At 33.9% G+C, this 72,089-nt stretch overlaps 3 protein-coding genes across 3 annotated transcripts; 2 read left to right on the top strand and 1 right to left on the bottom strand.

Moving 5' to 3' along the window:
* The first annotated feature begins 12,624 nt into the window (after positions 1-12,624).
* Positions 12,625-29,037, top strand: LOC128546564 (uncharacterized). The gene is made up of 4 exons (XM_053517357.1): positions 12,625-13,120; positions 23,201-23,285; positions 25,990-26,121; positions 26,572-29,037. The coding sequence occupies exons 1-4, from the start codon at positions 12,845-12,847 to the stop codon at positions 26,640-26,642; spliced, it is 564 nt and encodes a 187-aa protein (XP_053373332.1). The 5' UTR covers positions 12,625-12,844; the 3' UTR covers positions 26,643-29,037.
* A 6,402-nt stretch (positions 29,038-35,439) lies between these two features.
* On the bottom strand, positions 35,440-36,588 carry LOC128546773 (somatostatin receptor type 1-like). The gene has a single exon (XM_053518079.1). The coding sequence runs from the start codon at positions 36,586-36,588 to the stop codon at positions 35,440-35,442; it is 1,149 nt and encodes a 382-aa protein (XP_053374054.1).
* Positions 36,589-48,935: 12,347 nt separating this feature from the next.
* On the top strand, positions 48,936-54,198 carry LOC128546889 (uncharacterized). The gene is made up of 6 exons (XM_053518290.1): positions 48,936-49,025; positions 49,404-49,457; positions 50,953-51,083; positions 52,443-52,616; positions 52,758-52,804; positions 54,105-54,198. The coding sequence occupies exons 2-6, from the start codon at positions 49,411-49,413 to the stop codon at positions 54,141-54,143; spliced, it is 438 nt and encodes a 145-aa protein (XP_053374265.1). The 5' UTR covers positions 48,936-49,025; positions 49,404-49,410; the 3' UTR covers positions 54,144-54,198.
* The last annotated feature ends 17,891 nt before the right edge of the window (positions 54,199-72,089 follow it).

Genomic DNA, 72,089 nt, shown 5'->3' with positions numbered 1-72,089 from the left:
AGGACGCACGTGCGTACAAAAATCCTGTATTTTCTGTATTTGGACGCACGCGCGTACAAAAAATCCTGTATTTTCTGTATTTGGACGGTTCAACAGTCCCATGTTAAACATACGATAAAGCCCGAAACGCGTGAAAATGTTCCGAATGTAAATCGGACGAAGTAGGCGCTCTATGTACAGAGTTTGATTATGCGTCTTGAAATCTGGATTTAATTTGAGTTTTTGTTTGTTTACAACACACAAAAACGATTCAAGGGATAACAAATGCTATCTGATTTAGATATTAAAACGTTCGTTAATAATCAAAAACTTAAAAATACAGTAAAAAGGATCATCAGATGTTGGAATATTTGAAAAGTCGCTTAAAGAAGCCGTTCCGGACGAAACCTAGAAATTGGTATCAGCCCTGACTGTCTGAATAGCTACCTCAGCAGTTTTTATTTAACGGTTAAGAAACAAAATGGAGAAGATTATGAATGGCAACGGACGGGCGGTCAGCATCCAAAACATGTCTGCTCTATAATTCAGTTTTCGTCGGATCTTCACCAAACTAGCTGACAATGTTTGTGGGCATTACATATCGGCCAATTTCGATAACCAGCCAAATTGTACCAGGCACTCTTTGATAATAGTCCTTGAATTACTCGAAAAACGGGGAATTTAGCCTTGTCCGCTCTTTTAAGTCGAACAGTTTTCATCCGATCTTCACCAAACTTGCTGACAATATTTGTGGGCATAATATCTCAGCCAATTATTATTACCAACCAAATCGCCAAATGGCTGTTGTAGGGAGGTTGCGCCATATACTTTTTTTAATGATGATACGCAGAAAAAACAACATTCAATGAATTACGTATATTACGTATGAAGTGAAATAAATATAGAATAAAAAGGTTATTTAAGGTCTAACATTGTTCTGTATAATATATATTTGCACTCATACCAAGCTGGGAAAAACTAGAAAAGGCAGAAATACAATATTCAGTGAAACATTTTTAATTTAAACTATTATTATAGTAAGATAAAATAGATATAGAATAAAAAGGTTATTTAACATTGTACTGTACAATACGAAATATATTTGGACGAGTACTGGCGGCTCGTCCAATATGGTTTTCTCAGCTGGGTACGAAAATAATAATACTGAATTGTATGCCAATGTTATTACTTTTCCATGAGTTCGCTATATTGTGCCTGTCAAAATGTACCCAAACCAAAATGTACCCATGTTTTCTCAATCCTTAGTAAACTATTTCTAATGTAAAAGGGATAATACATTTTGACATTCTATTTTAAGGTTTTTATTAGTTAATCGGGAGCCGAAAGAAGACAACTATATTTCTTCACACTTCGCTCGCTCCTGATTTTCTCGAAAATCCGATGAACAACTTTTCAATTTGGTGTGGCCTTATTAACATTTTGGCCGACCGCAGCATTAAATCTCTGAAGATGAAATGCAAATTTGAGCTATTTGCCTTTCTCGGTTTATAGATACAAAAGTACTAATTCATGTCTGTAAAATCAAAACGTGTTTATAACACATATTAGCTCTAATTTATATCATGACTGATAACTTCATCAATTGTTCTGACACTGTCTCAAGTGGAGTGCAATACATAATTATGTCCTCGATTTTTATTATCATTAATTTAAAATTAAATGTATTTTGCAACAAATGTTGAAATTCACGTTTCATTTTTATTTATTTCTTAATTGATCTGCATGGTTTTCAAAAGAGCGCTAACTTTATGTAACAGCTTGTAACCTCCCGCTCCGCTGGTTTTTCTAATACATAACACTCAATAGCACAGTTATCGGTTTTGTAACACATTTAACATAACTGTTATCAGCGAGGTTCCGATCCACTGGTTATGCAATAGGTGATATAAGATCTTCTAACCTGTTAAAAGTCGGTGTGCGTTTTTTAAAGTTGGTAATAACTACGCAAGTATACGACTATGTCAAGATCTTTAGAGTTAATGTGTTTCGTACGTAAATATTTTCGCAAGACGAAGAACTGCACGAAATTTTTAATTTTTACAAGTTTTGCATTGATGTATTGCATATATCTAAATCTGGTGCATATAAAACTTGGCCCTTGCAATATTTCTGAAAAGAAAAATGACGATTTAAGGATCTTAATCAAAACCGTATCGACATCATTAGATATTCACAACGTCACGTACTGGGTGGACTACGGGACGGCTTTAGAAGCGTTCAGATACTGTGATATCATTCCATGGGACCACGATGCTGACATTGGCTATCTAGATATGGATTATAAAAAAGTACCCAAAGCAGCCTTGGAAGTCAGAGAAGAAGAAGGATTTTACATGAATCCATTTCTAGCACGATATAAGAACCAGCAGCTTGACATGTATTCGTGGAAACCTGTGAAATACTGGTTGTCTTTTAGTTCAGTGTACAATTGGATTACATCTAAGAATGATAGCACAGGCAATTATCAAATGTATCGAGTGACAAAACCGGACGAAAATGCACTAAAGATATTCATTCGTAATACTTTTAGTGAACGCTTTCCCGCTGCATATCTAAGTAAAAGATCACGGGTAAAATTTGCAGACTTTTCTGTGTATACGGTGCGTAATCTTACCGAGTTTGTACGATGGAGATATTACCTTACGTATAAGAAAACTATACCATACCATTTAAACTGTTTAAGTAAATTTTATAACTCTACCAACGGAGGAAATATTTGTATCGATAATCTAAATAAATTGGCAAACTGACTTTGATATCAGAATAGCTGTGTTTTTCTGTTTTATTTTTTCTATGTTTTTATAGTATTAGTATTTTAGTACATGTACTGTGTCCATTAAGACATTGCGAAGACCACGGCATCGCATGAATTTCAAATTATCGGACTTCGCTCCGGAAAGGAAGTGGGCTGGACCTACTGTGACGCTGATCAAACAGTGCAAAATGTTGAGTACCATTTTGATGTTTGTAAATACTAAACCAAACCATCTAAAAGAACGCTTCAGTGAATCGGGACATTTTAGTATTATGTTAGCATATTAACATAAACATGCTTTAAAGAACGATACATACCATATTATATAAACGTAAGGCGTTATAAGAATAATATTAATATGCTTTTCAATAGAAATCGTAAACACGCTTAGGTATGCTCTTATTAACATAAAACCCCAATTTGTAATTTAAGTCTTAGAGATATCAACATCTGTGTGGGTACGGTTTCATGTGGTCAATTCTAAAACATATTTAATGATAAATATACTTTCGACATATTTAATTGAGTTGCTTGGTGAATCTACACGTTCACACTTTTAGATGTCTGGTTTACTACATTTTGAACATGTACGGAAAGCATACTGTAAATAACATTCAATTGCATTTTGATACCCCAGGCGGATATTAGAATCGAAATTAAACCCGCACGTACGTATATTCATGCTGGTACATGTATTTAATCGAAATTAATAACGCCGTGTTTCGTCTTGACCTAATAAAATTATAATCTGCTTCTTGATTTTCTTGAGATAGTTTAAGCTCATCATAGAAAGCGCTCCGGAAAGGTTTAAAAATAACACACATTGACGCTATTTCATTTAAATTAAAGACATGTGTACTTAAATGTGCAGGTTACAGTGTAAAGTTTGTTAAAATTTAATGTTAAAATGTGATGTTACGTCTTTATTTGATCACATTACAGGTAAGATCAGCGAACGATATGAAAAGGTTACAAGATGGGTTTATTAAGTAATGCAAATATAAGTAAAAAAAATTAATATTTAAACGATCTTATAGTGCATTTTTTTGCAGAACAGTTACTGAAAATGGTATCAAATGCATCTAATTAAAATGGTCACTACACACACCTGGTTTGTTTATCAGGCACATGGCATCACATATAAGACAGAAATAATTAGAAATTCACATCTATATAGGCAGTAACATGGAAAAATGAAGTTTGAAAATTTGAATATCGATGCCGTTGGGTCCAGTCTTCCGCTGTAAATACAAAAGTTCACTAAACAAAATGAAGACCCGTCTTCAAAATCAATGAGCATTTATTTTTACTTCATTGATTTTGTTACTTTTTTGTATTGACAATACACCAGGGAAAGTTAAAACATAATAAATATCGTTCTGATACATCCTACGCTTGTTGTTAGGTCGGTAACCATTGGATATGTAAAAATCGTTTCTGTAATAAGCTTTAATATATATGGAAACTGTAATTGAAAGGTGTTTGTTCAATTTTTGGTTCTAGTTACATGTGTTTGTAAATTGATTTAGTCAAGTTCTTAGAAATAGATTCCTGTTCAGTCGTGTCGTTTTAAACCTCCTCGCCCACACCCCCACCACACACACACACACACACACACACACACACATAATTTAAAATCTCTATCAAGAATCGTTTAATTGCCTCAGTGATATGCTCATTTGCGCTTAAAGATGATTCTATATAATGCCTTAATTATAAAAAGATCAAATTGTTTTAAACTGTAAAGTTGGTTCCGACCAAACAATGATGTTATGTGCACAGTAGGAACACAGTGGGTGTTCGAAATAGGAAAAAGTTAAAGAAGTGAAATGCATTTCATACTGCGAATATCTATTGTGTTATAAAGTTTTGATATGTAGTTAGAGGTACATGTATAGTTGACCGAATTCTCACACTTAAAAATACGAACAATTACTATAGTTTTTTTCAACATAAAACTAACAAATATTAACAATACAGTACATAAGGTATAAAACAGTACTCACTTAAAACATGTATATTTAAACAAAGTATGTGTACTACTACTTGTTGATAAGATTCTCCCAAAACGAGCATATTGTAAAGATAATTGCCTAGAAAAAAATGTTTTATATATTGCATATCGAAGGTCTGAAAGGAGCATGATTTCTCTTTGACATTTAACCATTGTAGGTCGCACTAATCATGCCTACTTGTACAAAAGACCGATGGTGACATTTCAATTTCAAGAATTCACGATTTCTGAGTATGAATTCGTGAAGTAAAAATCATGAAGCAGTTAATAAATGAAATCGGGATTTCTTGAAGTGGTATTCGTGAAATCATGAAATCGTGAATAATTGAATTCTTGAATTTTTGATATGAAATATGGAAATCGTGAATTTATAAAATTGTGAAACATTGAATCATTGAAACATGAAGTATTTAAAGTGGAATTATACGCATTTTTCAAGTAAAAATACAGCACAAATAGATATGTGTGTAAAAAGGGTGGAGGAAATTATAGTTTTTAACCCAGTATACCAAACTCTTCCTGTTACCATTACGAAATAATAACTTTTTAAATATGACTTTTCTTATTTTGACTGGGGCAGTCTTTTTAAGAAAAGTCAAACTGCTTGCAGGAGTTGCTTCCCTTCAACCTCAGAAATCTCTACTTATAGGTAAGGGAGATCATTGCGTACAAGACTGAAGAAATGAACTATTTTTTATAAGTCCGATTTCTTCATTTCTAAAGCATCACTTTCAAATACTTATGCGGCATTATTGTTAATTAAACACATTTAAATGCACAACAACCGAAAACTAGCTTTTATAAAACATTCACCAAAAACACACTACGTGCTGTAAGATGCGCATAATGCCACTTTAAACGAAATCGAGAATTCTTGAAGTGGTAATTGTGAAATCATTAATACTTGAATTCTTGAATTTTTGACATGAAATAGGAAAATAGTGAATTCATGAATTGGTGAAATATTGAACAATTGAAACATGAAGTATTTAAAATCGAAAATTCTTGAATTGGTACTAAGTCTTGTGAAATCATGAAATGTGAATAATTGAATTTTTGACATGAAATATGGAAATTGTGAACTCATGAAGTTGTGAAACATGAGGTATTTAAATGAAATTGAGAATTCTTGAAGTGGTATTTGTGAAACCATGAAATCGTGAATAATTGAATTCTTGATTTTTTTGACATGAAATATGGAAATCTTGAATTCGTGAAGTTATGAATTATTGAGTAATTGAAACATGGTGTATCTAAATTAAATCAAGAATTCTTGAAGTGGTCTTTGTGAAATTATGAAATCATGAATAATTGAATTCTTGATTTTTTGACATGAAATATGGAAATCGTGAATTCATGAAGTTGTGAAATATTGAATAAGTGAAATATTGAATTATCGACATAAATTTTGCGTGAAATTTTGAAATCCTGAAATTGTGAATTATTGAACTGCAAGAATTCACAAATTCAAGATTTCTAGAATTCACGATTTTTGCTTGAAGTTCGGAAATCGTGAATTTATGCAATCGTTAATTATTCAACTTAAAGAATTCATGAATTGGAGATTTTTGCATGAAATTTGGAAATCGTGAATTTATAAATTAATGACCATCTAGAATTCTTGAACTCACGATTCAAGAATTCGAGATTTTTGCGTGAAATTTTAAAATTGTGAATTAATGAATTATTGGACTTAAAGAATTCATGAATTCAAGAATTCCCGATTTTTGCGTGAAATTTGGAAATCCTGAATTTGTGAAATGTGAATTATTAAACTTCAAGTCTACACGATTTATAGAATTCACAAATTCCAGAATAAACGATTTTTTAATATGAAATTTGGAAATTATGAATTTGTGATTTATTGAACTTCAAGAATTCATGAATTCACGATTTCAAGAATTCACGAATTTTGCATAAAATTTGGAAATTGTGAATTCTTGAAATCGTGATTTTTAGAAGTTCATTAATTCACAAATTCACGATTTCAAAATTTCATATAAAATAGTTTATTCAGGAATTTGTGAATTCTTGCAATCGTGAATTCTTGAAGTTCAATTATCCACGCTTTCACAAATTTGCGATTTCCAAATTTCACCCTTTGAACTAAACTTTTATACATAGTATACACATTATTATTATTATCCTTTTCCACGTGCGTATGTTAAAGACACAACACAGTTAAATGCTGTCAAGTGGAAAAATTGCGAAGGACGACCGCTAGACCGGAATTTAAAAAATATAAAATCTTACATCAGTGCAAACGTAAACATGCGCCATTTTGACATTATACAATTTTTATAAGTGGTGTTGAATTTCATAGATATCTTGTATCAGTCATACAGGTCGAATTAAAATCATTAATTAATCTTTAAACTTGTGTTAGATTCGGAATGAAATAGTTATCTGCTGCTGTTTCTGTAACTAGATGAGAATCAGTACACAAGGCTCAGAGGTGGAGGATAAGCAGCCATAGATGCCAGTTGTAACAGGCAAGGGAAAATAGGTAAATACAGCGTATATAAACTTCTGATCAGAACTGTTCATTAAAATTGCAAACAATACCTTCGATTAAATGGACCGAGGGGCACTAAAAAGTTACACAGTCTCCTCCACGGCCATTTGATTATCACTTTGTTACAACAGTTCTTTTTGACAACAAATATATAAGATAAGTATTTTGCACAAGCAGACAACTTATTTAAACAGAATTGATTATCAATGGCAATAACTTGATTTATACAAACAAACAACAGCAAAAGAAGGGGAAAAAGAAATTATCCCATCCGTTTTGGTTGCTGATTTAAATATACTTTAGCTCCTTGCAGCATTTAAATCTATGGTAACTTTTTAACACACACATTAAAAGAGACATAACTTTCTAAGGCAATATACCTGTAAGATATCAACCCTTAAGCAGACCATTTCCTCCAGTGCAAAGGAAAGGAAGATACGGAAAGAGCCCAATGTTTACAGTCGCTTTACTTTAAGCGTTCTTTCTCCAACTTCTCTATTCACACATTCAAAGTTACACATTTTGCATGTTTGTTTATTTATTCTAAGATACATAAAACGTAGTTTTACTTTTTTCATTGTGAGATGTTCAAAATATGTTGATAGCTAACATATACATCGTTATCTATCTTTCTTGATATTTGTTTATTTGTTATATAGATAAATTTAACAAAAGAAAAACAAAGATTTTACATTGAAACTGTTCAAACAACCAAACCGAATGTGGTTTTTGCGCGTAATACATGTATATCCGCTTAAATCAAAAGATTTTAATTAAAGAGTAAATATTTCATTATTTAACATTTTCAGAAACGACAGTTAAGTAGGGTGATACAAAAAGGGGAACTATTAGTACATGTTTTGTAATTTCAGTTAATTCATACTATTGAGCGACACGTAACACTCTTGGTGAATGGTTCAAAAGCCAAAATCTTTTACCTGATTTTATTCAAATCTAAGACCGACACGTGCTTCAATATGTTATGTTTTACAATTTTGTTTATTTACCCGCATTATGCTTCTCAATAGAATTGGCACCAACTGCTTATGGATTATTGTGCTTATTATGTCAGTAAGTATTAATAAAATGACTCCTGGATAAACGCTCTATTTATATGGATTTTTATATTCTATTATTCTGTGCTAGCTCAAACTTTCTTTTCTTTCAACAAAAATAAACATTGAAAATTATTTATGCCAGTATCTAATACAATACAGAAGAAAACAAGCGTACGTTTTCCTTTTGAATAGCAAATGATTGTGTGTTGTTAATTTTCAATGTATATTTGCATATTAACACGACGTTTAGAAAATTGAATTTTACATTGTAACTGCTATTAGACATTTGCGTATTAAGTCTACGTGGACTGTGAACACCTAAGACGATCGATTTTTCAAGGGGACCGTCTCAACATGATAATTTTAATTTATGTTTGGTAGGAAAACATTCCTATAATGATGGTAAGGTCTGGCTTATTATGTCACCGAAAAGGATAAGATTTGGACTTGCCTTTCCGTCCGTCTGTTCACCAGAGAAATGTTTTGTTATACATATCGCAAAAAGTACTTGATCTAGCGTCATTTCTAATATTATAAGTTGCGCATCTGCGTCAAAGCTGAAAAGATGAGCTAGTCCGATCGCAATGTATCCGTATTCCATCGTCGTCGACGTCCGACATGAAAAAATCTAAACTGGGTTAGCTGGGATCAAAATGTAGGTCAGTAGGTAAATCATTGTGAAAACTGTTGAAAACGTAAAAGCTTGCGTCTCTATTACTTTGGTGTTATTATACGCCCGAGAGGACGTATTTTGGGATACCACAGGTGTTCATCTGGCCGTCTGTCTGTCTATGTGTCCGTCTGTCCGTTAGCAATTTCTTTTCGACTCCGCTCTGTAACTCGTGAAACCCTTAAAGGATTTTAAACAAACATGACAAATGTTCTCCACGTCAAGCCGACGTGCAGAGTGCTTGTATCAGGTGGCTCGCTTTAAGGTCAAGGTCACACTTAGGTGTCACGGTCATATGACTTTGTTTCGTGTCCGCTCTGTAACTCTTGATCTGTTTGAGGGATTTTAAAGAAACATTGCACAAATGTTGTCCACTACATCGAAACAAGGTCAATGTCACACTTCGGGATGGGGTCAAAGGTCATATAACTTTGTTTCGAGTGCGATGTGTAACTCATAAACTGCTTGACGGATTTTAAAGAAACTTGGCACAAAGGTTCACCACATTATGAAGACGTGCAGAGCGCATGACTCGCTTTAAACTTTGGCGATATGTGTAGCATTACTTCTCTCTGATGGACAAAAACACAAAACAAGAGCTGTCCGCAAGACTGCGCGCTCGATTTTTCTCAGTACTTGATTCTGAATTAGAGCTTTGCCAGTAAAACACATCCAAGTTAAAACGGGACATAACTCTGTCAAAGTTCAAATCAGAGTAATGGGGATTGTTTCTCCACGTGTAGACTTTGATAGTAAAAAGAATTGAAAAGGGGGCATAATTCTGTCAAAATTCAAACCAGGGTTTTTGAAAGATGATTTTCCTGGTGTAGACTTCAATAGTAAATAACTATTTTAAGTTTCAAGTCAATAGGTTTGATAGTAACAGATCTAGAGATATTTGACTTTATCAAAAGCTTAAACCAAAAATTCTAAGTTAAAACGGAGCATAATTCTATCAAAATTCAATCAAAGTTATGGGGATTGTTTCTACTGGTGAAACTTTTGATGGTAAATAAGCACTTTAAGTTTCAAGTCAATAGCTTTGATAGTAACAGAGATATTTGACTTTATCAAAAACTTTAACCAACGGCGACGCCGACGCTGGATCGAGTGCAATAGCTCTACTTTTTCTTCGAAAAGTCCAGCTAAAAGCAGGCACATCCGAATTTATATCACCTACCGCAAAGTGATGATGTAATAACCCAAACCCAAACTGTACATTTTGGATATATATATATATATATAGTAGAGAGAATTTATACGAACTAAATCACCACCACAATATCCCAGACCAATTACGGCAAAGCGCCTAGCAGTACAAACGAACACGCACATGCCACAGCAAGTCCACTAACCCAATAAGATTAGTTTCGATGCTGCTTTATATACGAGCCCGAATTGTACTACACATTCGTACTGGTTCAACATTTGCATATATATATACTCAAATCTCTGTTTTCATGTCTCATAAATCAGTAGTGACATTTTAGTCTTTTTAACTGATTGGGACCAGAGAAGCTATATTTTCTCTCTCTGAAAGTTAACTGGATCTCGAAGATACATTTAATTTATAGAGATAGTTTACATTAAGAGATATAATTAAATTCAGAACAGTTGACTTTCCCATACGTGAGATCCGCTAGGATACAAGTTCGCATTATAAATTATTATATAGTAGAGAGAATTAATACGAACTAAATCACCACCACAATATACCAGACCAATTACGGCAAAGCGTCTAGCAGTACAAACGAACACGCACATGCCACAGCAAGTCCACTAACCCAATAAGATTAGTTTCGATGCTGCTTTATATACGAGCCCGAATTGTACTACACATTCGTACTGGTTCAACATTTGCATATATATACTCAAATCTCTGTTTTCATGTCTCATAAATCAGTAGTGACATTTTAGTCTTTTTAACTGATTGGGACCAGAGAAGCTATATTTTCTCTCTCTGAAAGTTAACTGGATCTCGAAGATACATTGAATTTATAGAGATAGTTTGCATTAAGAGATATAATCAAATTCAGAACAGTTGACTTTCCCATACGTGAGATCCGCTAGGATACAAGTTCGCATTATAAATTATTATATAGTAGAGAGAATTTATACGAACTAAATCACCACCACAATATACCAGACCAATTACGGCAAAGCGCCTAGCAGTACAAACGAACACGCACATGCCACAGCAAGTCCACTAACCCAATAAGATTAGTTTCGATGCTGCTTTATATACGAACCCGAATTGTACTACACATTCGTACTGGTTCAACATTTGCATATATATACTCAAATCTCTGTTTTCATGTCTCATAAATCAGTAGTGACATTTTAGTCTTTTTAACTGATTGGGACCAGAGAAGCTATATTTTCTCTCTCTGAAAGTTAACTGGATCTCGAAGATACATTGAATTTATAGAGATAGTTTGCATTAAGAGATATAATTAAATTCAGAACAGTTGACTTTCCCATACGTGAGATCCGCTAGGATACAAGTTCGCATTATAAATTATTATATAGTAGAGAGAATTTATACGAACTTAATCACCACCACAATATACCAGACCAATTACGGCAAAGCGCCTAGCAGTACAAACGAACACGCACATGCCACAGCAAGTCCACTAACCCAATAAGATTAGTTTCGATGCTGCTTTATATACGAGCCCGAATTGCACTACACATTCGTACTGGTTCAACATTTGCATATATATACTCAAATCTCTGTTTTCATGTCTCATAAATCAGTAGTGACATTTTAGTCTTTTTAACTGATTGGGACCAGAGAAGCTATATTTTCTCTCTCTGAAAGTTAACTGGATCTCGAAGATACATTGAATTTATAGAGATAGTTTGCATTAAGAGATATAATTAAATTCAGAACAGTTGACTTTCCCATACGTGAGATCCGCTAGGATACAAGTTCGCATTATAAATTATGATATAGTAGAGAGAATTTATACGAACTAAATCACCACCACAATATACCAGACCAATTACGGCAAAGCGCCTAGCAGTATATATATATATATATATATATATATATATATATATATATATATATATATATATATATATATATATATATATATATATATATATATATATACACGTTTATTCATTAAGAAGGAAGTAACTCATGCAGGTTGTTTCTACATTGACATTTTTATTGCCCCTAGCTGCTCTTATGGAGTCAAGTCATTCAGTTCTTTAAAACAAATTGCTGCACGTGCTATAAAACTACTACCAAGACAAGATCGGTGTTGACCTATTACGTGTAAAATTTGACTTAATTTTTTAATGAGGACATCAGAATTACTGGAAAATCATTTATGCCAAATATAAAAAATGTGGTATGGAACAAATTGTACAGATGTATACACACACAAACATACACTAAACAACCATACATGTACAAAGTTTAATGAAATACATATTTTTACAATGCGACAAAACAACACGAAGAACTGGCATAAAAGAGCCACCATAGATAAGGAAGACTAATTTTAGAACTACGTATTTATCCATACATACACATAAATATAGAGTAATCGATTTACTTTAAACTATCAAATTTCAGCTATCAATATTACGGTAATATACTTAACTACACTCAACATATTCGTTATTACGTACGCAGTGCCTGTGTTTATTTTTCTATTTTTTTAAACATATAAATGGCATGTTAAACAAAACTTTAGCAAGAAATTACGTTTCTAAACGTTATTTGTAAAACGAAATGAAATGATGAAGACGAAGTGTTGGATTTGAAATTATATCATAACTCAGCTTATCTTGCTTATCGTCCTCTTTTGTAACAACTATGTCGTGTAATCCACCGCCGTTACCACCGAGACAGCAAAGACAAGATAGTGCAATGTCGCATGTTGGATCAACTGAAAATGATGATCATAAGAAAGACCTGCCTAATCACGATGTAATAAAAGGCATGGCAAAGGACTTAGAAACGCCTGTCAAAAATAATGGGAATGATTCTGAAATATCTTCTGAGGACAGCACCTATTCGAAAATTAAAGACAATGTGTGCACTGTGTCAAACAATCAAGATGATATGTACCTGACTCCTGTTTCACATGAGGTATTTTAGCTTTCTTATTAGAACATTACAGTACAAATAAATGACTCGAGTGTCCATTTATGAATCAATGAATCAAAACCAATTAACTTGGAGTACAAGCTTTTATCTTTTCATAAAGTTTTAATAGTCCTTTACAATAGGATTTAAATGTATTTGGACAAAAACGAAGAGATTTATGAAATTATTATCAATTTACACAACACATCGCTTGAATAGAAAAAGAGCTGGAGTGATAATCATGTTATATACGTTGATATAATTGTAAAGACAATTTGTTTTTGTGTAAGTTATTGATTAAAAAAATAGAGTTGCTTTAAATACTCACAGGAATTATAGCACATTTGATTACCTCTCATGAACAGACTCAAACCGAATCTGCTATTCTTTTTGCTTGGTTGCATTCTATGCTTCCAAGGGATCTTTTTACTGATTTTATTTACTATTTGTTCTGTTTAATACATATAAAACGAATCACAACTTACTTTTCGAAATAGGTAAGTTTATAGGGTATATGGAAATAACTTGCTAGAAAGTTGCTATAAACTTGGAGACACGAGAAACATTTCCATTTCTTATCTAGTATGTTTGGAAGAAAATTCTTTGGTTACTGTTGAAATTCTTTTATTATATCTTAGAAGGGTTTCACTAGAAAATTTTATATTATTTACATTATCAATCAATTGTAGCAATTATTACACATCATTTGTTCTAAACCGAAATGAAGTATTTTGACGTGTGTATCGAGTCGTGTAGTAGATCATTTTTAAAGAAACAAGCGCAAAATGCGGCCAGTAGTTTCCATTTTGACCTTTCATGACTTAATTAACAGGCTATGATGGAGGGAGGGGTGAGTGAATGTCAGCAAGCATAGCCCTTTACTTGCTCCCAAAATGCATATTGTCATTCATTTGTAAATGCTATATGCAAATACATTTTTTTATTCTTGCGCGCTTCTGTTGCCACGGAAACCGACATGTAAGTCTATGCTAGGAATCCAGCATGCACTAAATCTGATTATTTTGCAATGTCTGATTGTCCGTACTCTTGGGAAAGAACACTTACAGTTGACATTTCACACTTGACTTAGCAGGTAATGAAAACAAGGGTACTGTCAAGGGCATCCGATTACCAGTAGGGCGTCGACATCTTGGACTTATACATATTCATTAAAAATAGCGTCTATGCTAATGTGTAAGTCTATCTATCCGAAAGGCAAGTTATTAACAACCGAACGATAAGGAACAATAATTCGTATAGCGTTTCAATATTTGATAATATAGACTAGACATTAATATAATTAATATGCATGATCTAAAGAACTCTCCCACCAAATAGTCATGTAAAGAAATAGTCGCTGTCACGTGATGTTTGCTATCCTTTATATATTTATGGAAATCGCAAATGCTTTCTATCATATACTTTTTTACCCGTCAATATCTTTTTCTTACGTTTCGTTCATACCTATGTGTAAAACTTGTGTGTGTACAATATATAATTTGGTGTTGCTTGCGTGTGTTACATGTAATCATGTGACGGAAACGTCCGGGAGGACAAGACTTACTTCTGCGATTAAACATCAGCAACATGATGTTATAGTTTTTGATTTAAAAATAACTACAGAATATTGCGCTAATGGAACCTTTACTTATTTTGTAATATTAAACAACTGATTCCAAACGGCGACGACGATAAAAACTGAGAAAAATCCCGTTGTAAAAGACACATTTCCGGTATATTGATGTTTCCTCGCTTACGATTGTCAAAGCGAAATACCTCGTACAAAAAAAATGAAAATTAAGCTTCCTAACAAAGTGGTTTTGGGAATTTTATGCAAAGCAGATGCATAGTCAAACTCAATTTACATGAAAAGTACCTTTTTATCACCTTTTCCGTTCGAGTTCTGGTTGGAAATGGTGTATGTAAATCGATAAGGATGGTGTGAATGCTGCACATACAGTATACAACTTTGACATATGTTAACATAAAAAGTAAATGTTGAATCAGAATGTGGGATGGAAATTATATAACAATACCATGTGTCCAAGTCTAGTATATAAGAGTTATTAATATTCTTTTAAATCCTGTGTTTCTATGACAACCGATTATTAAATGGAAGTTATATTCATTATCTACTTGATATGTTACTAGTGATACCACCATTGCGTAGCAGGACTTTGAAAAAGATGCTTATCAATGCGATCCAAAATTTTCTCAGTGGCTGCTTCTAAAAAAAGTCAGGAAAGAGATTTCAATACAAGCTTTTAACCTACTCCTTAATCAGTCACAACATGTGCAGTGAAAGAAATGACTTTTCTAATATTTTCTTAGACTGACGTGGGTGGTCTTTTGTCCTACTTTCTTGTTTATCTCCTTTCCTTAATCGGTCGGAAATTCTTCGGGATCACGTGATTTTAAAATTGATTCAAACGACGTTTAAAGACGCCCCACAAAATAACTGTATTCTTTTTAATTTCCATAATGGTAATTTTACCTGATTTGCTTGAAAAATATGAGTTATTCAAGATTTCAGTTTCAAATTTACAGTGGCATATATTAGGCCAATGTTTAATGTCTAAAGTTTTATCGAATTAATGTATAGTTCGACCACGTTTTTGAGCCGTGACTAATTTATGCATGACAGCTGATTCGTCAACAAAAGGGTAGGAACGTATATGTATTACATACTAAAGCGGTATAAGTTATCGTTGAATCTAAGCGAATGCATGGACCAGGTGATATGGCGTTGGCTTAAGAAACTTGCTTTTTGAGGTTCGAGCCTTGGTAAGTTCATATTTTTTATAATCGTTTGTTTCAATACACGTTGCACGAGAAAACTGTGCAGTTCATTGATTCGATTTGTTAATGATGTGTTAGCTAGTAAAACATACTTGACGTTTAAGATGGCGCATGTGAAAGACCTAATCGCGGAGGGTTGCAAACAGTTTCGTCTTCAGATTGGTCTAGGTGTATTGACCATGTACTATCAGTTGAAGAGATCCTGGGAGTAAGATATTGCTATAGACGATCTTCCAGCACCTGTAATCATCGAGCTTAACTCAGATTCTGATACATCATCTGACTCGGAGACTGACACAGCTGAAGGATCGTCAACAGACACAGCAAGAGAAGTTGAAATTGTGTGACATGAATTAAATTAAATTCTTGCAAAAAAAATTTTTTTCACTGGATCCGGCCATGTATTAACGGGAGAAAAATCGTGTGCAAGGCAATTCACGTGCTGTGAATACCCGATTTTTATTTTTGAAATTTTCTGCGCAGATTGACATCTGGTATCTGCGTCTTGTTTCTTTCATAGAAACCTCTTCTTAAGCATTAAAGATGCAATCTAAACCATATCTAATGCTTTACTGTATCTGTAACTAACGTCAAATGCGCTGCCCCCCCACAATGTTCGTACTTGTTTCTTACCTTGTTTACTCCCCTTTTAGAACTCAGCGTCAATTCAGACTTTGTAGACAACCGTGAATGTTAAAGAATCGCCTGTTTACTTGTGCGATTCTTTGTTTTTAGGAATCATATTTATGATTTTGGTAAGTATCAGTCGGTATGTTTTTATCTAATTTCTCGAAGAATTTATGCAGCTTGGAAGCTTGACACTACGTTCGTACTCATCCGTACTCTAACTGTGTTCGTACTCAATATAACTCGAGTGTAAAATTATTATTCTTGAAATTGTGATCGAGTCCACCAAATTGTGAAATGATATGAACAATTATTGGTAATTTTATGTTTGTAATTATTATTATAACGAGAGATAAAAAATCGCTTGAAAACCTTCAGGATGTGCTTTTGATAGTGTTGTTTATTTCTGGGCCCTAGATACGGATATTTAAAACAGGTTTATTGTTTCCAAGAACAACAGAAATGGTAAATAAAAAATGTACCGGAATCGTCAAGTCACCACATATGAAAACAAGAAATAAAGTGTTCGTGTAATGTTTTTATTTATTTTTTTTTTTTTTGTTGTTGTTTTTTTTTTTAGCGACAATACAGGTTTGTTTTGTGTATTAACGTCTGCAGAAGCCCTTGGAATATGTTTGTGACCTTGACCTTCGGTCTCGGTCACAAACAATCTCGCGGGCTTCTGCAGACGTTAATACACCAAAAAACGTGTATTATCCCTACAAAAAAAAAATAGCAAAATATATTACAATATAGAAGAATGAAATAATAAAAAAAAGGTAAGTCAAACTTTATCACTAAAATATATAAACTGTAGTTTTTTTAGAGTCTTAAAAATTCTTTACTAAAATAAAATATAATAAAAAATGTATACGAGAAAAAATATGGCCGTCATCTGGGCTTGAACTCGCACCTCGGGATTATTGAATTCTAACGCTCTACCAATTGCACCAGCAATATAATCAAGGTAATGGTAAACAAAACATACATATCAACTTACTCTATATAGATTTTTTTCAGCCAGGTATTGATCGAATACCGATATAACCCATTTTTGTACCCCCACAGAACGAAGTTGTGTGGGGAGCGTATATAGGAGTGAGCTTGGCGGTCGGTCGGTCCGTTGGTTTACATGGTTTCCGGATGATAACTCATGTAAGGCTTGACCGATCTAAATACTTTTTGGTACACAGGTGTAACATTAGAAAATACAGGTCAAGTTCTACTTTAGGTTAGTAGGTCAAAGGTCAAGGTCACAGAGTCCCTTAACAGTATAAACGGTTTCCGGATGATAACTTGAGAACGCTTGGGCGTAGGATCATAAATTTTGGTACACAGGTGTATCGTCATATAATACAGGTCGAGTTTGACTTTGAGGTCAGTCAGTCAAAGGTCAAGGCCACGGTGACTAAGAACAGTTAAACAGTTTCCGGATGATAACTTGAGAACGCTTGGGTCTATGATCATAAAATTTTGTACACAGGTGTAACATGATAAAAAACAGATCAGCTTCGTCTTTGAGTTTAGTAGGTGAAGGGTCAAGGTCACAATAACACGAAATAGTTAAATGGTTTTAGGATGATAACTTGAGAACGCTTAGGCCTAGGATTATGAAAATTGGTAGGGAGGTTGGGTATAACTAGCAGATGACCCCTAATGATACTGAGGGCAGTAGGTCACAGGTCAAGGTCACTGTGACCCGGGTCATTTAAACGGTTTTCGGATAATAACTTCATAACGCTTGGTAAAAGGAATACGAAACGTAATATGGAGGCTGGTCATGACCAGCAGATGACCTGTATTTATTCCGAGTTCAAACGTTCAAAGGTCCGAGTGACCTGACACATTTTAAACTTTTTCGGACAATAGCTTGAGAACGCTTGGGCCGAGGATCATGAAACTCCATTGGGAGGTTGATCATGGCTAGCTGATGACCTGTATTGATTTTTAGGTCAGTACGTCAAAGGTCAAGCAAGTTTGGCTTTGACACTGGCTTAGTTCTGTGACAAGGCTATATTCTGCGGGTATAATTTGTCACTTCTGTGACAACTCTAGTTATTAAACTGGTTTAATAAATTCAGTTCGAAAATACAGTCAACCATTATCCTCTGTAACTATTCTTATAAAGTCTGTTTGATCTGAAATAATATCTATTGTTGTATGGCACTCTTCTCTGTACCTCTGATGGGGTTTGGCCTGCAGATACACAAATACATGATCTTTGATAAATCAGTAAAGAAGGCAACACCTCTGGTGAAATATATAGACGTACTCTGAAGTACATGCGACCAAACATATATGCCAGCAGATACATCTGGGAAATATTTGAAAAATAGACACCTAAGGCCTTAAAACTATTGTTATGTTGAGTAGTGAAATATATATAAATATGGGGACGGGAAGTATGAATATAATACAAAATAGTTAGATTTGTATACACAATATTGACATTATAGTGCCATTTAGTTGTTTTGGACATTTGGAAGCAACTAAGTATAACGATAGCAACTTTCTTCTAAAACATGTTTTTCCCTACACAAGCAATAAGTATGCAGATACCCTTACACTTGTATTTAACAAAATGTTGTTCTATCAGTTTATTGATATCAATCCCATTTTTGCAATTTCTGCTACATTTAAACTTTCGCATTGTCATACTGTAAATTAATACAGAGCTTTGTTTCATTATTAACCCTAGCTATATTATCCATAAATATTGACTCCGTGATGCCAAAAAGTGAAAATATACGTACGGAGAGACTTTCAACAGCCGCATCTAATCACTTGAAGACTACTGTTGTGACAGTTTATATAATCTATTAAAAGATTTTTTTTAAGTATACGCAACTAGGCAAAAATGTTAGCAGACTGTTTGACTTGGTCTGTTCATGAGAGGTATTGAAACGTTCAACATCCTTCACGCCCCTAGCATTGGTTTTAGCGGGACTATTTTATCCTTAACATTGAATGAACTATATAATCCCAAAAGATAAAAATATAAGAATACTGAGTCTATGAACGGGGAGACCTCTCACAACCTCGCAAAGAACGTAAGGACTGATGTTGTGATAATTAATAATATCTCTAAGGATATGCTTTGGAAGCATAGAACGCAAGCAAGCAACCATAATATTAAGCTCTTTATGTTTGAGTGTGTTCATGAGAGTATGAAATTGTCAACGCCTCAGAGGTCCCCTACGACCAACACCTACTTACGCGGAACTCTATTATTATAAGTTTGTCATACGATTAAATATTATAACGAATTACAATTCATATAGGGCATAACGTAACAAACATAGGTGTCACCCTCTGTTCTGATAACAAGTTAATATCATATGAAAGCTAATCTCAAGCCTTTATAACTTTGAAAAAAGTTTAAAAATCTGGCCACTATTGAAAATGATGTGGCAGTTTGAAATTTGATAAAATGGCGGACATATAGGCAGCCATTTCAGTATGTTTATGACGTTATTTACACATTGCTTTATTTAGCGAATAACCTTTTAAATAGAGTAATCCTATATTTCTTGAGTGTAAGATGTAAAACATGGTAATTTTTTTCATTACACCTGGAAAGAAAGTAGAGAAGTTTTTTTACAGAGATAAGTATAGTTCAAATACGTATCTAAAACTTTAATAAATCTGCCATGTTTTGTTTTTTTTGCCATCGAAACAAAATGGGCGCCATTTTGATCAATTATTTTAAAAAGGCTCATAACTGTCTCATTTTTAAACCGAGTTTGAAAATTCGTTTACTCCTTTAAATTATTTAAGGAATCCTAGTAAAAGGAATTTAGATTTTCAAATTTTACAATCCTTGAGTAGAAACTAAGGTTATAGAGAAGTGAACAGTACACATGATTGTGAAGATTTACAGTCTGTTTTAAATTCATTTGGGGCATGGGCAGATCAATCGCTTCTTCATCTCAATGAGTACGCATGATTGGGGAGTGGGGAAGCTACTTGTGATGCAATTCCTCAAACATTTGCTCTTTTGCTGTTTAAGTGCATGCACCTAAGCACAACGTACTGAAGTAGAGCTAAATTGTGATTGCCCATTGTGCGCTGACATTGTCATCAACAGTTGCTTTTTGAATACACCTGAATACCTAATGTCTGTACCAATAAAAACTTGGTCAGAATGTTTGTCAATATTATAATGTTGAATAGTTAAAACTACCCACATGGTCATTTGATCTATTAAACCAGTACCTGTAAACACTTCTCAGTACAACACAATACAATACAATATCCATTTGTTTTCTCATTTCATACGAACATATGACAGAATAAGGATACAATATGACAAATGTTTGTACGAGGCTGTTACATGTATTTACATTACAAAATAATGAGAGAAAAAAAAAGAAACAAATAATATTCTTTTAGCATTTTACAAAACAGTACATATGTATAGATACTATTACATCTGTAGTAATAGTTTAAATCAATACGTCAAATATCAGTATGAAGTTGATTATCTTAAGATGTCTAATTCTGATGACAAATTTTCATGGCCCTTAATTTGATATACCATTAAAATATTAAGAACCCATTAAAATTGACTCTGACATATTTAATGAGACCATTAATCAATTTGTTAATAATTAACGGCCATTAACAGAGTATTAAAAATAATGGCCTCATTAGTTCTTACTAATTAATGTTGAATTAAGGTGTACTTTCTAATGGCACATTAATTTCATGCCAATTAAAATTTTATGGAGTTTTAAGGAGCCTGTTAACTTATTTTAATGGTCTATTTTAAGCAGCTTTTCATGGCCATCAAAGTCATTTCAACAAGGTATATTTTACCAGGGTTTTAATATACTTATTTCAAGACTTTTTAATGTATGGCATTAAAACTATGATCATGAAAATCCCATTAAATAGTAAGAAGTAATGGGTGGATTTTAATGGTGAACTGTTTAAACTCTGAAAAATAAAAAACATTTGAAAAAAATAAGGCCAATTTCATGACCCTTTTAATGGCATGTGCATCCAGTAGTGTTAGATATCAATATGATAACACATTTTCAATCAACGCAATGTGATTAATACTTTTTAATACGTTTTACAAAAGAAATACTCGTAATATTACTTTTATTTGCTTTTTGTCCCTTTCCAGTTTTTTCGTTGATGTAAAGATTACATGAACGCGACCAGTTTAAAGATATCAGCTTCAAAATATCATAGAACGTAGAGGATATAAACCATATTGGGAAGTCATTACGTAATTGTGAATATCGTTTTATATCTAAAATTGAGACATACATGTACAGTAGGTTTTGAGATTGGCATTATAATACTTTTTTTAAAGAAGGGTACTGCCTTAAATGTTTTATCTCGCCTGTGCATGAAGTGCTTATGGCAAGCTTTTAGAACTGTTGAGTGTCCGTGTAATTTCTTCCATCCATCGTTATCCACAATTGACTTTTGTCCGTTGTAGCAAGAATCTTTTTAAGATTTTGCACAACATATATTGCCATTTTTCATAGCATAGGCTGATAAAAAGCTTAACAGAATCATCATGTTTATATTTTGATCTTTCATTTACGACAAAACAATATAATTGATATAGGAGCGTTTAGCTTTGATTTTTGTACTGTTTCTCTTTCCGCTGTAAAGTACTTCTGAACGAGTTGCGTAACACTAAAATAATATTTTAAAATGAGGTATGATACTGATATAAGAATTTTTAACTATGTACATGTTACTATCTTCATTTTGCCACAAATCCTAATAATATGTAAGATATTTGAGCTAAAGATCTCTTTCGCGTTTTACTGTGGTAACATCTAGTAGGTTAAGACTTATGTGTACCTTTCTTGTAAAACTATTTTCCAAAAAGCTCTATTTGCACACTAGACAACACATAAATGTAGCGTTATCAGTCCTGATCATAGTTTTTGTTAGAGACTGTCTTGTGTGGATTTATGGGCAAGATAAACCCATAAGTTCAGAATACTTTTAAAGAACAAAATGTTGTCATCGTTCAATGTTAATTAATTTGTCAATTATTATCATACATGTATCTAAATATTAAAAAGTGTGTATAACAGAAAAAACACTTTATTGTTTAATTATAAAACAATCTGACCGGCATAAACAAAGTAATACAAATGCAAAATTTTGCTTTTACTAACACTCTGCTCCGCAAACCCAAAATGCTTATTTAATTAATCAGTCCACATAATGTGCAGAGAGACTGTAAATAGTATTTGACAAACTTTTGTATTGATTTTCAATATATTACCACTTTGTAGCTACATAATTATTATATATTCAAACTCGTTATATTTAGAAAGAAATACAACTTAAATAAAATTGTTGTCGGGTATTTTGGCAATTCTCTGAATTATCATTGTTCTTGTATGTACAAGTGTATCATCTGTGTTAAATCTTTTGGGCAGGTCTTGACAATCCACTACAGTTCAGATAGGGTGAATGGTAGTACACTTGAATTACTTAAAATCAGTATGTATGCATTACACTTACCAGGAACGACGAAAAATTAAGTTGAATACAGGTGCCATATTTTTCCAAAGATTCACTAACTCATAAGTGTTCAAAATGCGGTTTAAACAAATAGATTTTTTAGAATCCTTAATTACGATACTGACTTATACGTTAATAATCTTTCCTGTTTTCCAGCAGTTATACAGTAACGGTGCTGGCAGCAAAACACTATTGGTAACTGCAATCGTTTTGGGATTGATTTTAACTTTCGCACAAGAAGGTAGGTTAACTTGCAGTGTGATTGCAAATGTAACCCTGGCAACATTGTACTGATTGTGTTTTATTTATATTAATGTGCGCATCGGGTCTATCTCCCTAACTTTGCACTATACGAAGGGTATTTTCGGTACTACGGGTTCCCAGAGCAACTGCATAGTGACCAAGGTCGCAACTTCCTGAGTCGCACTATCCAGGAGATATGCAGGATTGCGGGCATAAAAAAATCAAGAACTACTCTGTACCACCCGATGTGAAATGGAGCAGCCGAGTGCTGGAATCAGACACTTCTGAAGATGTTGGGTATTCTTGAAACATACCAGAGGATCGACTGGAAGTCTATCTCGCCCCCCGCCCCCCCCCCCCCCCCCGTACCCTCCCACCCTGGTGCAGGCTTATAATGCTACCAAGAATGATGCTACAGGTTATACCCCTCACTTTCTCAAGTTTGGTTGGCACCCACGACTACCTGTTGATTCTTACCTAGGCACTGATCTCTCCGAGGAACATACCGGAAGTCACGCCTCTTATGCATCCAAACTGCATCTGCGCCTTCAGTTTGCCGATCGCCAGGTTCTGGCCGTAAAGTTGGCTTGCAGGGAACCAAGAAATTGGTTGAGCGTTGGGAAAAGGAACCATATTAAGTCCTTTCCATGCCCAATCCAGATATTCCGGTATACAAAGTACAACAGGAAAATAAGAAGGGCCCAGTCAAGACTTTACTCCGGAATTATGCTGTTGCCTTATCCTTGCAACCAGTCTATACAGGAAAGCCTGTCCGCTTACAGTAGTAGTCCTCGTAAGAGAACTAAAAGAAAACTAGGTAAGACAGACCACTCTGCAAAATCCAGTCATAGAGATAGTAGCAAACAGTACCGTTCTTCTAGTGATTCTGAGGCGAATGGCGACAGTGATAGAACCGTAATATATATTCCGACCCACTAAGAAAAACCCAAAAACAGAGACCAGTATTACCTTCTTCTCTTCCAACAGAAAGTGAATCCTCTCTCAGACTCCCTACTCAATTTTCAGAAACTTCACATGTTCTTGCATCAGACCAGAGTAACCAGTCTAGACATTCAGTACAGAGGACGAGTGATAGCTCATCACTTCATAAAAGATCTACGACAAATCAGTCTCAGTCTAGAACAGAAGCACCTTCGATAAGCATGGACCATACAGGACCATACAGGACACCTTAGTTCCAACACTGTCTTTGTACCTTCACCTCGAAGCCCTCGCCCAGTTAGACGCAAAGCGTCACCGAAACGATATGGTGAGTGTGTACCTCCCGTAAAAGTAGAGACCAACCCGAACTGCGAGATTTTCTTTGTTTAAAACATTTGTACATGTTTTGAGGTTTACAGATTACATGAACATAATTATTGTAATTGATAATAATTTATTCTGAATATATTTCTTTGGTAGAGAATTATCATTACAAGCGTTTATTCTCAGGGTCATGCGTTGTTTTCTGAAATAATGATAAATGAAAGCTTTTGTTTTACAGGAAACAGTATCTGGATAGGAACTTTTAATAATGTTTTAATTTATTTTTATTTTTGAGATCATCAGTATGAATTAGTATTGCTGTTCAATATAAGGGAAAATACTCTTATAAGATATTGCAAAAGAAGTGATTGTATTATCTACCCCCTACAAGAGTATAAGCACAGTCCTGCGTTTGTCATTTTCTGTTTACAGATATCTTGATTATTTTGTAGAGTTGAAATGATTCTAGATCAAATGTTTAACAAACTGAAATTTTTTCTCGCCTATCTTTCTCTTCTCTGGACACTCCATCTTTTTGTTCTGTACAGGTAAGACGTACTTTGCAGTACTGTCTAATGCGCAGGCTGGTCTGGATCCATGCTTTTCGCAAACGCACTATGTTAGTTTCCACATGGCCGGCTCATTTGTATAACTATGGTTCTGTGTTGCCAGGCAGTTCAGGCCGCTGACATTGAATAACATGCCTCTCATCAAAACCTCGTTCGGTGTGCAGATTTCATCATTTTGAAGAAATCATCAGCTGAGGCTTGTTTTCGTCGGGGCGACGTTATACCCAATGCATGAAACAATGTTTGAGTGGCCCCTGGATTGTACCTCCTTCATCAACAGCTAGAAGAGACTCAAATATATCAAAACAAAAGCAAAATCACTCTGAAGAGACATTTTGGATACCGATTCAAAAGAAAATTAAAGACACATTGTTTTTTTTTTTTTTTTAGATCAAATTGCTACTAGTTTGTTAATACACAGCTTTTCGCAGTTTGTTAATACACGGCTTTTTTGTCTTCTGCAGATTTTATCTCATAAAGTACTGTTGTAGAAACTGGGACAAATACGTTTTCTAAGGCTATTCAGCCCTCTCTGCGTCAGAGATAAGTGCAGTTTCCTGGCTTGTTGAAGAAGCAGAGCCCAAGCAATTCATATGGTTTCTTTTTGTCCTTATGCTGATTTTTCCATTTAAATTTCCCAACGCTTCGTGTATTCTACAAAATTTATCTTATGAAATAAACCCATATTCAAATTAAATTTATTGATGAATCAAGATATTTTTGAATTCGCACAGTTTCAAATAAAACAGGAAAATTTATTCAGGTCTGTTTTTGGCTAAACTTATCATGTTTTATAATGTCTTGTTCCTCACATAAAACATGTTGAAACTTACAGACTCTTAAACACAATGCATGCTTTTTAAACAGATCCTGTTACTGCGCAACTGGGAAAGATGCAAGCTCTACTGGTTAGGCAAGAGACACAAATCGAGGACCTCAAACGTCTGCTAGAGAATGAATCTGCCAAGTTAAAGGCAGATATCGACTTTATTACCAAAAGTACGTTTATATGAACATTAAATTTTGGTAATGACTATTCTATATACAGTGTATAAATAACATTTTATTTACAAATCATCTCAGATCGTTCGAACCAAATCTAATTAAGATGTAATGCTCATTTTTCCTTTCATCAATTCTTTCGGTAGTTTTTATTTTTATAGATATCTAAGATTTCAGATAATTATTATCCTTTGTTTGCTGCCTCCCTTTTATTGAATCAAATGATATGGATAACACGATGTCGTATATTTGGAAACAATACGTGCGCACTATTCAGCCTAAGCATGCGTAATTCCATAGTGTTAAATAGTCATCAGTTATTATAGCGAATGATAGTTCATTACATAAACGTCACTGCAAGTTCGTTTTTGCAAAAACGTAAATGTGTAATAGTTATAGCTTAATATGACTTTTACAAAGTTTAATGCTATCTGTTATTGTTATTAGGTATCATTACACAAGAGACGACAAGAATCCTAAAAGAGTACCAACAAAGTGGTTCAAAAACATGTTCTTAATGATGGAAGCTCTATAAAATACATAACGTTTCTTAGAGCGTAGAAACTCTTTTATTAAAATACAGCCTCGGTGGATTATTCAGTGGTATTTATGCATCATTGATTATGCTTGTATTTGTTGCCATTACTAGAATACGCCATTTCATACAATCTACAATAATCATGGAAGTATCCATTTTTACAATCAGTTTGAGGCTGTTTCTTCAGTATTGCCCCCAAACCTTTCCGGTATCCCTTCAGACTAAAATCCGGCCAAGTGTGTCATATACCTAAGTATATACTAGGTAATGACAATATTCTGCGTATGTGTGATGAGTTAAATCAGTTAATTTATATATGCACCATTTTCCTCCGCTGCTTAAGTATTACATTTGTTGTCAAAATTATTGAAGTGTTTAATTTGACATATGTGACAGGTGCGAAATTAATCATTATTTTTTAAATTACCGAATATTCGAATAGTGAAATAGTATTCAAATATTCGTGTCATGAACGAATATTCGAATATTCGTTGCCATCCCTAGTTGATTCATTACCAATTAATAAATGGACGAAGAAACAGTTTTATCAGTTGGAAATGCAACGTTATAAAAACTAAGTTGACTTATCGCTTGTCTATATTACATGTATAAGGAATATAAACAACATATCACTGGTCTAGAGGACGATGGCTGAAGCAATTTTTTTATATATATTTCAATGTAATCGTTCACAATTTCTTCTATTATATTTCATGGTGTTTAAGTGAAATGATATTCATGCATAGTGACTGTTAACATAAATCCCACGCCTAGGAATGTGCTCATTACACGAGAGTCTGTATGCATTTCACAAAATTGGTAATATAGTGCCTTAGAAAGTGACTCTCAGTGAATAGATCATGTAAATAGCACAATCATCTAACGCCATTTTGTCTTTTTATTGTCACGGACTTCCAACCACCCATTTGTCAATGTCACGGATTTCCGTCTACAGTATGATAAATTATTGTCATGGTACTTAATATGGTGAACTTTTCTTGAAAACTTGTCTGTGCTACATGACTTGTCATGTACAATGTATCAAGAACTTACGAACAGTTCAATACCGTTTTTCAGTCATACCCAAACAAATTCTCTTACTGATATTTAGCCATATCCTGTTGAAATATTTTATAAGTTTGGATAAGCCAGTGGTATATATTTACCGTTTGACATAATAATGCCTAGGGTTATTGCATATTTTCTCTCCGCGCAAACGTTTTACCAGTGGAAGTCAAAGTTGACATATTCTTTTGTTATTTCAAGTCCGTTTATACTTTATCTGCTACCTTACCAGATGAACCTTGGATGAAACACTGATAGTCTTATAGACCTCCGCCCCTTACCTCTGGAAACGACGTCTTCAATTTATCCGCTATGGGGCACACTTCCATGCTTCGTTGTGGTTGCTCAAAAAATCCGCAAGTTCACATACCGACTATCTAACGAGAGTAGTGCTGTCAAATTTAGAAGTTAAAAGATATGTTTTCATCGTTATCACACATTTTGTCAAAAATACAAGGGTGGTTACAAGTGCACTTCATATTTTAAAATCTGTTTGGAAAGATCATTTTAAACTAATCAAATTCATATACCAAACATGTTGTTATTTGTACCTTACTGTGAAAATTCAGACTAACTGTTAAAGATTATCGTCGCCATGCGTTTTAGCCCAGCAGAAGAGAAATTTGGTCTGTAGGGCTATCCCTGTTCTATACAAAGTCCATCTGGTTGAAGAGATGTTTGAAAGCTGTTAGTGTTTCTTTGTTTGTTTTTTTTTTGGGTTAAACGCCGTTTTTCAACAGCATTTCAGTAAGTGAGTTAGCAGATTAATAACATACAAAACAAAATATAAAACTCAATCAACTCTTGACTGTCCAGATGTAAACTATTTAGGCGAGGAGAAGATAGCCGTTTTTCAGAGAATCATTGTATCTAAATACTAATTAAGGCGACGAACAAAAAATTCTCAGTCACAGAAGTTCTGTATAAATGCAGAAAAAAAATTTCAACAGGATTTTGTAAATTATAAGTGTGAGAATTTGACTGAGAGTGGTCATTAACATTAACTGAAAAACTTTATTGTAACTTACTGGTACAGAAAAGGTCTTTCTTAAGTATAGCAGGTGATTTTTGTTAAAAGAAATGTCTAATCTACTCATGACTCTAAGATGTCAGTAAATGTCATACTGCAGACAGATATCCGTAGCATGAAATATGTGTCGTTTGTTTGTTAATTTTACAATAAATTTGTTTTTATGACTGTATAAAATTGATTTTAATTGAAAGGCGTTTTAAACTTCATTAAAGTTTAATTGTGTTACAGTTTTTGTATTCAAAGCCTATTGTTCTAAACATGTGAGAAATGTCATTTCTTTGTTTGTTTATTTGTTTTTTTTTTCTTTGTTTGTTTGGTATCTAGTGCCGGTGTTTTGACAGTATTTAAGATAGGTAACATTGGCAGTGAACTTAACTGGTGTCCCTGAATCATGTACCAGTTGTAAAGTGTGTTAAGGTAACTGCCAACTTCTCCACAGGAATCAGTGGAAGACAAATGATTTCAGACAGAATGCCTTTTGTTAAATCGTCACGGAGAATGTAAGCTTCGTCCGGGAGTCGAACTCACCACCTGCGATACGGAGGTCTGCGATCTCCCTACTGAATTAAGTAGGTGGGCTAAATATACTCTTTGTTATATGAAAAAATTCCATTAAATATCGAAGAGCCGTTAAAATGTTGGTTATGTTATGTTGGTTGGTTGATTACAGGAGATTGAATATTTAATTTCCACAAATATGTGGTCAAGTATCAACACATTCTTTTTCAAAATATTAATATTAATATTCTTGAAATGTATGCGTATGTTTGTTATTTGAGTTGAGATCACAGCATTCATGGACTTTTTGCAAGTGAAAAAGCAATTATACATGTTTCTAAATATATGAGACATTTATGAAAAATATTGCTAAAATGGCCAAAACAAAATGAAGTATATACGAACAGAAAAAAAAAAAAAAGTATATACGAACAGTGATTTATTGTAATGTATTAGATTTCACACAAGCTAGTATACTAGAAAACCAGCAACACAGCGTAAAGTGGACTTATTATAAGCACTTGTTTCGTTTTAAATGCACAAGTATCAAATATAATTACTTAAGTCATATCTTTAAACTCTTCTTGAAAACATATGTCAGTTATATTTTCTTTTATGTGTCTATGTCTGGGTCGAACAAAGTATACCAATAAACTGTCATATGAACGAAAGGTAGAGCTTGTTCACCATATCCACCATATGTCGGCCGACACTACACTACGCCAAAAATACAAGCATATTACATTTAGATTTGGCATTGTAATTATTTTAAAATGGAGGAAATTTACGTTTTAGAAATTTGCAGTTGAAACTTTTCTAAAATTCAAATATTACACGTCAGTTTAACTTAACTGCGTGTATAATATGAATAATTTTGAATCTATGTCGTTCAGCCGGTACGTTGCCTCACTATGCAGAGTGTACGGACTCTAGCATGTCGATAAACAACATTGTGTAACTACTCTGTTCTGTTCTATTAGATGCAACTGAAGATGATTTTGCGACACTGCGACTACATTTTGCGACTACATTTTGCAGGAAGACATTCGTCTGCAAATCACCATTTTATCAAAGGGCATGTGGTATCCAGGTGGAACTTACTACCGTCTACCGATATCACATTATTTCTTTTCGAAAACTTTGTTCAAGTGAAGTGGACATTCCAATCAACTAACAGCGTCTGTTGTAAAAAAGGTTACACCCGACTCTTTATGGAGTAGGGACACTCGATCACTGAAAACGCCCGATATATTCGATAATTCACAGAAAAGCATGTTCTAAATTGTATTCCACTACATGGTAAAAGGCATTCTAGCATGATATCTTATTCTAAATGATTTCTACAACACTTAATTGATGCAGAAAGTCAATGGGGGAAATGGCGAAAGTATCGTTATACTGTTGCTTTAGCAGGTCTGTTGATCGGTCCATCAGACGGAACAAACTTACCCGAAAACAATTATTTCGGTAGAAATGTCTGTAGTGGATAGCCTTTTTTAAAGTTTCCAACAATAAATTGCGGTGGTCTCTACACTGACTTACAATACCTTGCTACCATGCGGTAAAGGTAACGGTAAATTTTATTTACCGTCACTTTGTAAAACAATTAACATAAGCTCTGTAGAGCTTTTTGATTGACCCTAATTTAAAAACAGTTACAACCAATTATACCTTACCCCCAGAAATTTGCTGGTACCCATTTACAGCTGGGTCGACTGAGGCAATCGTGATAAAGTGCCTTACCCAAGGACACACCGCAATGGGAGTAGCCAGGATTCGAACCAGGGGCCTTCACCTCCGTAGGAAAGCGGCTTAGACCTCTCGACCGATGCGTCTACTCGTATCGTTGCGAATTATGTTTGATAAAGACGTGCAAAGTATTAGGAGAAACGGCGGCCATTGGTATAATTTATAAAGTGAATACTTTACATGACCTCATGAAAGTCGATGTAAGAAAACTAAATTATAGTTTCCCATGACGCTAAACAATATTTTACTTCTTTTGAGAACAAAGTTATAGTATACGCGGGTTTGGTTAAATACAAACGAATTCACTGTATTCCAATTATTGTGGATTTATTACTCGAAATACACGAAACCTTGTCGTCACGACATAGCCATATTTTTCCAGTACCACAAACTTTTACATTTTGGCGAAATAATATATCATTCCTCTAAATAATTTATATTGTTTTAATTAATATTATATTATATCGAATCAATGGTGTTGTAATCAGATATTTATAGATTGAAATAAGATATCAAATTATGGAAAAATGTTTCTTGTGTAGGAATAAATGTAAGATATTGAATAGACTATGTCATGATAGAATATTACAATAGCAAGTATGAAATAACTAATACTTTTTGCGACCACAGCCTTGGATAGCTTAAAGGCTTGCAATGTAAACGATTTGCCTGTACATGTATGTTAAATAAAAACTAGATTAAATAGATATTAAACACATCATTAAAGGATAACATGTTCAGTCGCTTCTTTTTTTATATTTGTTCAAGGCGGGATGTCATACATAATCTCAAACATGACAGTTTCTAGAGTCTCTTTTTTTTGGTGCGCCCCTTTATAGTCTTTAGCGTGTTATTAGTATATTTTGCATCTTTTCGAACTCAAAATGAGTGCCTTTCTATTTATTAAATATCCCATTATTCCTTGAGCTGACATTACGGTTCGCTGATCGGGGTTGTACAAAGTTGACACTGATTTCCAAAAACTAGGTCCGAATAGTGGTAAAAATGACAACGCTTGTCGCCACTAATGTAAATTTTGTGTATTATTCGAGCTGATCGAATTATTCTAATATATATGCGCAAGCGTGCAACCGTCATTCTCAAGCGCAATCATCGTTTAGTAAGAGGAATGTGGATTGGCGTGTAGCTTAATCATTGTATGCGAGGTTGTGATGCATTGGTGTTATAACAGTTAAGATAAGTATCATGCTAATGAATAGTCTAATATCTTAAATGTAGGCGCACTAGCGTTTAGCTTGAATTTGTTATTTTGATAACAGATAATATGTAAATCGTTTAGTACCTAAGTCATTTTGGAAGTCGAAGAACTGCACGAAATAATTATTCTTTACAATGTTTTCTATGTGTACGGTGCGTAATCGTTCTGAGATTGTACAGCTGAGATATCACCTTACATATCAGAAAACTATACCATACCATTTAAACTTTTTAAGTAATTTTTTATAACTCTGCCAATGGAGCAAATAATTGTATCGATAATCTAAACAAATGAGAAAAGTGACTTTAATATCAGAATAACTGTGTCTTTCTGCTATAATTGTTTCGGTGTTTTGTAGTAAAAGTTTTTTAGATATACTCATGTTGCGGTCAGTATATCTTTTTCCAAAATAAATTACAAGTTCAGATGTGGAAGATAAATGGACCTAGACGTACATTTACTGTATCTATTAAGACATTACGAAGACCAAGACCTCGCAAGAATTTCAAATTATTGGACTCCGCTCAGGAAAGGATGTAACATAGGGTGGGTCGGAACTATATATGGAGGACTTACTGTGCCGCTGATCAAAAAGTACAAAATGTTTGAGTAACATTTTGATGCTTGATAGTACTAAACCAAACTATTGCAAAGAACGCTTCAATGAATCGAATTATTTTAGTATAGCTTAGCATATGATAAACATTTATTTATTAAAACTACCATAAATAATATGAGCCGCGCCATGAGAAAACCAAAATAGTGGCATACGCGCAGGCTGGTCAGGATCTATACTGTTCGCTAACGGTTTCTCTAACTGTAATTGGCTTTGAAAGCGAACGGCATGGATCTTTACTAGACTGCGCAGATGCGAAGGCTGATCTGGATCATTGGTGGTCGCAAATGCACTGTGTTTGTTTTCTCATGATGCGGCTCAAATAGTCATTATAAGAATAATATGCGTACGTTTTTTAATAGATAGCGAAAATACGCTTAGGTATGCTCTTATATAACATACACATGTAAAAACCTCAAGTTTTAATTCAAGAGATTAACATCTGTACGGGAACGCATCCATGTGGTCAGTTCTAAAACATAATTAATGATAAACATTTTACGACACATTTATCGAGTTGATTAGTGAATCTACAAGTTCACATTTTAGATGTCTGGTTTACTACATTTTGAACATGTACGGAAAGAATATTGTAAATAACTAGCAATTTGCATTTTAATACCTCATGTGGATATTAGTTTCAAAATTAAACCCGCATGTACGTATATTCATGGACGTACATGTATTTAATCGAAGCTCTCTAATAAAGTCGTGTTATGTCTTGACCTAATAAAATTATTATCTGCTTCTTGATTTTTGTGATATGGTTTTAGCTCATCACAGTAAATAAAGCGTTCAAGAAAGGTTTAAAAACACATTGATACCATTTCGTTTAGATTAAAGACATGTGTACTTAAATACTATGACCGTGTGCAGGTTACAATGCAAAGTGCGTTAAATGTTAAAATGTGGTGTTAAGTGTTTATTTGATCACATTACAGGTAAGATCAGCGAAGGATGGGAAAAGGTTATGAGATGGGTTCATTAAGTAATGCAAGTATCTGTAAGAAAATTAATATTAAAACGATTTTATAGTGCATTTCCTTGCAGAACAGTCACTAAAAAAGGTATCCAACGCATCTAATTTAAAAGGTCACTACACACACCTGGTTTGTTTATCAGACACATCGCATTACATTTAAGACGGAAATAATTAGAAATTCACATAGGCAGTAACATGGAAAAATGAAGTTTGAAATTTTAAATATCTATAATATCATGATGTCATTGGTTCCAGTCTTCCTTTATAAATACAAAAGTTCACTAAATAAAATAAAGACCCGTTTTCAAGATAAATGAGCATTTATCTTCACTTTATTAATTTCGTCATTTTTTGTTTTGACAATACACCAGGGGAAGTAAAACATAAAAGATATTGGTCTAATTCATCCTACACTTGTTTGTAGGCCGGTAACCATAGGATATGTAAAAGCGTTTCTGTAATAAGCTTTAATATAATATTATATGGAAATTGTAATTGAACGGTGTTTGGTCATTTTTTGGTTATAGTTACATGTGTTTATAAATGGACTGAGTAAAATTCTTAAAAACAGATTCATGTACAGTCGTTTCAGTCCCCCCCCCCCCCCCCCCCCCCCCCCCCCCCCCACACACACACACATTATTTTAAATCTCTATTAAGAATAGTTTAGTTGCCTCAATGAAATGCTCATTTGCGCTTACAGTTGATTCTATATAATGCCTTAATAAAGAGGATAAAACTGTCTTATACTGTAAAAAATTGGTTTCGACCTAATAATGTTGTTAGGGGCACAGTGGGTGTTCGAAATAGGAAAAAAGTTAAAGAAGTGGAATGCATTTCATACCACAAATATCTATTATGTTAAAAAGTCTTGATATGTAGTCAGAGGTACATGTATACTTGACCGAATTCTCACACTTAAAAATACGAACAATTACTACATATAGTTTATGCAACATAAAACTATCAACTATTAACAGTACAATACATTATGTATAAAACAGTACTCCCTTAAAATATGTATATTTAAACAAAGTATGTATATTACTACTTGTTGAAAAGTATCTCTTTTGAGTCACACTAGCCATGCCTACTTGTCCAACATCATTTTCGAGCAGTTACAAAGAATTCCGAAATTAAGGTCTATAAATAAATGTCATGTCATTCGATCATTCATGTGTGCATTAAAGTCTAATGTAATAGGACACCGCCTTATTTCATAAAACCGACATTACTCACACTAGGAAAGAATGTCAACTTCAACATAAAATGAAACCAGTCAGAACAAAGATCTAGTGACAGGTTCTGGCATTAATATTAAGATCTCCGTGCAGAAATCGACAATGTGATCATTACTTCTCTGCTTGTTCTAAATTACGTATATTGGTTCTATAGAAATACACCCATAAAATAACTTTGATCTCGGAAGCAAGTGAAATTAAAGAAAATATCTCTTTAACCTTACTCGATCAATCAAGACCCTTAAATTCAGTGTGGAAAGTGCATAAACGACACAAAATGAGTTTTTTACTAGCTGTTATGAGTCTTAAACATAAATCAATAAACAAATGACAAGATAAATAGCCAAACGAAAACGCCTTCTAAGTATCTCGGCTTAGCTTAAAGCTATATGTTCAATTGAAGTACCCGCCGTTGGTTTAATAGTGGCTCTAGTTCCCCCTGTACATTTGTTAACTTGCGCTGAACTTAATATCTTGGTATCTTTCCCCGCTTTCGGTATTGTTTGACATCCCGTAATAGCAGATATTGAGCTACTTTTCTTACGACACAGTAGGTTTTTAACTTCATCTCTAAATCGAGATCCGCTCAAAAAGTAGAGAATGAAATTCACCGTATTGTTAAAAAACATAAGCATGTTCACAATTGCCCACCATAGCTCATGAACTGCGTGGTACTGACTTTGCTTGGGCGAAGAGAGCGCGCCAGTAAAAATGGTCATATAGATGGTCACAGGAGTTGTGCATAAAAAGAAAACGATGTCAAGAGTCAGTAGCGTTTTTGTTAACTGAGACGACATTCTTTTTCTTGATGTCTTTGTCATTGAATTTGTAATAGGTGCAATCTGATTTTGACGTCTATGTGTGTTAATGCGAAGGTGCCCTAAGAAAGCTATACTTGCAGCTATTAAAATTACCAATGGAATCAGATAAAGTATAGAGAGGTCTATCCAAGGCCAAACTGCCTCTATAAAGTACTTGCTGTCTTCTGTCAATGGTCGACATTTCAACTGTGCAATCGTATTATTAGGTTGGTATGTATCAACTGATTTAACACCAACGCCGAAAAGCCAATGAATGTTTAGGGATAGCAGACATACACAAATTGTAACTGACACTGCGATGGCATTGCGGGGTCTGCATTTGTTCTTGACTTTGTGTGGTAGCAACACACTAATGGCGCGTTCTGACGTCACGACAACTATCATTAAGGACGAACATTGCAATGAAAAGTAAGTCAAAATGAAGAAAATCTTGCAATTCAGGGATGATAAGTCCGTCAAATCAATTTCGAATGTGTACTTTATCCAATGCGTTAGAAGAGGTGTCCATAGTGCAACTATGTCACATGATGCCAACATGGTAATATACACTGACGTCGCAGAGTTCCGGTTTTTTCTTTGACTGAGCACTGTTATCGTCAACAAGTTACCACAAGTGCCAATAACAATAAATACTGGTGGGAAGCACTTCCATAACAAAACAGCAAATCTGTGTTCTGGATATTGTGTAAGCGACTGATCCATTTCTATTTTTCTGAAACATGTTTCGAAGTATTATTGGCATATTCTGAAACATATCGCTAAAATCTCTAAAAAGACCACTAAGAAGCGTAGGAGTCAACCAAGGAAAATAATAACAAACTAGGTTTAATTCAGTCAGTTCATGACAGGTAATGAAATTTGCAAAACCACTAACGCCCCACTAACGCGGAGTTTTGTTATAGTAAAATTGAATGTACCCGATGACCTCAAAGGACCAGAAGACATAGTAACTCTGAGTCATATTTTGAGTCAGAGATTGTTTTGTTTGTATTTAAAGAATTTCCATCACTTTACATAGCATTGGATTCAGTAGTACCTACGTTGGAAGTTATGTGTCTCTAAAACGCAAATTCATCTTCTTAAGATAGTCATGGGAACGGAAAACGTTTAAAGAAATAATGCGATGCTAGTGGTGTTGCGCATTTAATTACCTGTCGTGAAAAAAAAATCGAATCTGCTATTATTTTGCATAACTGTAGGCACTTCCTATTTTAGATGTACGTGAAATGACTTATATCTACACATTTAAAAATAATTTGATCCAAGAATATTTGTGTAACGTTAATATTTATGAAATATGCATACTTATATAGGGTTATTATAACAGTAACATGATCTGCAATGGTGTGATCGGCTCTAGGGGATTTAGCCAGACCTGGATCTTACGAGGCGCTTGCGTGATCCATTCTTGAAAAGTTTTTAAAAGTAACAACATCCGGAATTTCGAAAAGTGTCTTTTTATAAAGCTAATGACGGAAATAAGAGAAATATCTGCTTGAAAGCAAATATAATGAATTACGAAAAAATCAAACAGAACAATTTGAGAACTGTTAAATGAATGCTTAGCCTAGTGCATTGCCAGGCAGGCAACATTAGACAGAATATCTTCAGTTGTCATTACTTTGAATATCAAGGACAGGACTAACATTGAAAAAACGATAATCACTTAACATGTGACAATCTATAAGCATTTTATTTCCCCTGAGCGAATAGAGTCAATGTTATATCTCTAACAGAGTCTAGGTTATATCTCTTCAGATTTCAGTTCCGTATTCCGTTTCAGACATATGGAGTTGATATTAACATTAAATGTATTAATTCATATATAAGGGAAATGAAAGGGAATTAAGGAAATTAATGAATATAACACCTACGATGAAAATGAAACTTTGAATGCTCATTAAGTTATGATCCCGTAAAAAACAAAAAACTAATCAGCACGAAACGAACAGGGAACGCGTAACAAGCAGGTAAAAAAATTCAGCAAATGTTTGTCACATCGTTTTATTTTTCTGAACCTAATGAAAACTAAATGTGTGTACGTAAGACAACTATTCTTACTGTTCGGTCATGTGTTACTTGTTAAATATGCAAGACTAAGTAAAATTAAAAATTACATTAGGTTTGGGTAATGAGTTACTTAAATTTTGGGTATGAGTTATCATGGGATGGGATCGGATAACGGGTGTGGAGACAACAACAAAACATCAAATAGAAAAAGTGTAAACTCCACAGCTCCCCCCACATGACACAAACGATAATGATACATGTACAGGCTCGGTACATATTTTATAACTTATACAACAGCGGTCTTTAAGTGCCAGGTGGTGGCTGTAAAACGTCTCCCCGTTCTTCGGCTTAGTTTTGTTATATTTTCTGGTCCTTTAAAGCCTTGGATAACATTCATTTTTACTGTAACAAAATTCCGCTTAAGACTGTGCAAGTTTTGACGCCCCTCATGAACAGACCCAATTTCTGTTGTTGTTTGTTGCGTTCTTTGCTTCCAAAGGATCTTTTCACTGCTTTTATTGATTCAGCCTGCTCATGGACGGTAATGGAAATTTATGTTAGCCTGTATGCCCTGTATGGTCTGAATAGAACTCAGTAATTAATTGCAAAAGTTACAGGTACTAAAATACAATCTAGAGACTCCGTTGATGTTACATTGAACCATCAGTGATTAATAAGACAAGCGGCATATGGTTCCCAGTTAAAATAATTGACTATTCCTAAACGAGAAAAAAAAAAACACCAAAGAAATAAGAAGCTCAAATGGTATATTTAAGTGCAAAGCAGGGTAGGTTAAGTATGAATAGCGACCTTTGATACGCAGTCAAAAGATGGACTAGCCCTACACGAGGAAACAAAGAAACCAAAGAATCAAGAAACTCATAGAATACTCTGGGATGCAAAGCAATAGGAATTAAACCCCTATAACCATACGACTTCACATAATGAGCATCATTCCTATTAGTAAGTTTTATGACCCCGGGTCAAAACATATTTATGATACATTCGAGTGAAACTTTTATATCCTTAATGTATATCTTTTACTAATTCAAGGCAATTTCTCTGTTCTTGCAGAATGGAATACTAAACAAAACCACAGGTGCATAACTCACATGCAGAATAAGATTTCTATTAGGTTTAATGATTCTAGCTCAAATGCTTTTGAGATATGTGCAACACAAACTTACTTTTCTGCATTAAAACACATTATATGCAAGACTTAGTAAAACGGCATTTCTTCTATGTCAAGGACCATAACACTTGTCTGTGACTGGCTGAGTGGAATCAAAACCTGAACAGATTGTACATAACTGTACATTACCTCACATTCAAATCATACTGAAGATCGGACATACAGACATTAGCCAGTTAAAATGAACCCTCACACCGTCATCCCCACAAACACAAAATGTTGTTGGGGCACAAAAATGTGACATTATAATTATTTAACATTTACGCATTACATATGAATGAGTGAAAAACAAAATCAAATAAGAGAATATTAATATGATACACTCACCGATCAAAACAGTAACCCGTTTCCTTATGAATACTATATAACAATTTCTTGAATCATAAATTTTCCTATGTTGCCTGTAGTACATGATAACACAGACAAACATCTGATAGACCTCAAACTGTTTTGTGTGATTTTCCAATAAAAATTCCATACAATTTCTAGTTATCTGATATCACAGTGACATCTAAAACGCAACAGTTTCCTAGCATTTAATGTATATTAAAAGACAGCAGTTGATCATTGTATATTTTATGATATCTGCTAGGATAGCAAATGATCAAATTCACTGGTTTTATTAAAATTAAGCATTATTACTTTGACACTACGACATTTATGAAAAATTATTACCTGCATGGTTACTTAAGAAATGCTTGACAAAAACGAATCTTTAATCGACTTATAGGCTTTACAGCACCTTTTCTAGTGTACCATCTTAGTTTCTATGTACACCACTGTATGAACATCTCTGCGGATGTCTCTAACTATTGTAATATGTGTAAATGATGAGTTCAGTACATTCCGGGAATAGATAGCGCACACAGTAGCATGCATTTCCACTACTGTCCATTAAAAAGCTCGGTCAAACTGAGCCAAAAGCGTTTGCATTTGGCGAGCTATGTAGTTTCTACTTTAAAGGACATCGGACAATATTCTAGGGAGTTTGCCTAAATTTAAATGCAATTTCATGATTTCAATAACAGATAATTTGATATAATGCTTTCAAATATTCGTAAATAAGTTATATTCCTATCAGACTGTCACAAAAAATAAGTTATTTTATATTTTTTTTTTTTTTTTTTTTGGAATTCTAGCATTTTGCGACTAAAAGTGTATTTTCAGTGAAATAAGCATATGCATTTAAGCCATGTCTATTATAAAATGTTTTAAAACAATAAATAAACTTTTAAAATGCAGATTATCAGTTTAATTAACATTTTTCTCTTTTTTTGTTATTTTTTTTGCGGGGGGGGGGGGGGGGGGGGGGGGGCGGGGAACGTCGCACCGACATAATTATAGGTTATACGGCGAATTTCCAGCTTTGATGGTGGTGGAAGACCCAAGGTGCCCCTCCGTGCATTATTTCATCACGAGCGGTCACCTGGGTAGAACCACCGACCTTTCGTAAGCCAACTGGATGGCTTCCTCACATAAGGAATTCAACGCCCTGAGTTAGGCTCGAACCCACATCGATGAGGGGCAAGTGATTTGAAGTCAGCGACCTTAACAACTCGATAACGGCGGCCCCTTTATTAACATTAAAATTAAAAAATAACTGAAAAGCAAAAAATAAAATTTGAGCAAAACTTTTGGTTCTTCTCACCCGAGTGCCCATGATAACTGATGCATTGATCATAGCCTATTGTTTGCCTTGTATACATCTATTGCTATACTGTATTGACACATGCAGTACACATGTACAACACTGACCGGGTATTATAGAGAGAGTTATATACTATATACAAGCACTTTTATTATTGCTAGCAAAATTAGATAAATGTGCTTTGTGCTACTCCAATACAAAAAAAAAACGAGAATAAAACAACACAAATTATAATGGTAGGAGAACACCGAGTGGCCCAGTATAGCAATGGCACAGAACCTGTCTAGCTAGTATCGACATCAATGTGGCTGTAATTTCAATATTGTGCAACTCGTGCATTTGCAAGTAATACAGAAAAAGAAAAAGGTTAGATAGTTGCCAGTTGCATCGGGGTTGGGTTAAGTGCTTGCGACGTCGGGGTTAGTTCCGTTGATGTCGTGGTTACTTCGGTGGGTCTCGGTGTTAGTGCTTGTGACGTCGGGGTAGGTTCCGGTGACGTTGCAGTGACTTCGATATATATACTATATACTGTTTTGTATATATATTATATATTGTATATAGTGTTTTCTATGTACCGCAAAAAAATATATGAAAAAATAATGTACTCACATCATGTAGGTAGTTTTTTTTTTAAATTTGAACACTTTCCCCTTGACACCAAGCACCATTTTTGCAACACACGTATATATAAATTATTTACAAAGGCATGTAAAGGCATGTAAAATTGTTGCGTCACTGAATATATATGTGGTCATATTCATTGATATGGAATTTCTTTTAATGTGATTTGACTAATAAAAACAATAATTCTGAAAATGTTAGCCTTTTTATGTTTATTGTGCAAAAGCAATATAAATCTTGAAAAGCAATATAAATCGCTTCGGCAATCTTCAATGACCAGTATTTTAATTGGGTAGTTTTATTAATTTAAAGTAATGTTGAAAGTTGGCTCACTTGTGTAAATGTGTATGCTGTCTGTACGGTTGTATACTTTTTAATTTTGCCCTTCCTGTTGAAATCTATAATTTGTAACATTATTTTACAATCGTTGAAACTACATAAGATAAAGTTTTCTGACGATTCAATAGGGTTTCCCCTTTATTTCTTAATCGTCGCGATCCACTTAAAGAGTAGAGAATAAAATGTTCTAAATGCATTAGCATATTAAGAATTGCACATGGTACCATACTTTGATTGCTGCGAGGTACAGACTTTGTATGGGGAAGAAGGCGCATCTGTAAAAAATAATCATTAAGATGGATACTTGAGTCGTAAAGATACAAAACCTGATGTCAAGAATGAGTAGCATTTTCACAAAGTTTAATTCATTGATGATTGTCTTACTCTACAGTTTTCACTCTGTTTTATTAGTGTTTCGACCTTAAGGCCTTTATCAAAATGACAAATGATGAGTAATTCTCTACATCATGGCGTTCTCTCAATAAAACAACAAACGAAATACAAAGCATGAACTAACGTAACGTTGCTAAACGTCACCGTCAAGTCCCGCTAAAATCGAAACACATTTATGATTCATAGGGAATGTCTATACTTATCCTGTTAATATGAAAGTTCATAGTATGAATGTAAAGCATTGGGAACAATTTCAATATAAATGCATAAGCATACCAACGCGGGACACGGATTTGAAGTCAGCGACCTTAACCACTCGGCCACGGAGGCCCCTTAATATTTTACCTTAGGATAATGTAAGTATATAGACCACACTTATATGATTGTTCAAAAAATAGACGAAGACAAACAAACATAACTACAAAATTTTGCATTCAACCAGCAGGCAATTACTAAAAAACAAAATTAAATAAGTAAAAATAAATAATTTTAAATCAAACAAAATATAAGTAAAATTTACGTATAACTTGAAGTAATTCCAAAAAAATGATGTGTTTTTATTAACACCGGAACATGTGAAATTGAAACCAAAATGTATTGGGATCTTATAAATGTACCTTAAAGGCAGAATAAAGGACATGATATAATCAAAGAAATACAATTAAAAGAAACACACACATATTAAAGGAGTTGATTGACATACAAAACAAAACTAAATTAATACTGTAACAACACGTTCACTTAAAACCAATTTTCCTCCGGAAAAGTCAATGATACTTAAGTTCTAAATTGATAGAGTTTATTTATATTCTCTCCAAAGAAACCTAAGTTTTGCTTTCGTGTTAAGTCCATTTGGTGTCTCTGTCTGCAGTTCGTTGATCCACTCAAGTTCCTTGATTTGTCGGTGGTATCTACTGTTCTCTTTCATGTTCTTAAATTGCCTTTTAGTTTATAACTGATCATATTTAATTTTGACCTCTATAACTGTTTATGCAAAGGCTCACCTTACTATCAGTGGGATAAGATAAATCAGGTGAATCCAAGGTCACATCGTCTCTATAAATTAGGTGTATTTAAAGAGATCAGAAGTACACATATTGTTACTAACACTGAAAAAATAGCTTTGAATGGCCAGTGTTTTTTTTTTTTTCATCTGTACGTGGTAACAATGCACAAAAAGGAGCGTTCTGATGTCACATCAGCTATCATTGAGGATGAAAGTTGGAAGGCATTTTTTCAAAAGGGGGTATATCTTGCTCTCTAAGGTTGATACCATATCAACTCGATGTCAAATGTATACATTGTCCTTGGCGTAGTTTAATGTGTCCATAGCACTTTTAGGTCGTATAATGACAACCTGATAAGATAAATTTACGATACCGATCCCGATTTATTATTTGAATAAGCATCGTTTTCATTAGTTAATTTCCTCAATTGCAGATGATAAAGAATGTTGGTGAAAAGTACTTTCACTATACCAAGACTGCATATGTGTGTTCCGGATATTATGAGAATGGTCTATTACAAGGTCTCTTAAACCTGTCACGAAGTATGATATTGTTTGTTTATTCAAAGTATATTAAGCTGTACTAACTTTATGTTATATTATTTGTTTGGTTTGTATGAAATGCATAAACATTATTTACTTAATTCAATGTTAGCGGGGTTTTTTTCGCAATTAAAAGTGGTATAAATGTCTAAAACCACAATGTCTGAAAAATTTTGAACATACATCTGTTTCTCTTAATAATTTCGTATGGTCTATTAAGTAGGCCTTTCGAAATCTTATCTATGTGACCAAATTTTGCATCTATTTAAAGAGATAGTAATCTAAAACCAAAATTTCGTCCTCTGAAGAGTTTGAACAGTCATCTGTTGTTCTTGATGAAGTGGTGTGAACTATAAACTTTAAGAAGGTCTTTGTCAAAAATCGTCCTCTTGAATAGTGTTACATTGAACACTCGTTCTTTTAAGCAGGTCATTTAAACGTCCGTCCTTGCAAGGTTAACTAGAATTAGTTGCCTGAACAGTCGTCTCCTTGGAGTGTTCGTTCAAACAGTAATCCTCTTCATTTAAACAGAAACAATTTAAAAAATGACTGTACGTATGTCAGATTCTACACATCATATTGACGTAAAATGCAATAAGAATCATTATTATACCTCACATAAATGTCTAATGCAAATTTCCCATTAGTTTAACTTGAATAATATATCATATTCCCCAGTGATTTTATATCACATGCGCAAAATCGTTATTTTCAATTTCTGCGCAAGTGATATGATCCATAATTTCATATCACATGCGCAACAGCGTTATTTTGTTTTTTCTGCGCATGTGATATTATTTTTTCATATCACCCGTTGAGAGATTGATACTTCCGCATTGATTAAAAGACTGAGTCGATAAATTTTCAGACAAGGCGCTTACATAATTATACTTTAGGATTAATACCCTTTTCTGGCATGTAAGAACACAGCCCATTTTTCTTTTTTATGCTACGTGCAAAATATTTCGATAACAAATTTTCATCAAATATCGAATCGAAACTACCACAATAAGTTTGGAAATGATCTGACTAAGAAAATAAGTGCTCACACTTATATGTTTCGTTTAGAAAAAAGAAAGTTATCGCTGTTTTTCGAATGCTACTGATTGACACAATGTTGAAATACGAATGCTACTGATTGACACAATGTTGAGATATTAGAATAAATATAAAGGTCAGCGATATGTAAACGTCCCGACTAAATCTATAAAAAAAGTCTTATTACACAGCAAAGTCGCCTAAAATTATGAGAGCTGACAAGTAAAGAGTCTTTAATTCTGTCTTCATTATTTGGTTAGTAATTACTTTTTAATGTTAGATAAATCATTATGTTGATTTTCCAGTAAATGCTTTGACCCTTATAATCTTTCGGTATAATAAAATAAATATTGCATTCCTGAGAGGGTGATATGAAAAATGTTCACCCCTCGAAATATGAATATAGACCTCGGCTGGCGCCTCGGTCAATATTCATATATCTCGCGGTGAACATTTTTCATATCACCCTCTCAGGAATGCAATATTTATATAATATTGATCCGAGTCATTCTTTACTTGCTACATTTGTATTTCTCTTGAAAATTAAAAATGTTTTCCATGAAATATGAGCCAAATAATAAACATGATCAGCCTTAGAAACATTTATATAAATATTACCGATATTTTGCACATACATTTGTGATTGTAGGATCAGAAAATATAACGCCACAGGTTCCAAAGAACAACAAAGAGACGATGTATAATGTTGTGGCATGTCTGTCGTCTGTGCAACTACTGCAATTATGATTTTACACAAAGTTTTAGTTCTTTTTTCTTTCTTTAATTTCGTTAGAATGCTCGGATTCCTACCCAATAGTCAGGTTTCATTTGGTTGTTATATTTGAGTCAGTTATTCTACCACTGAAATGACAAGCAAAACAATATACACTGTACCGGGCTGTGTAATTAGTTGAAAGACAGAATAAAAAACAACTGTACGGATAAGCCCATATGACTCTTGCACTTGCCTTAGGCGTTGCTTAAGATCACACGGAGCATTTCACAGGCTCACTCATCAACTACCTACGACTGATGACATAACTCACATCACTCACATCGTTATATCCGAAACGTGCAGTTTACTGAACGATACTCATTTGGTGCTACGTGTGCAATTCCAGCAGCCGCCGATGGGTGAAGAAGATAATTATTTGTGCAATTACAAAAGTCTGTACAAGATGCTAGATTTGAATGAAAAAAAAACACAGTGACATTCTAAAATAAATTCGTTAAATGGAATTTGATGGATCCTTTGCGGAACATGTGTTAATCTAGATGCATTGAACAGATTTTAATACCTTTATAAACTACATGTAATAGTTTGATACATAACGTATACTCAACACAATGGAATAATAAAAGACGTGAGACTGCTACTGAACTTATAGAAAAAGTTGTGCAAGATGTTAAGTTTGTTTAATATCATTTCAGAAGTGTCCAAGACGATCTGTTACTCTGCATTGATGAAAAATGCATATGAAATAATTCACAAATCATTTTAAACAATATAAAACACAAAAGAGCAACACGTTGGACAACAACAAGATTAAAACTGAACACATGAACTATGTAGTTAAGGTATTTTAACATGTTTATTGCACAGTTAGTTTCAATAAACTATAAAGATATATAGATCTAACGTTACATACCATAAGGCAAAGGATGAACCTTGAATACAATTCTATTTCCACCTTTTGTGATTATAGAACCAACCTGTATCTTCGACTAGTTGCACATTTATTGTCGACGTTATTCTTCCTGTTGCCCTCCTTGTTCAGTTTTCAGTAAGATAAAGTAAACATGACATTTTGATAAAAAGAAAGCTTTGGTTTCTTAATCCTTATAGTATTAACCCTTACCCTGCTAAATTCATATAAGTAAAATGAACATGTCCATGTTTCAATTTGGACAGAACCATTAACTGTTAAAATGGGTGTTCGCTGAAAATTTACTGACTGAATAGCGAACTGTGCAGACCGTGATCAAACTGCACGGATGTGCAGGCTGATCTTGGTCTGCACTGGTCGCAAAGGCAAAGTCACTTGCCGCCAGCAGGCTAAGGGTTGAGGTAACCTTTATTCGGTAACAAGCAAGGGCAGTGAATGCGCAAATAGTAAAACATTAAATCGTGTTATCTAAGCATTTACTTACGCACCCCAATTTTCCTTTATTTGCATTTTGCTTTCTTGAAGATATGCAAAGCGTTTATTATGCGCTTTTAAAGCATGTATACACATTTTTATTTATCGATATATTTTCAAGAAAGAACTCGACAAAAACAGGCAATATTTTGTTGCTTTATGAAATCCACACCATAAAAAGAATAGGGTAAATATTTTTGTTCAGTTACCCCGAAATCAAATGGTCTAAAAAACTGTACTTTTTTTAATGTAATTCTTTCATTAATCACTTTATCATATCAACGTTTATGAATAATGTGAAATACAGAAGGGGTATCAATTAACTTTGCTTCGGCCAATGCCCAATACACATATATTTCTAATCTTAACACTTAAGAGAATGTAACATCAGTCAATATTCTAAGTAACTGGGAATAAGTTTACCAATTTGAAAGATGTAAATAGGTTTGTTTTATTTATTTAATTTCTCCGCGATGATACCTGTTTTGTTTTTAGATGATCTTTTGAACTATGATGACACTGCTCACTCAAAAGGAGTAATTGAACAACAGCTTTGTAGCTAGATGATGAAGACAATTGAATGGAACTTTATACAAGGATAAACACCAAACACAGGCAAAAAAATCTATCAGTATCATAAGGACGGGTTTGAATAATGCAATGTTTATCTCCATCTTCGTACTTAAGTTTTCGCATTTTTGAAAATTTGTACAAAATCTACAACTTTCCAGAATTGCAAGTTGAGAAAGAATCACCATCACCATAACATTATTTTGAGTTATAGCAAAGATTGTCCAAAACGTTATTCCTTAATCAGCCAAACTACTTAACACGAGAGAAGATAGCTGGAAAAATTGAAAGCAAACTCTTCGCGGGAATATGAATCACCTTCTACAGTTTCAACTGGACTGATTCAAGGCAAGAAAGTACATGCCACTGACCAGGACACTGTTCAAATTTTTAACATAAATGTCATGTCACTTCTTTACTTTATACATTTGAATGGGGATGATAATGCATTTCAAAAGCTATGAACATAACTATCAAACATTGCGATGACTTTTTACAGTAGGCTGTTTCTTTAATATCAAAATATGTATATTTGTTTTTCATCTAAGGGAGAAAGGTACGAAGACATAGTTCATAAAAACTGATAACAAGCACGTTTAATAACAGCATATGAATAAACATGGTAGCCTTAAAGATGATATACATTCAGTAAGGTTGTACAAACTCTGGTTTTGAGAACCTGTGAAAAAAAATATTATCATTCATTGTATATCAAATTAAAAAGGAAAGAAATTTATTATGAAACAAAATATCAAGGAAAGAGGTTCAATGTCAATTCGTTACAAGAAATTGGAAAATATGTCTATTAGAGGCTCGTAAAGCATGTGTGTATGAAGTGGCTGTCTCATCTTTTGTCATGCCAATATTATTAAAATCAGAGTTAATGATTACCTTGTCCAATTGTTCTAACTGTATAAGTTCATGTGTTATATTGAAAGTAGTTATATTTACACCTGCAGCTATGATAACGTCTATTAGGATAGAAGCTTTGTTTTTAACCATAAGATTAAAAGCCTTATGGAATTTCACAGTATTAAAGGGAAGCTCACATTTTGTCAACTAGCTTAGAAAATATTAGATTACTTTTTACATGACATTTCTGTCTTTGTTTAATTCGGTATTTTGCATGCATTAGGCTTATATATAGCTTTACACATTTGGATTTTAAATTTATGGATACATCAACTACTTTCAAGACACCGGATTCTTTAGTGGTAAATGTTAACTACACGTCACGTTATACGATATATATTGAAATAAACAAAGAAGTACTGTAATCCTCTGTGAGAAGTTTCAAACGAAACGCTGTGATAAAATGTTAGTTTGAAAGCAAAACGTAATTGAAGATTTTATGAAATTAACAATTAGGCTGTCAGATAGTTTCAGCTCGCATGTATATGAGCAAAGAAACATAACAATCCAAATCTCGGACACTGTATAAAGTTCAAATGGCAATTGTGCCCTTAAATGTTTATAAACAGCATACTAAGGTCTTGACCAGCTGTCAGTAATACGTCTCAGATATATTGAGTTGTGTCCGTAGATAAGACTTCGGCGGAAAGAGCATCTGGTGTCCTGGCCTTTATAAAAACCAGACACATGCACTAACTATTTCATAAAATAAAGTGTTACCAAAAGGTAAATATTGGCGCTAGGTAGCTGAAATGCTGTCAATACTTAAATGCATTTTGTTCTAGTTTTTAGAGTTTCTGTTTAATAGTTTTTATGTTTCGTCATCTCTTTTACAAAAGTTATTCTTTTAATACTTATTTTCTGTATTGGTATTTCAGGACAATAACGTTTTATTTAGAATATGATATCGTAAATAAGGCAAAATTTAATATGTGTCAAACTGTTAGTATGGAACGAACAAAAATGGTAAGTTGTGTTATTGGCATAAGAAGTAAAGCTTCAAATAAAAATGCATTAAAAAAATGACATCGTTTTAAGTGGCGATCATCTGAATTCTGTCCGCTAGTTTTTCGGACAGGCTAAAATCATATTTTTTATTTGCAGAATCAAAATGAGAATCAATCTGGCCGTCGTATTGATGTTCTCCTCTGTCATGTGGTAAGTTCCAAATGTGTAGTTAATATGAGACGCGCTATGAGAAAACCAACATAGCGCGTTTGCGACCAGCATGGATCCTGCGCATCCGCGCAGTCTGGTCAGGATCCATGCTGATCGCTAACAGTTTCTCTAATTGCAATTTGCTTTGAAAGCGAACAGCATGGATCCTGACCAGACTGCACGGATTCGCAGGCTGGTCTGGATCCATGCTGGTCGTAAACGCACTATGTTGGTTTTCTCATTGTACGGCTTATATATTTTGCTCTAGGGTGATGTGACCTGATACCCAAAGTAATCGTATTAAATCTTTACTGCAGACTGCATGATTTTGCATTCTTTATCATATGCAATATTCTTACATGGATAAATAATGCAAAATATGTTACATAATCTTATTGACGTGGTTTGGTCATGTTGACAACGGTATGTCAGTATAAAATTTGTTACAGCATCCATACTGTAGGAAACAAGTATAGCAGGTTGTCAGCTGAAACGGTAAAAAGTGTGTTATTCTTTCTAGAACAGCTGTTTAATCGAACAGTTAATAATCATGGCTGTTGGTTGTTTCCGTTAAGTTAATTTGTCTAGAATAAAGGGAAACATTTAGGATGCATGTTCACTTGCTTTGACCTCGAATTCATTGTAGATTTAACCGTCGTCCTGGCCACGTACGACAGTGCGCACATCATGTTAACACACATTTTTGTAAGTGTTTTCTCCGTGTGTGTTTAAGGATTTGTGTAGTTTTACGGCTAATTTGACGGGTAGAATTCATTTTAATCATTTTTCGTCCGTATATTGACAATGCATTCATTCCTGTTGCAATTTCTAGTAAAGTTTAGTGGACTAACATATCAAATACATAAGGACGAAATTAGAGATAAAAAATACCCGAGAAACAAACCAGACTGAACCTTGCAGCGATATGAAGTAGGGAGCTGCATCTAGTACTGAAATTTGTGTTATGAAAAGGGGTGACTCTGTATTCTTCTGAAATCCTAGCATGTTACTACGGGAGGGTGGGTTAACATAACATATTTAAAAAACAAAGACGCGTCTTTTATATTTTACTGATTATTCATTGGAACTCTTATATTGTGTATCAGAAACGCTACTTAAGTTGAGAATTGTCATCGTTCCGCTGTTTAGTTTATAAATTATTTCACCCACCATTATAAACTACACTTATATTGCAGGTTAAATACTATTGTAACTATATTGCAATTTTAATCATTGTAATAAGTGAATACAATGGTAACATGTTGCCTGAGATTATGAACCCTAAATCCTGGTTAGTCTTTATCATAAATTCCCCTTTGATATATTGAAGACTTTCCCAGAAATTGGACTTGGCAAGGATACATTTGGCAAATTTTAGTGAAATGTCTCTATGGATATAGATAACATTAAATAATGAAATATGTCCTTGTATACAAAATAGATCATTACTTTTCTTCCAGTGATTATCGATAGAATGCCATGACTTTACTTTCAGCATGACATATGCAAAGGACTTGACTACAGTAATAAACGAGGTGATTGCAGACACTGATGTAAATGGGGACGGTATTGTTTCTGAAACGGAGTTTAATCAGGAGCTTCTAAGCAGATGGGATACTGATGTTCGTAAGTACCTTGAATATTATTATAATTAATATTATTATTATTATTATTATTATTATTATTATTATCATCATCATCATCATTATTATTACACCATATGTTTTACAAATGTACCCTTTGTACATGTCACTTTTACCGGAATTCCATGTCAGTACAGATTTGTTGTTTTTTTGTACAGAATGAAAATTACATATGGCATACATCATCTAAACTGTCCGCGGTCCGCGGTTACAGAAAACGCGGACGTTTTCTTTGCACACATTGTTAATATAAAAAAAACTTGATATGGCGTTTGTGTTGAGCGAAGTTGCATACTATAATTATTGTTCTTTGTTTAAAGACGATCTACCTGTATCTAGATGAATCTCATGAAAGTTATTTTGATGATACCGTTTTGATACATTATTACCACAGGTTGGCATGTAGATATTTTCAGATCCTACCATAGATATTCTATTATGATCATAACCGAGCTATTTTTTCCTATTCACTGTTTATTCCAGTATATTTTGACGTTTTCAAAACCCGATATAAACAAAGTAAGGCCAAGACCTAACTTTATAAATATACCATAAAGTATATTTATAAAGTTACAGTGATAAAGTAGCTACTTAGTCCTGTTTCTCGTGTGTTGAAGTATATCTTGTATAATTATCTTCATGGAAACAGCATAAACCATACTTATATGATTTTGATCTTTTGTAGTACAATTTCGTGACATAGTAGATCTCTTGGTGTGCTGTTCTTTACACGGTCCAGAATGTTTTGTCTGTCATTTTATCGGGCATATGTCATAGACGTAAAAACTATCAAATGTTTCGTTTTCAGCCTTACAGACACTGTAAAGGTAAAGATCCAGAATAAGATTTATATTCCCCCAGAAAACGAAAAACAAAAAAGTCGTCAAATACATGTCTCCATAGCTATAAATATCACTGTGTACAAGTTAAGTGAATGAATTACTTTAATTATGATTATCACAATGTCAAATTATACAACCTGTTTTGTCTAAATGATGATTTTTGTATAAGATAAAACTACTACCTGGCGGGATTTAATCTAGCTAATTTTAAATGCACGTGCTTTCAGTCGACGAATCATGCATTTGAGCCGCACCATGAGAAAACCAACATAGTGGCTTTGCGACCAGCATGGACCCAGACGAGCTGCGCATCCGCGCAGTCTGGTCAGGATCCATGCTGTACGCTAACAGTTTCTCTAATTCCAATAGGTTTTGAAAGCGAACAGCATGGATCCTGACCAGACTACGCGGATGCTCAGGCTGGTCTAGAGCCATGCTGGTCGCAGAGCCACTATGTTGGTTTTCTCATGGCACGGCTTATTTTTGTTTACATTTAACAGCATCAGATAACAGCGTGTCGAAGACAGACTTTGTTACACAGTGGACAACCCGTTACGGAGATAATCAGGCAGATGCATCGGCATTCTTCGACAAACTAGACCAGTTCTTTCTTCCAGTAGGAGAATTAAACGACCTTGATTTATTTTTCCATCTGGCAACACTGGACCCCGATGGTACATGTAAAACCTTTTTATGATAAATTAAATAACCAAGTACTTTCAGATTACATGTGCACTTTCTAACTCGTAACTTTAAGCGGTGTTCATGTCGAAGTTTTATTATTAACTCTTTTTCTTATCGTTCCATTATTTCAGGTGACCACCAAATAAGCACAACTGACTTTGCAAACTTTATCAGACAGGTATGTAGTTTAAAGGGACATGTCTCATAATGAACATGCGGAAGCAACTGATATCAGATATCAACAAGAGCTGTCTCCATAGGATGACATATGCCCCCAGTGGCACTTTGAATGAGTAGTTATGGCCGATGTTAGAGTTTAGGACCTTTGACCTACGGAGCTGAGTCTTGCGCGCGACACGTCGTCTTACTGTGTCACACATTCATGCGTAGTTATTTTAAAATCCATGCATGAATGACAAAGATATGGACCGGACACGCCTATCAATGCACTTTCATGAAAAATGACCTTAAACGTCTGTGACCTTGACCTTTGAGCTACGGACCTGGGTCTTGCGCGCGACACGTCGTCTTACTGTGGTACACATTCATGCCAAGTTATTTGAAAATCCATCCATCGATGACAAAGATATGGACCGGACACGCCCATCAATGCACTATCCTTTAATGTCTAAGTGTGACCTTGACCTTTGAGCTACGGACCTGGGTCTTGCGCACGACACGTCGTCTTACTGTGGTACACATTCATGCCAAGTTATTTGAAAATTCATCCATGGTTGACAAAGATATGGACCGGACACGCCCATCAATGCACTATCCTTTAATGTCTAAGTGTGACCTTGACCTTTGAGCTACGGACGTGGGTCTTGCGCACGACACGTCGTCTTACTGTGGTACACATTCATGCCAAGTTATTTGAAAATCCATCCATCGATGACAAAGATATGGACCGGACACGCCCATCAATGCACTATCCTTTAATGTCTAAGTGTGACCTTGACCTTTGAGCTACGGACGTGGATCTTGCGCGCGACACGTCGTCTTACTGTGGTACACATTCATGCCAAGTTATTTGAAAATCCATCCATCGATGACAAAGATATGGACCGGACACGAAAATTGCGGACAGACTGACAGACCGACAGACCGACAGACGGACAGACGGTTCAAAAACTATATGCCTCCCTTCGGGGGCATAAAAATGATATACATAAATTACTGAAGTAGATAATCTAAAATTAAATTTGTGTTGTGTCAAACAAAGCTAAATATCCTTCCGTTTTATATCACGTTTTAATAGTACGACTATCTGTTTAGGCAGAAATTTACACATTTTCCTGACTAAAAGTCTATTGGTATTTTCCTTGACAAAATCCTGTTCTGAATCATTTCAAGAGGCATTTTATTGTATTCACTATCTAATGAAAGCTTTGAGAATGAATATTTTAGAAATTGTTTACGTAGAAAACATAATTTACCAAATGTCAAATAGCTTCTGTTAATGCATATCTTTTTTACAGAATCACCCGTGTGGATCAGTTGGCCATCTGCATTGCTGAATTGTTTCCTGTTATCTGTTATGTGTATTGAATAAATAGAAAAGTTTTAAAATTTCGTTTTCGTAATATAATAATTTATGTGAACTACAGAATGATGACCTACAGTATAATTCATATAAACGACAATGTCTACTTGTAGCAGTGTGCACAATACCAAACCTAATAAGGCTTTCTCATTTCAGTATCATGCCGTAGGTACATGGTACCCTACCCAGTTACATTATACTGACGGCAGACTGCCCTGTACTTATTGTATCCTCTAAATGCTGACCGCCAAGCGAGGAAGCTACTAGTACCATTTACACGTCTTTGCGTCTTTGGTATGACGAAACCATGAAGCGGACCAACAAACTCCTACATCCCAAAAGGACGCTGTACCACAAGTACACCGAGTATGTGACTTTAAATCAAGCCTCTATATAGTTTACGTGCTTCACATTAAAGAACCAGAGGGGTCGACTGGAATTTGTTCCATCTCCATGTTGTACTACAGTCTGAAGTCTACAAAACGTGGACTGAAATGTTGCTACCTGAGACAATAGCAGAATTCTCACCTAAGAGCGACGTTTCACTGATTCGGTGCTTCACAAATATAATTAAAGCCAATGTGTTGATTGATTGGTGACTTAAATGAAAATAATTACAGCAACCTTTAAATAGAATTTCAAAATCTAACAATCTACTTGATTCTGCTTAACCATGTCTTATTAATACTTAATATTGAAAATGAACCGATAGATAAGTACCCATTATATGTTAACCATAAGATTAGGGACTTTGTGTAGAGAGCACAGAGTACTTAGTACATAAATTTGATAATTGAGCCGTGCCATGGGAAAACCAACATAGTGGGTGTGCGACCAGCATGGATCCAGACCAGCCTGCGCATCCGCGCAGTCTGGTCAGGCTCCATGCTGTTCGCTTTTAAAGCCTATTGGAATTGGAGAAACTGTTAGCGAACAGCATGGAGCCTGACCAGACTGCGCGGATGCGCAGGCTGGTCTGGATCCATGCTGGTCGCAAACCCACTATGTTGGTTTTCTCATGGCACGGCTCAATTTGTTTTGATGGGTTTTAAGTGACATAGATACAAGTGAAGTTACTGGACGACTGTTCATTTTTTCCTTGTTGGGAAAGAGCACAGATGCCTCTGCCGGCACGACTTTAGCATATTCTGGTACATGGGTAGAACTACCGAATCCACAGCGGTCAGAGGCAGTTCATTGGGCCAATTCATTTTGCTTAACACGGGACATGTCGGTCATGTGAGGGGCAAGAAAATATTCTCACCGGTTTATTTATAAAAGAACGCTTCTGTGTACACCGGCTACGTGAGCTGCAAATAAAAAAAAATGAATTTCCAATTTATTATGGCTTTCTATTATGGTCTCTTCGAAAAAGTTAGAAAAATATTTCTTACAGTATGTTTCTACCTTTACTGGTATCAACCCAAATATCAAAATGTTTTTTCAACTTAATATCTCGAAATATATTATTTGCCGCTTTGCCTATCTCGCAAAACGGCTCACATACGCCGGATAGACTCGGGGGATGCCGGGAAACGAACGCCTAGCCAGTTGCCCGCAACGAAATGGCGTACGCTGTAAAAGTGACATTAAGTGGATCATAGAGATCTTTCAGTCATTGTTTTTTGTTTTTTTTTTATACTGGGAGCTATATCACAACGGAAAACAATGAAACTACCGATGAATTCAAAAACTTAGAAACAACATTCGTCCTAAGACTTACTGTGACATTATAGGTCGTAATCATTGCGATCATCCCATAGTCGCGAGAGCGTAATCGTAAAAGTTTAAACATTTTGAATTCTAGTGTAACATGCTAATAACACTACAATGTTCGCTCACGCACATGTGCATAAAAGCATTCCTTTTACTATAGCTGATGATCATACTTGGCCAATGTGTATTTACACATAATTATAAGTATATTTCTGATGATTTCAATATATTTTGGAACCATAAAAACGATGTCCATATTTTCATAAACAAAAGACACGAATTCCAGTCAACGGTGTATAGGCTAAGCCCGTCAAAATCAATTCCAGTTTCCCGTTTTAAGAACAAAATATGTCCTTTTCTGGAAACAATTGATTTGATGATACAATTCATTTGCATCTACATAAAAGTAAAGACTAAATTCTGATACAATATAAATATATTTTAAGGAAGTTTATGAATAAAGTTGGTTCCCTGCTAAAGAAAACTTAATGTGAACAATTTAGAATTAACATGATGACATTTTTTTTTTCTTTTGGAAATTCAAGTCATTGTGTCAATGTCTAAAATAAGAAAACATTTAAGTTATTACATGAAACCATGCTATTAATGTTCTAACTTTTATGCAACAGCAGATAAGGAACAAAATAATTAAATAGCAATAACGAAGATTGAGAATATATTTTGTTTACATTGAAAACTATTGAAAGTTTTATAAAAATGCATTCGGCAGTGGGAAATTTATATGGAATCGCAAACACCGTATCAATTTACTACTGCAACAGTCGTGTATGAGTGTTAAAATAATGTTAATGTACTTAACCTCCTACCATGTATATTTTTAATCTCCCATTTTATTCGGTCTTGTGTTAACAAAACATATTGCCGGCTTATATAACGGCTTTTTCATAAGGACCCATTTTCACCTGTCCAGAAACTATCTAAAACACCAAATTTTAAAGAATATGCCTTTAAGGCATAGAAAACACCCGAACGAACTAATCGTTTCATATGTTCATAAAAGATATTAAAAAAGCTTAGTACACCCCTCTCAATACCCCCTCCCCCGCCTAGCGCCGGCAAAATTCTTTTATACCCTATACATTGAACGGACACCATGTTCCCAAATGACTCGAAAATATAAACACACTGAGTTCAAAGAATGGATTGCTTTATTTGTTTAAGATAGATGTAACAATATTTACGAAAGAAAAAAAATGATATATACAAATATGAATAATTTACACTTCATTTTATAATTATAAGAACTGTCACGTGACTGGAATGTGCATTCTACTTAAACATTTAAATGTTTCAGAACGGGCAAAGTGGATCATCCACTGACAGAAGATAAAACATTTACTTTAAAGGTACAGCATTTCTATACAAATTCAATAATACCAATTGTTTTGCCAATAGGGGAATACGATATATCGTCTTCTAGCGGTTCATATATATCTAACATGATTTTATTTTTTCAGATGCATGTTTTGTCTATATTTAATAAAAATATAATTAATACTTTTAACATTCAAAAATTTAAAAAGCTGAATATTTCCTTTCATTTCAGTATAATTTCAAATACGTTTCCAAAATGGTAGATAACATAATATTTCAACAACTCAATAAAAAAATATCAAAAATGTATCTTACTTTACAATGTGTGAAAATCGTTTGAATTAATCCATTAGATTATTAGATTATATAAAATGAAGATAGTAACAGTTTCATAAACTTGCATTTCTAATAAAGTTCACCTAAATAAATAGTTGTAAATATTAATCGCAAAATATAATACAATAGGTCGTACACTTTTATCATTCTTTGAGCTAGTATGTTAATCAAATTTATAATCATAATGCTTTAATTACTCTATCTGTGTCCAGAACAGGAAAATCAGATTTAACCTTTAGCCTGCTTAATTTCTACAATGGACTGGTCCATCATTCAATTTTGGCAATACCATTTATTATTCGAATGGGTGTTTACTGAAAATTTATTGACTGAATAGCGAATATTGCAGGCCATAATCTTGGCCTGCACTGGTCGCAAAGGCAAAATCACTTGCCGCCAGCAGGCGTAAGGTTACAAGGAACACCACGATTTAAAGTCTAACTTGTACAGCAATCTTGCATTTATAAGTGTAAACGATCATATGTTAAAGTTTCAAACAAATCCATTACTTGACCACATTTTAATTAACCGCCTGTGATATAAGGAAGATTGTTTATGATTAGAATATGAATCTTAACCACTTTTAACATAGAGAAGTAAGATATTATTAAGTAAGATGATTATCCATCTTTAAGTCTAAAACAATTATGTACATTTTTGCAACGTAACCATGATTCTAAGCATGTGAAAGTAGATTTAGACAAACACGTACACTTATGATGCATGATTAACTATATCTAGACGATTTGTTCATTTTTCTACCGTCATAACAGAGAATGAATACCGAAGTAAAAATAATCGTTACGTCTTTTTCATATAGTAGAATTTCAGCGAACGGTTACTGTTTTTCTTGGTTTGATGTTATACATTCAATAGAGGTACCTGCTCTGGGTTCAAGAGGTGCTCGTTTGTCCCTCGTATATAGGTTAACGTCCGCCGAACTTGGGCCTTTGTTCATACCTACCTCATCTCTTTGATTGATGTTTGATTGCGCTGTTGTAAATATCGCTCTAGTTTGCTTGCGACACAGTAGGTTCTTCACTTCATTTCTGAATCGAGACCCGCTCAGAAAATAGAGAATGAAATTTGCTGTGTTGTTCAAAAACATTAGCATATTAACAACTGCCCACCACAGCTCGTGCACTGTTAAGTGCCGACTTTGCTCGGGAGCTGAGAGGGCGTCAGGAAAAATGGTCATATAGATCGTTGCTGGAGTGGTACAGATGAAGAACACGATGTCAACTGTTATAAGCATTTTTGTTAATTGATGGGACATTTTGTTTCGTGATGTCAGGGTATTCGAATTTACATTAGTTACAGCAGGTGCGATCTGATTTTGACGTTTATGTTTGTTTATTCGAAGGCTAATAATTATGGCTGCGCTTCCGGCTAACAAAACTAGTAATGGGATAAGATAGAATATAGAAAGGTCTATCCAAGGCCAAAAAACTTCTATAAAATACTTGCTTCCTTCTGTCAAGGGTCGACATTCATACTTTTCAGTCGAAATATTGGATTTGTAAACATAGATTGTTTTAACACCAACGCCGAAAAGCCAGTGAATGTTTACAATAAGTAAACTTACAACTATTGTTATTGACACTGCGACGGCGTTGCGAGGTCTACATTTATATTTCACTTTATGCGGTAGCAGTACACTAATGGCTCGTTCTGACGTCACGGCAACAATCATTAAAGATGAAAACTGTAAGGCAATGTAACTTAAAAAGAAGAAAATCTTGCACTGTGACTGAGACAAACTCAAAAAGTCAACATCAAATGTGTAGTGTACCCATTGAGTTAGAAGAGGTGACCATAGCACAATTAGGTCGGAAGATGCCAAAGCTGTAAGGTAAACTGCCGTCGGCGTGTTCCGATTCTTTCTTTGCATCAACACTGTTATCGTCAACAAGTTCCCACATGTGCCAATGAAAATAAATAAAGGCGGAAAGTACTGCCATAATAAGACAGCATATCTGTGTTCTGGATATTGCTCTAGTGAATTGTTCATTTCACTTCGCTTAAATATGCGTCATTGCTTTAAGGGTTGTTTTGTATAATAGCATGTAATGTCGAACCTGAAAAATATAAAACGGTGTACTTGGGCTACTTGTAATACAGAAAGTAAACGTTTTAGATCTATTTATATTTATATATTATTGTTTCTTGCTCTTTACCCCATCTAACTTAGTAATTTTGCTAGACTTTTCACAAATTTAGCAATTAACTTTCTAAGCTGGTTTTCACTGAGCGGGAAAACAATGAATCAGCATTAATTCATGCTAATTTGAATAGGGTACGATAAGGATGGTTCGTTCTTTGCAGTAAGATAAAGTTACTTTTACAGGACATTATTATTTCTTTGCAAAATAACACAAAACTGTAATCCTGCAAAATTAGCTTATACTGTTACTTTCGAGATTTTTTATTTGTTTTATTCATATATTTATTCAGCCGTAGATATCGAAACGTTCGCAGCGTTTCTTTGTTTGCAAATTCAAAAGAGCCGTGCAGAGCAGTAATTAATAACTATCAAGCATCGCGAACACTAACAGCGAACTTAAAGCACTTCAAGAACTAAGCGGAAAATTTAAGCATCACGAAAACCAGGACTGTGTTTCTAACTGAAGAATAAAAGCTACGCAAAATATTTAAGTTGATAGTGCGCACTTCTTTAGAAACCCCAATGATACTAATTGATCCATCAACATTTTTGTATTTCAAGTGTATTTATAATCTATGTACGTTATCAATGACTACTAATTTTTGTCAAATCTTACTTGACCATTGTCGTATCTAACCTATTTAGTTCAAATTACTCTCGGGTCTTTATCAAGTAAACAAATAATTTAGAAATGTAACTTCTAAATACAATATAAAAATCAACATACATGTAAGCCTGAAACTGGAAAAAAATGTTAATTGACAAGCAAAAGCTGCAATAAGACCTTGAAATGAGACTGACAGCCAGACAAATTACCTAAACAAAAAATTTTCTCCAGGCATCCAGAATGAATAATTGTATATGTGGTACTTTTTCAAATATAGAGTGCCTGCTTTCAGTTACTTTCTACATAATGTCAATGGAAATATTTTGCGCAACGTCGCTAGTAAAAAAAAAAGGTCACGGAAAGTTATTGAATATATGAGACGCGCCATGAGAAAACCAACATAGTGGCTTTGCGACCAGCATGGATCCATCCAGATCAGCCTGCGCATCCGCGCAGTCTGGTCAGGATCCATGCTGTTCGCTTTCAAAGCCTATTGCAATTGCAGAAACAGCGAACAGCATGAATCCATGCTGGTCGCAAAGCTACTATGTTGGTTTTCTCATGGCGCGGCTCATATCATACAACAAATGATTGCAGCTATAGTTTCTTAACATTAATATTAGATACATATAAATAAATGCCAATGGCATACAGTATATCTTTACAGGCGAGTATGGTGTCGCTTTCAATAATACTAATTATATTATTTACTTGAATGTTTATATCCCATTATGTGTGAAAAATGCCTTCAATTCAATTGTCTAACAAAACATTTTCTAATACAATATCGAATATTGTTCTTTATTTCTGGCTTTGCATTTCCAATAAATTTCTTATTTTGCACAGCAACATGTCTAAAGCAAAAGGAAACTCTCGAAAAAAATGAAACCATTTATTCATATATTTACCATCATGTTAACATGCAAAGCATAAAAAAGAAAAATTGCTCATTGTTTTGATAATAAAGACATCAATGAATGGAAAGTATTTGATAGAAATTTGAAAAGCTACATGACTGTTTTTGAAGTGACAATACATTATTGTTCTGATTTATAGTAAAAGAAATCTCGGGAAGTTTGTTAATGTGTGGATTTTAAACATAAAATGGGAAAAAATAACCAAAGCTATCCTATACACCCTAAACCAGCTCGTATGTAAACAATAGCATGGAAAGAAAATCACATGAATTTCTATTGAATGCTAAATGATTTGAAAAGAATAGCTGTTTTCTATCTGATATACAGAAAAGAACTACTTAATTCTGTTTCTTTGAATTAGAATGCAGGAAAAATTAGTGAGCTCTCCGCTTGACCCTAAAGCACTGTTTTAAACTGGCCTAGAAAGGAAGATTATATCAAATTTAATCAGACAAATTTTGAAATGGAATCCTACACTTTTATCGTAGGCGCCTTCCACCTTAATATATCTTAAAGGTTAAAAATGACCATTTGTCATAAACAATCTACTACTGCGTCAAATATAACAATTAATCCTAGCTAAACTTTGTTAAATGCTACATTTCAACAAAATCAGTTTCAATACGCTTAAACTTTTGCATGAACAAAAATAACATCACTTCAACGTGATATCGTTTTTGCAAACAGCAAAATAGTCCTAGTATTGTATCTATCAATAAACTGCGAATTATTTTTAAAATAAAAGCAGCGTATTTTGTTTCCATGAATCGATATATTTCTAGTCATATAAAAACTGAGATGATGTATAAAAAGATTTATATTTGATACCTGCAATGTCTTCCGTCTTCACTTTCATAACAGAAATTCTATCCGCTCGATAACTTAACTAAAATGTCAAGCCAATACAAAATCACCTCAAATACCTAGGGTTTAATGTCTCTTCTATTTGCAAAAACTTTTGTAAGATCATTATGTACAGGGTATTTGCAAAAAGCTCATGACACTTTTCACACATCGTATTGGTTTATTGGTTCTTGAATAGTTATCAAATAACGTTTGAGTGAGATTTTCAGGGCAATGTTAACATCTATCTTCAAAAGACAAACCATACCAGTGGATTAACACAATTTGTCAGGAAGCTTACCTTATATAACCATTTCAACGTTATTTCTTACAGAATTCATTGTCATTTCATTATTCAATTGTATGTTTGCAGTAAAATAATATACTTAAAAAGAGTGGAATATTGATATACATTGTGCAAATGATGAACATGTAAGAATGTGTCAGTCTTGGAGTGTACGAAAAGCAGCATCGAAACTAATCTTACTAGATTGGTGAAAATAACATATATCCAAAGTAAGCGACGTGGTATTTTTCAAAACTTTTCAGCACGAACTGTACAAACGAAGGAGCTAAGATTTTCTTTTTGTGATATTTTCAAAACGTATTAATAAAGTGTCACGTAAGATAATGTAGAAGTTTTACTGTTAAATTGATTTCCCATGAGGCTTATATCCAGGTCTAAATTAGAAGCATTAAAAGGCAAAGCGAAACGTTTTAATGTAGCGAGATGGATTGTGTAAGATCAATTCTTTCAGTTAGTTTAAAAGAAAACTATTTATGTTTATTTTTTTTTCTTAATTACCCATTGTACAATGTAAAACAGTATTTCAGTTATCTATTTATTTATTATTTATTTATTATACCACACTTATACAGCACACTTTTTATACAAAATATGTACGTTCAAAAGTGCTTTACAAAAAATAAAGAACACATACATACATACATATACATACATGTAAATATATTGGTAAAAGATTAAAAGGAATAGTAACTAAAACAAGATCATCCATAAATCACGTTCAACATTAAATTACATTACGAGAACAATCCCTTTCTCAACACTAAACAAACCTGCCATGGTTTGTTTTTGAGTTTAATGTCATTTTCAACAGTATTTCAGATTTATTGCGACGGAGTTATGTTGCAACGGGCAGTTTACCTATATTCTGTACAAGTACAAACCTGTTTGTTGACAAGCAACTGCCAACTCCCAACATGAATCAGAGGTGGATGACAAATGATTTCAGACAAAATGTCCTTTATCAATATGTCAATGAGAACAAACGCCTCGCCCGGGCATCCAACTCACAACCCCGCGATCCCTAGATCTGCGGTCGCCCTTTTTAGCCAAGCGAGCGGGCTTATTTTTTCTACTGATTATATACGGCTGTCAAATAATAATAAATACTCGTAAAGGAAGATAATTTAGGAGTACAGAACGTAGCAAAACAAAGTAATTACAGTCTTATTATTCTGTTGATGAAAGGTAATTAAAAAGGGCAGTACCCCACACGCCCCTGAGCACCGGATTTATTGGAATTGTAAATGTTCTCCACTACACACAGGACAGAAAATGGAAACATCGAATCCAGTCTCATTTTGTTTTATTTTTTATTCACACAGATATACGTTCAAATTACTTGCATCAGCAGTCGTCGTTTAATTATTTTTTTAAGAATGAACAAAGCTTACGACGTCTGAATAACATATCCACACTTGGATAATAACCACTGTCCGTCACTTTGGTTTATTATAAATAATTTCATACCCTTTTATTTGAATTATATTTATTTTTATTTTCAATATTTAAAACGATGTAGGGTCAAAATGCCTTAGTTTATAATCTGACTAGAACATTTTAGTTTGCAGCACAAGATAAAAAATCTTCTTGTCAAACCCTAATTTCGACAAATGTTACTGATATAGTTGACACATATTTGAATATTGATTGATATAATGGAAAGTAATATTGAATCCATTGATTTTATTACAAGCCCCCCCCCCCCCCCCCCCCCCCCCCCCCCCCCCCCCCCCCCCCCCCCCACCTCCCCGGTAATGCGTAATGGCTCTAACTATGTAAGTTTATGGTTTACAAGTAGAGCTTTTCTTACCATGTACATGTACTAATGAATAATATCTAATCGACGGCTGCTTTATCGTTATGAATGCCGTGGCAGTTGAACAGCGTACCTGGTCATCTTAGCGCGCTCAGAGCATTAATGGTGGTTGCAATAACTGCTAATCAATTTGTAAAATACTTGAAAGAAAGTGGCATCATAGAAAATGTCTTTCACCCTATCTGTTACACCCTAAAGTACGCTATATATTAATATACAGGCCAATAATTAATATCAAAATCAATAATAAATTCATTAAGTGCTTGCTTCTATGCTTATATGATAATATCGTTAAGGACGTATAAGATAGTGGCATCCATTTCTGATTTTTTCCTGATAGGTAAAATCAAATTTCCCCTCAGATATACTTAATGTTCTGATCTGAGATCCCATGATGGGCATATACAAAGGCATTAGATAGGTTGTACATTAAAATCAAATACTTCAATCATTTTCGAAAACCAGGGAATGTTTAAGATAACACTTCTCCGATAATACCATTTTATGTTTAAAAATATGTAACGTGAAGATTTCACGGTATTTTTCTAAGAACGGTAAAACCTGAAATAAACGACAAGACAAGAAAGTGGGGCAATATGGTTGCTAAAGGCATGTGCTTCTGTTTAGTCTTTTGGAAATTGTAAAAAAATGAACAATAAAGATTTTAACTGACTGGCTGCTTCAGGCAAGTTACTGCTACATACAAGTGATCTTCTAAGGCAAGTTGCATGTACTATAAACCCAAAGAAGTGAGTATTGCAGTGCCAATAGAGAAGTACCCTACGGGTATAAAGCTTTGATAGCGTTCGTACCTTGTGGTTGTTGGCAACAGTGTTAAGACTACAAATGCTTTAAGGTATTTAGGTGCAAAAAAACAAACACTATTTTACTTAAATTTCAAAAGTGGCCTTGATCTACAAGGAAATATCATGACACATTATCGCATCATGAGGAATATTTGTGCGCAGTATTTAATTAGTATCAAATTTTTACTTGACCTTCAATAGCGACCTTGACGTTTGACCGACATCTACGGGTCATGTATATGACAAAAAGGCTTTTATGGGAAACACTCTGTATAGTAATATCAAAAATCATTCAATGCAAAAAAAAAATGTGATCTTGACCTTTAACTGACAATCATATTTTGACACATGGCTTTTACATTTATCGAGGTTTTAAAACTGACGTTAAGACCTAGACTAACGCATTACCGTCAAATGACGTTGTTTATTATGAACTTCGAAAAACACTGTGGGTCTCCATAACCGAGTGGTTACGGTCACTTTCTTCAAATCAATAAATCAATTGCGCTTCACAGCTTTGGGCTCAAAACTTCACTTCGGGTGAAGAATCTTTTCATGTGAGGAAGCAATTCAGACGAACATTTTGTGGCTCTACACAGTTGCCTACACGTGCCTGCAATGGTGCACAAAGGAAAAACTCGTGTCTTAATCCGACACTCGCCATATGACATTTAACTCTAAGCTTAAAACAAACAAACAATCAAGATTTACTAAGCTGCCTGAAGCTTTTATAATACTCATTCATAAAATGTGTTAGAGGGGTGTATTATCACCGAATAAATAAACGAAATAAGAAAATGTGATCGCTGCATTATTTTAGCTTTTTGCAAGTCTAACCGAAAAGCATTGTCAATGACAATATATTCAGTGACAATTATATTTCACAAAAACAAATAATTCCATCGTATTTCAAACAAAGCTGAATAGTTGGTATTTTTATTCGAAAGACAAAAATGTTCTCAAAGGAAATGCTGTTCCGATTGGACCTCTAGGGCAAACATAGCAAAGTATATATTAAATAAATGATCATTTCTATACCGATTTATCAAAACTGGCTTTCAACAGCGTTCCATGTTGCTATTTATTGGTCCAAGTTTACTTAGTTATAACTAGAACGATGTATCAGTCTGCCACCTTGTTATAACATGTTAAGCAAATGCGTATGTGAACAACAATCGATTTTTCAGATGAAAGTGATGGGTCCTTGTCCCATTCATTGAGTTAAGCTCATGTTAATTATCGTTTAAACAAGTCTATAATCTTGATATTTTCTACCATTTTCATTGACCAGTCTTGCCCATATTTCTCTTACCCGTTCCTTAGGGGCTGAGCCTGCCAACTGAAACGTTTATATTACAGTCGTACCGCAAATGAAACAAAGGCAGGATCTAAATGGTTAGGAGATACGCGCCTACGAGCCACAAACTATTTGGTTTAAATTTCATAGACCTTATTTAGTGAGGTTAATAAAAAAACTTTTATACTGGAATTACTTCCCTTTAAACGCAATTTTACTTATTCTCTATAGTTTTTATTTTGTTTGATCTAAAACAATTTTTTCACTAATTTAATTTTGTTTTTTAGTAATTGCCTGATGGTTTAATGCAAAATTTTGTGGATAGGTCTGTTTGTCTTTGTCTATTTTTTGTCATATAATTGTGGTATATTATCTACATTATCCTAAGGTAAGAGTGAACTTATTATTTTTTCTGTTTAACATGGGACTTTCGTGCAACTGATACACAATTTTGCATTTATATTCAATCTTAAATAATATGCACCAACAACATATTAAAATGTGTTTCGATTTTTAGCAGGACTTGACGGTGACGTTTAACAACGTTACGTCAGTTCCGGCTTTGTATTTTAATTCTTGTTGTTGTTTTCTTTTCTTTTTTTTTCAGAGAACACCATGATGTAGAGAATAACTCGTGATTGGTCATTTTGATAAAGGCCTTAAGACCGAAACGTTAATAAAACAGAGTGAAAACTATAGAGTCTTTGAAAATTCGATACCCCTTAGGGTAAAATAGTGTTATTATACCGGTATTGTCATCTTTGTGCAAATTAAAGTATCTTGTCAAACGACAAGATAAAAAATATCGATCAAACATTTAATTGCTCTAAAATAAATGATAATGGTTAAAAACAAAGTATCTGAGAAGAATTTAAAGCACCATCTTCACAGATTGGGTGATAAAATGAATATCTTTTTATTTTCGAGTTTAACTTATGATATAAAGAGTAAATAATCTTTTGCTAATACACAATCTTTATATTTTAGATAAATTGTAATGTTTTCAACTGTTGCCAGTACTAGATTTTTGATATGACATTGCCAAATGTAGAAATTTCTAAATATGCTTCAATTTTATGTGAGTAGTCGTTCAAAGTTTTTCAATTTCTTGTTCGATGTACATTTTAAATGATTTTCATCATTCATTTTGGGCATATTGTGCAAACACTCGAAAACTGAAGACCTTTACGAGGGGACTTTAGATGATATTGAGACTAACGCGCTTCCGTGAAAACTGTCACACGTACAAGAACATTTTTATATTACCTTGTAGGGGAATGCAATAGTAATGTACATTTAGAATCGCAACACAATTGGATAAGTTATAGCTGAGTCACAAGCGGTTTAACCAACCACATTCTTATAATTATGCGTTATTTATTGTGTTATCTTATTGTTAAGCATGAAGGTTCCGTTTAGGAAGGAAACTACAGTATGTATAAAGTTGTGTTGTTCTCTGAGTATACATGTACAGCCAAGACGATTCTGCAAGAATCTAAACTGTTTACGGTCTTTCCCGCCCAAAGCCACTGTTCATAGGTGGGTAAGGGTATTTACTGAGGGAGAATCTAGAGTCCGAGATCTACGTCGTTTAGGGCGCCTTAAAACGTCAGGATGCTTCCATAACATTGCCTCCGTAGCAGCCATTGACACAGAAGGTTCGAGATATACAATTTCCCAAATAGCAGCATCAGTGGGCATTTCATCAAGAAGTGTGCATGCAATTCTGTCCAACACTTGAAATAATCGGTATATACAAGCTGGGTAATTCACTGTGACCTTTACATTTGACCTTGTAATTTCAACAGTATGCAGAACACATTGTTTTGTTATGGAGAAGATTTGGGCAAAGTAAAATTAAAATTCCTTGATGAACGGAAGATTCAAATATTAAAAAAGAAACAAACTCAGAGATATTTTACTTTCAGACAGGAGACTTTGATTGAAGTGCGATACATTACATTGTTATTGAAAATTGATATTAAATTCCCTTGATTATTGTTGAGATATGGAATACACAGGACAATTAATAACGCAGCAACATTTGACTTCTGTGCATAACCTTGGCCCTTAAGCTGAATGTCTAAGCGTTTCGCCGGATACGTCGTATCATTATGAGGTACATTTATGTCAAGCATTTCTGTTCAACAATGAACTATTGGAATAAGTAAATTGTTAAAAAATACTTAAGAAACACATTAAGCTTATACCAAACGCAATTGAATCCATACAAGAAAATCAGAGCCAGTATGAAATTACAAAGTCAATACGGGAATAAAGCATTTTGATTGACTCTAACGAGAAGACCAATATGGAGAACGCTATTTTGTTACACCTTAAATTATATAAGGTATAAAACATGTCTTGAGTGTCTTTTCATATTGAATTTATTAAACGAGTTGAATAAAATAACAAAATGCGAGGCTCCGCAGAGCATTTTATCAATTTTGTCCAACGAGTTTGATAAATTCAATGTGGAAAGTCACAAAAATTAATGTAATATTCTTTTTATCACATGATAGTCTTTCCTGTCGGAACATAAAAATTCTACTTTCTCTTACTTATGAACAAGTCAATTTGACAAATGTCTCTTAAACTATAAACGACGTCGACGTCAAATCTTTATTACACAAGTGTATTATCTTTTTCTTTATTTAACGGCTTTTTTTACATTCCCGCCGCGGTAATAAACACTCATTAAATGTCATCTTTTTTTATTCTGTGACTCTGAACATAGATTTCATTTTAAGTTTGTAGATAATAACGATACTTCCGGCTGCCTCGATAATGCTACTCGTAAGCAAGATGAACATTTTTCTTGGAAAATTATTGAGTGAAAATTGCGAAAATCAGATCAAATAAAAGGATGGTACTCATACATACATTTTCAGAGTTTGGGTTATTTGTACAATATCGTTTCACAAGGACAGATACCTGGAGCTATGCATGAAAGCGAGGACATCTGCTTACAGTTTCGGATGAAAAAAAAAAATAACGAGGCTTGAGGTAAGTTTGTACGTTGTAATATCATAATCAACACATACTAGTATCCGCACAATTTTGTGTCTCGCTACCTGCAGCCTAGAAACCAATGATATTAAAAGCAGTTTAGATCACTGCTCACAATCAATTAAATCGATTCACAACATCACTAGAGAAATAAATAAATTGCTGATTTTATCAAAGCCAACACTACAACGCTTGGACAGATATCAGGCCAATATGAAAGTAATTGATTAGGCCATACCAAATTAAAAAGATGTTCATCGGATTTGCCGCTCGTATATTTTCAGAAACACATTTCTTTTTATTTTGGGCTTGCGCTCGCCCCATTGAAGAAAATGAAGCCAAAATTTGCTGGTGCGTTATTTTATAAAGACAAAACAGTGTACAAATGCTTGTAGTTTTAGTCCCTGATTATTCTAAAATAGACTTGGATCCGTCTATAATATATCACGATACTTATATTTAGTTTAGTTTCTGTTTTTCTTGTCCAAATGGTTAGCATTTTATGCGAAAGTGGGTGGGGTAAGGACTTTACATTATGAGTTGTATTCAGACCAATTTAGATCTTCATATTTTCCAATCCTCGAGTAGAATAATGTTAATTCAAGTTAATCTCCATTTCAGACCTGAATTGAAACTTTGTTTCAACACATTTAATCCGTTAAGAAAGTTTACTTGTAGTTAAAACAAGAGCTGTCCATAAATTGGCATAAGACAGCACGCTCGACTTTTCTCAGTGATTTACTCCGAATTAAAGTGTTGCCAGTAAAAGCAGCATAACAGTCAATAGCTTTGAAAGTAACAGAGATATTTGACTTTACCAAAACCTTCGAAAACTTCAGCTAAAAATGCTGCATTTTCATAGCAGTAAATATTCAAGTCACATATCTATGTCAGATTATGGTTTAAGGTAATAAATGCATTACATATTGTCTAAGAGCATTTTCAAACGCATACATTATTTGATTACAATGTACTGTATGCCAGTGTTATTATCTTTTTTCACAAGTTCGCTTTGTTGTGCGCCTGCAGGTCAATACGTACAAAAACCAAAATGTACGCATGCTTTCTCAATCCCTGGTGAATTATTTTTAATGTGAAAGGGCTACACATTCTATTTTAATGTTTTTATTATTTGATCGAGAGCCAAAAAAAAAAAGACAAATATATTTCTTCGTTCTTTGCTCGCTCCTGATTTTCTCAATAAAAGAAATAATATTTAAATTATTTTTTCGCTCGCCGCCTCAATTTTTTTCAGAAAAAAAAAATCCGATGAACAACTTTTCAATTTGGTGTGGCCTTATAACTTTATAATTATTTTGAAAACTATGGATTTATAACTATAGCAACACGCTATAGAGGCCCAGTCGACATTTTGTATCTTAAATGTAAAACCATCGATATTTCAAATAAAATTTTATAGCTCAGTGTTAAAATAAGAAATTCACATCAACATGGTGAATACATTTTGTAATATTTAAGTGATGTCCCAATTAAAGTTTAAGTCAATTGGTCTTTCGACTTTAAAATAAACAACTGTTTGTCTAGGGCATCCATACGTTTTGTTATTACATTTGTTATTATATTGTTTTGTTACTATGGAACACAAAGTACGCAAGAAAAAAAAAGTTATTACCGACCGAAGGTGTTGCTGGGAATATCTATCAGGTAAATGTTTGGTGGTTACTCAGCCCTCGGTTTACTGATTTGATAACACATCAGTAAAACCCCTTTAAAGCTTAAATACTGATCTATTAGTAGATAGCTTCTAAAAAGTTGTTCTAAATCGTAATTTAAACAAATTAAGACAGCAAATACAGAATTCATTTTCGTTGTTCTAAACTTTGAACATGTTCCAATTTGAATCTTAGTGAACACGGGATAACTTAGACATTTAAACATGTGCTATACTTCAGAATATAGAGAAAAGCCACTACTTTTCTTTGTAATAAATCAAAAGACAACAAAAAGTTCAAGCCACTTTATTTGCAAGCCAGATATCACAGAGAACACATACTGCCGTTTGCTGACACCCGTAGGTCTGAAAACACAAGTAACATTCACGAAATACGACATTCTTTACTATTTTCGCATTAACATTAAAAGTAACATGGTCACCTAAAATCTGTGTACAAATGTGAAATTCTAATCATTTTGGATATCTTCTGTTGAAGGGACCATTTTCTAAAACAATTCAGAAATCAAAATTTTTATGATGATAAATCTATACAACATAAATGCAAAACTTAAGGTACAATACATTTCATTTCTTTCATAGATATCAGTAAATGTTGTTTTTTTTTAGCAAATATATTTTTCTGCATACTTAATATATAAATGAAACTTGATTTTACTTATTACGAACACTCTAATTCAAAATTGTGATAATAATTACAATTAACAAATTACGAAAGATACAAAAATTGCTATGACTGTTCAAAAACGCACCAAATATCGTTTGATAATCAATGCATACAGGCTAGTATCCGGTAAACTTTGAGCTTCTTAACGTAATAAATGTTGATATATGAACTGAAACTTTGACACACAGAGAAATTATAAAATGAGCCGCGCAACCAGAAAACCAACATAGTGGCTTTGCGAATGTCGTTGAATTGATTTGATTTTCTTAATGAAATCATATTATATATTCAAAGACTATAGCTCCTGTGCTATTTGAAAATCAACTTGTTCTCTTGTAGTGTTGTTGGTTGAGTTTATAAAGTCTCCGTATTACAACATTAAAGCTACAGTAGTTTTCTTTTTATTT

This window comes from Mercenaria mercenaria, chromosome 11 (genome assembly GCF_021730395.1).
Source record: "Mercenaria mercenaria strain notata chromosome 11, MADL_Memer_1, whole genome shotgun sequence".
Taxonomy (NCBI): Eukaryota; Metazoa; Mollusca; class Bivalvia; order Venerida; family Veneridae; genus Mercenaria; species Mercenaria mercenaria.
Note: the sequence above shows the minus strand (reverse complement) of the source record. Positions and strands in the feature narration are given on the sequence as shown.

Coding starts and splice junctions, on each gene's coding strand:
- LOC128546889 (XM_053518290.1), top strand. CDS start 49,411: ATGAGAATCAATCTGGCCGTCGTATTGATGTTCTCCTCTGTCATGTG. Junction 51,084..52,442: donor CAGATGGGATACTGATGTTC/GTAAGTACCTTG, acceptor TACATTTAACAG/CATCAGATAACAGCGTGTCG. Junction 52,617..52,757: donor GGCAACACTGGACCCCGATG/GTACATGTAAAA, acceptor CCATTATTTCAG/GTGACCACCAAATAAGCACA.
- LOC128546564 (XM_053517357.1), top strand. CDS start 12,845: ATGTCGTGTAATCCACCGCCGTTACCACCGAGACAGCAAAGACAAGAT. Junction 13,121..23,200: donor TGACTCCTGTTTCACATGAG/GTATTTTAGCTT, acceptor CCTGTTTTCCAG/CAGTTATACAGTAACGGTGC. Junction 26,122..26,571: donor TATCGACTTTATTACCAAAA/GTACGTTTATAT, acceptor TATTGTTATTAG/GTATCATTACACAAGAGACG.
- LOC128546773 (XM_053518079.1), bottom strand. CDS start 36,588: ATGGATCAGTCGCTTACACAATATCCAGAACACAGATTTGCTGTTTTG.